The 72,089-nt window shown below is 43.5% G+C and overlaps 1 non-coding gene across 1 annotated transcript; it reads right to left on the bottom strand.

Moving 5' to 3' along the window:
- Nucleotides 1–1,075: 1,075 nt before the first annotated feature.
- On the bottom strand, nucleotides 1,076–1,150 carry Trnas-uga. Its single transcript has one exon. It is a non-coding gene; the product is annotated as a tRNA-Ser (tRNA).
- Between the last annotated feature and the right edge of the window lie 70,939 nt (nucleotides 1,151–72,089).

The raw sequence follows: 72,089 nt of genomic DNA, 5'->3' as shown, positions 1-72,089 counted from the left end.
TCGCTGTGTCCCTATAAGCCTAATACACTACCTTGTATTCGGTGGCCGTTGTTGATGTTTTGGGAACAATACTAATTGCCTGACTTGTGGTTGCATTCCCAGTTTCTTATAGGTTAAATTCAAAGCCTCTGCTAATGTGCATAGACATTGTTCGTGGGGACCAATGTGAGAATGTCACTCTCTCTTCCCTTAGGTGGAACTGGTTTGTTCCCCATTTGTAATTGTTCATCCTTGTGTTTAATAATCCGTTCGCTTACAATTTTACTCTGTTGTACTTCAGTCCACCCTTGGGCCTGTATCATCCCCAAGTTAACGACCGATCGAAGTGGCGCAGTGGTTAGCACCCTGGACTCGCATTCTGGAGGAGGACGGCTCAAACCTACGCCCAGCCGTAGTAATTTTCCGTGATTTCCCTAAATCCTTCAGGCAAATGCCGAGATGGTTCCTTTGAAAAAGAGCACGGCCGACTATCTTCCCCATCTTTCCGTATTTCGTTGGGACCGAAGACCTCGCTGTTTGGTCCCTTCCCCCAAAATCAACCCAACGCCAACCCAGTTAACGATGAGACCTCAAGGCAGGTTTCCGCTGCACTGGTCGGCCATGAGCACGGGCCGCTCTCTTAGCGACAGATCCACTGACTGACATCCGCTGTTAGAAAAAGTCGAGCCATCTCATTTCTGCTGACGGTTCGAGACTGAAGCTATAAAACAGTCATTATTGTAGTATCTTACATTCTTAAGCAAATCTGGCTTCATTATGATAGCTATTAACATTTAAGTCCATACCTTACTTCCCAATGACCTATTGGTACTTAATTTATCATTTGTAGAACGCCATGGCTCATTTTTATCTTAGAAATCTTGTAAATTGAACAGTTATTAGTTAAGGACTTAATGGGCATGGTGCTCCATGTTTCTGAGTTACAATTGTTAATTGGAAGTTTATGAACAGTGTTTGGTAAGTGCCAGGCGAGCATTTTTCTAAAATTTCAGTTACCATTCAAGTTTCCAGAATGAGATTTTCACTCTACAGCGGAGTGTGCGCTGATATGAAACTTCCTGGCAGGTTAAACTGTGTGCCCGACCGAGACTCGAACTCGGGACCTTTGCCTTTCACGGGCAAGTGCTCTACCAACTGAGCTACCGAAGCACGACTCACGCCCGGTACTCACAGCTTTTCTTCTGCCAGTACCTCGTCTCCTACCTTCCAAACTTTACAGAAGCTCTCCTGCGAACCTTGCAGAACTAGCACTCCTGAAAGAAAGGATATTGCGGAGACATGGCTTAGCCACAGCCTGGGGGATGTTTTCAGAATGAGATTTTCTCTCTGCAGCGGAGTGTGCACTGATATGAAACTTCCTGGCAGATTAAAACTGTGTGCCCGACCGAGACTCGAACTCGGGACCTTTGCCTTTCGCGAGCAAGTGCTCTACCAGCACAGCAGTAGAGCACATGCCCGCGAAAGGCAAAGGTCCCGAGTTCGAGTCTCGGTCGGGCACACAGTTTTAATCTGCGAGGAAGTTTCACCATTCAAGTTATTTCGAAAAGATAATTTGATATTGACATATGGTTTAGTATTGGATTCACAGTAAATATACCAATAAACCACAGGCTGTGCACTGCTGAGCCGGCTTTGTCTTTAGACCACCGCCAGAGGCCCTTCCCATGAGACGTGACTAGAGTGATACTGGCCATCGTGGCATCTGGAGGCTTGCACACTGGTTCGAGGATAGCTGCAGATCCCGTCTTTCCACTCACAGGTGGTACCAAATTGTGCTTCTGCGGCAACTATAAGACTGTTACGGCGTAACGTCAAGCGCCGCCACGTCGGCCTGGAACGTTACAGCAGAGAGGGCTGTCAGACGACGTCAGCCAATGGTAAGCTGACTAGGACGACACCACGACAGGAGCGGCCTCTACACGAAGAGAATGTAAGCGCCGCACAGCCTAGCCACCGTCGGAGTGTAAGACGAGCCGTCCTGCAAACGCTTCAGCAGTGAGTTATGAACTGTTGTGTTTTGCTTCCATTGAATTTGTATATACCGAAGGACACTGATTATTTGCATGTCGCCATTTGCTTGCGGCATACTTTTGTGAATATGTAAAGTCAAGTATTGTCAATTTAACTCACTGTAATAAACTCCATCAATACTATTTGCTTGAACTTTTCTAGCGATCCGAGAAGACAGCTTCCTAGGCACCTTAAAAATAAGGTGGGCAGGATACTACACAGACAGTATCAGGTGACAACGCATAGGACGAACTCCAGGTATAATGGCGTCCAGGGCCATAGCGTGTAGTGACTACACAAATATGGTATTTGTTCAGACAACACTGTAATTTGGAGGTGTCACCCATAACAAATACAGCTCCTGTCTCAGGGAGGTGTGCTCCATCCCCAGCCAATAAGTGTGCACACAAACCTTGCACTATAAAATGCTGTTTATTCATAACGTAAGGCGCGATCAGGTGCTGAAATAAGTCGCTTGGTGTCAAGCGAAAGTTTTTGCCAGGTCAGGACTCTAACCTAGATTTCCCGCTTTACGTGAGCGGTCATCTTAGCAGCTTCGGTTATCTTACTACGCTTTCCTCCAACCAAAATGCTCAGCTTGTCATACACTACACGTGCAGTGTCCACGGTCAATCATCCTTATTGCAAGTATCAGCGTGCGAACTTTTCAAAGAAACATCATCGATATAGGCTTTCGGAACCGAAGGACCACCCATGTACCCTTGATGACTGCACAACACAAAGCTTTACGGTTAGCCTAGACCCGTCAACACTGACACTGAACGGCTGATGACCGGAAACATGTTGCCTGGTTAGACGTCTCGTTTCAAATTTTATCGAGCGGGTTGGCGTGTACGGGTATGGAGACAACCTCATGAATCCATGGACCCTGTATGTCAGCAGGGGACTGTTCAAGCTTGTGGAAGATCTGTTATGGTGTGGAGCGTGTGCAGTTGGAGTGATCTGGGACCCCCGATACGTCTAGATACGACTACGACAGGTGAGACGTACGTAAGCATCCTGTCCGAATACCCGCATCCATTCATGTCCATTCTGCATCCCGACGAACTTGGGCAGTTCCAGCAGGACAATGCGACACCCCACACGTCCAGAATTGCTGCAGAGAGTCTCCAGGAACATCCTTATCAGTTTAGACACTTTCACTGTCCAGAAGATTCCCCGGGCATGAACATTATTGAGCATATCTTGGATGCCTTCAAACGTGCTGTTCAGATGAGGTTTCCACCCCCTCGTATTCTTACGGATTTATGGACAGCTCTGCAGGATTCATGGTGTCAATTCCCTCCAGCACTGCTTCAGACATTAGTCGAGTCCATGTCACGTCGTGTTGCGACACTTCTGCGTGCTTGCCGGGCACCTACACGATATTAGGCAGATGTACAATTTATTTGGCTCTTCAGTGTATGTAACTGTATGTACGGTATCTGTCCTTTCGGACACATGTTATTACATGCGTGGCGTTTGATGGCGTATAATGACACCTTTAGTCCAGAAGCACACTATTTCTGAACTCTTATGAGAATCACGTGAAGCTGCAAGCAATGATGAAAATGGACAGTAGCCGCTACGTCTATAGTTTGCAACAAGTTGAGAGTTTGAGTAGGACTGTCGAAGCAATTAAAGTGACCGGTCTTTAAAAGTGGGTAATTCTGGTTCGAATCCCAGTCCGACACAACTTTCCTCGTGTCATCATTGCATTTGTTTCGGTGCCTGATTGTGGCTGATGTCAGAATTTCTCTTACACAATGAATATAAATGACCATGGAATTAATAAGTAGTTTCCGTTGTTTTGGACATGCTTGAAAGAACAAATTGGAAATTTGTGGTAAGGTCTTATGAAACCAAACTAACTTAGGCTATGGACAACACACACACCCAAGCCCTAGGGAGGAGTCGAATCCCCGACGTAGGGAGCCGTAAGGACCGTGACAAGGCGCCCCTGACCACGCGGCTACCCCGTGCGGCTGAAAGAACAGACATCACACTTACAAAAACACACTTGTTCGTGTTGGAATGGTAGACCTGTAGAACGTGTACGACTCTAAATGGTACGTACTTTTTCTTGTAAACTTATCCAGAACTTTCATAGACTGCCATTACCTTCAAATAAATGAAACAGTATTTTCCCAACAGGTAATTTCGTGTTTGACTCGATAACGAAGCAACTAAATGGAGAAAACAATACTAATTTGTTAGTACCGACATTGTTCAACTTGTTCTCAAATTATCAACCAATTTCTCCCAGACACAGACATTTTCTTTATGCAGAAAATCTTGCCATCAGCACACGAGACTGAACATTTAAACAGGTCGAAGATAACCTTTCAAAAACAACACTATTTTCTACACCAAAGTGCTTTCCTAGTCTACTGGAGTGATACACCTTTTCTCCATCCAGGTAATTACGTAGAACATCTACTGCTCTGCTTGGAATTTGAATTACGATGCAATATTGGTCTTTTCAGTATTTACAGATGCAAAGGTCACACTCAGCACCAGATAAAAGCCCTGCGTGAACGTAGTTCTCAATCGCTAACTTGTTTTATTCTAACACGTAATCAACGCCAATCTTCCGATGCCCTCTTCAGATATACTGCCACTTTGAACCCTCATTTCTAACACCAACACAATTTAAGTGTGTAAAAATATACCGCAATAGTCCTGATATGTAACCAATCGAATGTGTGTATCGTCTATAAGAAAGTTGGGTGCAGGTTACAAGCTAAAAGCCAATGCATAAAACAAATAAAACATTTAATCAACATATATAACTGTAGATAAACGTATTTCAGATATTTTATTATATTATTTGACACATCTCGTTCAGGAATGCAGTATTGGATTCTCGTAGGATTTTGCAGCCTTAGTGTTCTTGAATAGTGTTGCAGTAATTTTAGTCGAAAGTACAACGCCGGTAACATTTAATTTTCCGTGGAAACCCATGCTCCGAGCACTATGTGATCAGACGTATTTGGACACATAAGTAGACATTAATATCGTGTGTATCCAGTCTGCTACTTTATGACGCTTTGAACTTTGATGAGAAGACTCCAAGTAAGGTGTATGAATGTCCGTGGGGGAATGGCAGCCCATTCTTTCTCGTGTGCCGAAGCTACATAAGATAATGGAGTTAGACGCTTGAGTCTGGAGCAAATTCGAGGTGGTTAGTAATCCCATAGGTGCTTCAATTAGGTTTACGTCGGGACTCTGCGGAAGCCAGTCCATTTTAGGAATGTGATTATCCATAAACATTTGCCTCACAGAGGCTCCTTGATGACAGGGTGCATAGTCATGATGATACAATTATCTCATCCGAACTGTTCCCCTACTCTACACGGTACATAATGCATTCATCTCCTTCCGCATTCAGCGTTTTCCTAAGCGCAAATGAGTGGACCACAACTTAACCACGAAAAACACTGCCATACCTTGGCACCATCTCCTCCGTTGTTGGCGTTAGACCTGATGGCAGGTAACGTTCTCCAGGCAGTAGCCAACCCAAAACAGTTCCACTATTCCATATCACTCATTTCCCCGCACGGCGTGAGGACCGTCCGATGTGTGGTGCTTGTGGAGAGCAAACCACGGTGCACCACATTTTATTGGACTGCATTTTATTTGCTGTCCAGCGGACTGCAGTGGATTTGCCGGCGGATCTGCAGTCTATTTTATGCAATGATCAAACGAATGTGGTTCGCGTTTTAAAGTTTTGTGAGTTGTCCCACGTTTTTAACAAGATTTTAGGGAGATGTTTTTAATGTGTCAACAGGGCGACTGGCTCACCCAAGTTTTTTGTAAGTGGTAAGCCAGTCACAATTCCCTGTGCTGTTCCTTTAGCTCTTCTGTGTTCAAATGATTCAAATGGCTCTGAGCACTACGGGACTTAACTTCTGAGGTCATCAGTCCCATAGAACTTAGAACTACTTAAACCTAAGTAACCTAAGGACATCATACACATCCATGCCCGAGGCAGGAATCAAATCTGCGACCGTAGCGGTCGCGCAGTGTTTTGTTTTCCCTCTGTTTTAATTTCTTGGTTATCTATCTTGCCTCCTCATTGGTTTTAGTTCATGTGAGACTGCCTGTGCGCTAGAGTCATTGTGTGGTCGTTTCGTGTTTATGCGTGTACGACAGTTTTCGTTCTTATCTACATTCGTTTATTTTATCATTGTTAGGACGCTGATAACCTCGCCGCTGGGCGCCCATAAGATCCCCAAACCCCCCCCCCCCCCCCACACACACACACACACACACACACACACACACACACATAGTCCAGTGACTCCACAAATGTGTAGCTTATGAGGAGCTGCTCGATCATTGTACCACATTGTTTTTAATTCCCGACGCTCAATCATTGTTCTGTGACTTGCATTTTTCGGTTTAGCTCGGTATCCTCTTTCTACAACATAAATGCACACGTGGATTAATACAGTTCTGAGGATGGGGGAAGTGCTGAGGATGGGCAAGCATGTAAAAGTGCAAATAAGGAGACAAAACGAGTCGTGGCTAAAGCTAAAGCTGAATCAGTAAGGGAGGCATACGAACAATTACAGAAAAATTAGGATATGAGACAACTGATACGGATAGGCAAATCAAGAGATAAAGCTTCTAAGGACCTAACAGCAATAAAACAAATGAAAGATGAAACAGGAATAATTCTGCATGACCATGGAAAAATAATCCAAAGGTGGTTGAATTATTTTGAGAAATTGCTGAATGGAGAAAGTGTAAGAGTGAAAACTGAGGAAGGAGGGGCAAACGAAGGATTAACGATGGATATAAGTAGAGATGAAGCCGAACGGGCAGTTGAAAAGATGAAGAATGGGAAGGCAGTTGGCCCAGACCAGATCCCCGTTGAGATATGGAAGTGTCTCGGTAAAAAGGGAATTGAGCTCCTTTGGGATTTAATAAAGAAGATTTGGCGACAGGAGGAGATGCCAGACGAGTGGAGAACTAGTGTACTGATCCCAATATTTAAAGGGAACGGTGATGTGCGGGGCTGCAGTAACTATAGAGGTATTAAACTGATGGTACACACAATGAAAATTTGGGAAAGAGTTATAGAACCAAGATTACGCAAGGAGACTGTGGTGTGTGAAGAACAGTTTGGGTTTATGCCTGGAAGAGGAACGACTGATGCAGTATGCTTTAAGGCGGATAGTGGAGAGAGACGGTGAGCTACAAGCCGATCTACATATGGCTTTCATTGATTTGGAGAAAGCATATGACAGAGTTCCAAGGGACGAAATATGGAGAAGCATGAGAGAGAGAGCAGTGCGTGCCAGAGAAGTATGTGAGGTTAGTGAAGGAAATGTACAGAGGAGCAATGACACAGATGAGAAGTAGTGTGGGCATGACAAAGGAGTTTCCAGTAAAAGTAGGGTTACATCAAGGGTCTGCGCTTAGTCCCTACCTCTTTGACCTGATTGTGGATGTGCTGCTGAAATATGTGAAGAAGGAAGCGCCGTGGAATATGATGTTTGCGGATGATGTGGTTCTTTGTGAGCAGAGCATCGACAGACTTGAGGAAAAGCTGAAGGACTGGAGGAAGGCACTAGAAGAAAGAGGGGTGAAAATTAGCAGGACAAAGTCAGAATATTAAGCACTGAAGGATGTGCAGATGAGGTCTTGCAAGATCCAGGATGATGAGCTGAAATCGGTCTGCAAATTTAAATACGTGGTGTCGTACACACAGAGGGATGGAGGACAGGAAAGCGAGATAAACACCGAATAAATTGCGGTTGGAACAACTGGAGGAAAATGAGTGGAGTGTTGTGTGACAAGAAGGTGAGCATTAGGTTGAAAGGGAAAGTGTACTAGGCGGTGGTAAGGTCTGCTATGATATACGGGCAGAGGCATGGCCAATCACAGTAGCCCAGAAAAGGATGATGGAAGTGGCTGAAATGAGGATGCTGAGGCGGATGTGTGGGGGAACAAGGAAGGACAGGAATAGAAATAAATTTGTTAGAGGAGCTGTGAAAGAGGGACCCATGGGGAAAGAGATACAAGAGAGCAGACTAAGGTGGTACGGACACTTACAGAGAAAAGGAGAAGAGTATATCGGAAACAGAGTTGAAGATATAAAGATTGCAGGAGCGGGAAGGAGAGGAAGACCGAAGATGAGGTGGAAGGATAAGATATCCAGGGACCTAATGGAGAAAGGATGGAAGAAGGAAGAGGCAATGGACGAGTACTATGGAGGAGAAGGATCCAGAAGAGCAAAGTCGACCCTACGTGACGTGGGACAAGGCGATGATAAAGAAGGAGAAGAAGAAGAAGATTAATACAGTTCTTTATTTGCATGAAACAGACGTTTTACTTAACTGGAATAGATTTCATGTGTTGTGGTACAAGATGATCATTAATAGTAAACTTGAAGACTTATGCAAGGTACTAGTCCGACTATAGTCACTAATCTAGACACTATGTAGTGTCGTAGCCTTTGATGAACTAAACCTGCTCTGTGAGTAAACTGACAGACGCCAAACTGGATGAGCGACGAGTGAGAGCCTCCAGCCAGGGACGGCGGCCTAAATACGTGCTGTCGAGAGGTCGTTGGCGGCGTGTTGCTTGTCGGTGTGTCTCTGGCCTGTCTCATGATAGGCGCGCTTGATCCAGCACCTACTACTCAATCTTCTCGCTTCATCTTTCCCGACCTGACAGCTTTCACTTTTCCATTTCATAATTACGTCACCAACAGGCGGCTTTAGGAAGTAACATCCATTGCCTATCCACTTTTGACTACTCCTGACCCACCTATTCTGTTCTTACCACTTCTGTACTGACGACACAATACTGCCTGCCTCCTTTTACATTGTCGGATCCGCCTTTCATGGTATCTGTTGGTCCATTTCTGCATTACGTACGGGTGTCCGCATACTTTTGATCAGATACTGAACTACCCTACATAGTACACTGAATCAAAATGGAGTTCAAATGAAGAAACCAGCAGCTGAAAAAATTAAATGCATTTTATTACGGGTTTAATACACATATTTGAGAGAAAAATAAACTCATTTACCTTCTCCATAAACAAATTTTAACAGCAATTAACTATGTTCCACTACCCGTAGCATCGGAACATTGCCCAGTGTTTCCTGGAGGCAGCCCTCTGGTAAAATGACAGCCAACAGGTCGTGCCGAAATGTAAGCGATGTTTAATTAGTTGCTGAAATATTTATGTTTCATTCGACATCACAGGGACACATTAAAGCGACGACCGGAAAACTCGCTCGCCAGCATATTTCACTGCCTGTGGTGGTTAATATTTATTACTGATTACCCCTGAACATACATATTAGAGTGCACCCATACCCGATAGCACTGCGCCTTTGTGTCTCCAGTATCATGCTGGAGCAACGCGAGTCGGCGTTTCGGAGGTGGGGCCTCACGCAAACCACACTTGCAGCAGTGCGAAAGTCTGGTCCCTACTGCGTGATTTCGACGATTTGTTTTCCTCGGAGCGCGCGTTAATGTCAGAGTCTGGTCACAAATAAAAATGGCGCTCTGGAGAAATTCCACCCGCTCTTCATCGCACCTTAGTGGTACATATGGACCAGGGCACCTCTACGTTTATTTATGCATTTATTTTACCTGACAAGATTAGAGCTTTCCTTCTAATCAGACATCCTTCTTGAGTTGGCATTACAGTCGGTCCGTACACAGGAGAGAGAAAACTAACAGTCGTAAATTTTTAATCTGTTTATTGTAGATCGATTTCAGCTACTGGGTATCTACCTTCAGTATAATTATATCCAAACCACAATGACTCAACGTAAATAAAATCGTACATAGTACAGCACTGATATTACAGATAACTAATAAACTGTTTCTTGTCTACAATGCCATTGTGATACCATGTACGATTTTTATTTGCTCTTAGTCTTCCTGCATCTACATGGATACTATGCAAATCAGACTTAAGTGTCTGTTAGACGTAGTGTAAGTAGTCTCTTTAGAAGATCCGTTTCATCTTCTAAGTGTTCTGCCAATGAATCCATCTTTGGATCGCCTTCCTCACTACATTTTCTGTGTGTTCTTTCCAATTTAAGATAATAGCAACACAGTAGCTGAAATCGAGCTGCAATAAACAGATTAAAAATTTGTGACCGATGCTTCCTTCCTCCTAGCTCGGATCTCATTAATATGACGGTCGTGAAGCACGCTGTTCCTGATGGAAACAAACCGGAGGATTACAATTTGTCTAGGGACATACACGAAATATATATCAATAATATGTATAGTAACGAATGTGTGAAATTTAAGAAATGTCAGCCTTCTTAACATTAAGCAATTTCCTCATAATGTTCTTTCGGAATCAAGTAGTCATATCTAACAGAAGCGTAAAACAACAGTACGGAAGGAATCAGTGTTGAAGAATTTGACAGCTCAGAAGAAGAGCGAGAAATAATAGTGTAAGATTAGCAAATATATGAGAAGATGAAACCAGAAGTAGAAAGGAATGCGAAAAGCTAAGGGAACGAAGTTACGCCAATCATAAAAGATAAAGCTTTAATCTCGCCCTGAATGCACAATGGTTTTGGATAAGACGCAGATAACGCGGTAATTTGTTACACACTTTTGGTTGATATAACATCATGACGCTTCCCTGTCTTATCCAAAGACGCACTCAACGTAGATACGCTTGTACCGATAGCGCACTGTCTTGTGACACTCATTGATACTGCACGTAGCGGGATATGTTTCACGGGATGCTTTTTGTTTGCCGTTTGTTTGTTTGTTTGTTTGTTTGTTTGTGACCTCTCCCGTGTCTGCCTTGGTTCTGGTCAGCTACACGCTCTTCGGTTGTGGTGTTAATGTTTCCGGAAATTCCTTCTGGTGAAATGCTACATGCTTTTCGCCGAAGCACTTCATTGCAAATTTAGTGAGTTTCGTTAACGTAGGAAGAACTCATCATTACGATGTTGCAGTTACGAGCAGTAAGTATTTTGCTTCTGCTTGGCATTCTCACTGAAAACTGAACTTAGTTCTATATGCCTATGTGGACTGGGACATCCATGTATTCTGTTGCTATCCATGATTATACTAGTCACCAAACCCCACCATTCACTCTGTAACCACTTGGATACTTTGAAATCATTTTATGTATTCCGCAAAGTGATTTATTCCTGTTTTGCTTTGCTTGAATCTCGATGTTCATTAATGAGCTTAATTGTAATTCTACTTATAGTGCAAAACCCATGGTTTTCCTGATAAAGCGTGTATTAGTAAATTTGTTATCAATATGCCCGTTTACCCGAAACTTCCCTCGCTCTTTCAGCAACCATGTGCTTTTAAGATCACTCTCTGCAACCCGCCATACAATGATTCCATGTTCTGTTTAACTGTCCGCCACTAACAAAAATATGGCCCATTCTTCAATACCACAAGCATTATTATTATACTAGCCGACAAACTCGGTATTACCCTGTTATTCATTTTGCCAATTTTCTATTAGTCCACGTATTCCTGAAAATATCTTTTTTAATTATGAAACAGTCGTACAAAGAAATAAGCATAATGTACAAATGAACAAGTACAGTACCCGAAATAAGAAACATAGTATACAAAATGCAAATTTTGTGTAATTCTTATTTACCTTACAACTCGATTATAAGCAATATTTCTAGTTCATGTCCAGGAGCTACGACGAATATGTGCCCGCGTGAGCAAGCGACATAGTTTCCCACGAGAAAAAAAAGCAGAGATGTGAAATCCACTCCTTAGTATTTAACTGACTGCCCCTGTGACTCAAAAATTGTAATGGTAAATGGTTGCGAAATTGTAAACTTCTCTATGACAACGCCTTCTCATCTCTCTGTAGACAGCTATTGTTTGCGCCTACAGCCGTTGGTACTTAGCAGTTGAAACCTGTCAAAAGGGCTGCCAGATGCCGCGGATTTCGTTAAATTGACTCGACTGTAGGAGTGTCTTAGTAGTAAAAAAAATACATATATTAAAACTACATCCATGATGCGACCTCTTTTGACGGATCTCATGGTTTTTGATGTCATACCTCTTGAATAGTGTGTCGTACAATGATGTATTTGAATAGGTATATTCAGCGGCATATGTGGATACTGTCTGAGAAATGTGTTGCGAACTGGGCTACCAGCAAAGAAGTGTTGTTGTTGTTGTTGTTGTTGTTGTTATGGTCTTCAGTTCGAGGACAGGTATGATTCCGCTGTCCACGATACTCTATCCTGTGCAAGCCTCTTCATCTCCGAATAATTATTGCCAATACAAAACCCCTGTATTTGCTAATTCTAAGGCTTCCATGGTGCAGCAACCTGTTCCCAAGGTCGACGCTTCGACGCAAACGACGTCCAGCGTCCCACTATGCACCACCAAGACAGATCGGCTGCGCAGGGTAGCAGCGCGGTCTCAGGCGCCTTGCCACGGTTCGCACGGCCCCCCACGTCGGAGGTTCCAGTCTCTCTCGGGTATAGGTCTGGGTGTTGTCCTTAGCGTAAGAGATTAAGTAGTATGTAAGCCTAGGGACTGATGACCTCAGCAGGTCCTATAGGAAATTACCACAAATTTCCAAAGACAAAGCGATCCAGACTGTTGCGCCAATAAGAGACCAGCAGTGTTTTCGGAATCAGCCTTACGAAGGCAGCCCCAAACCAGAGTGCCTCTCAAGGCCCGCCATTTCCTCTCATACTTGAAGGGAAAGGGACCAGGAAAACAGGGAAACGGTCTCAGCATTCGGTTCGAAAGCTATCCCGGGCGCCATCAGTTACGTTTGTATGATGAGGAGGACATCATGGATTTTGATGCCTCATCACCGGACCCAGGCAGCCCCTCCACACCCTCGCTCTAAAAGTGTCTCGACCCCCCCCCCCCCCCCTTCAAACCCACTCCGATGAAATGGCTCCTGTACTCTGTACTCCAGTGGAACATGGATGAATACAGGAATCATCTGAAGGAATTGAGCCTTATTGTACAGGACAGACCTTTTCACCTGTGTCTTAAAGAGACTAATTTTAAACAGACTGACATGCCTGTACTTGGAGGCTATCACCTCAACAGAAAAGACAACCTTACTTGTGACAGGACGAATGTGAGGCAGCATTGTTCGTCAAGGACACTTTATACTCCTCACCTGTGTCCTTAACCACAACACTACAAGCGGTTTTTTGCCGGCCGTTGTGGCCATGCGGTTCTAGGCGCTGCAGTCTGGAACCGCGAGACCGCTACGGTCGCAGGTTCGAATCCTGCCTCGGGCATGGATGTGTGTGCTGTCCTTAGGTTAGTTAGGTTTAACTAGTTCTAAGTTCTAGGGGACTAATGACCTCAGAAGTTGAGTCCCATAGTGCTCAGAGCCATTTGAACCATTTTTGAATAAGCGGTTTCTGTTCACATAACGGCCCATGTTGTTGTCACTGTATACCTATCACCCCATTAGCCTGTTGACAGTGAGGTTCGCACATATCATCTCAATGAACTGCCCCGTACCTTTCTCCTTTTAGGGGACTTTAATGCACACAGTGCACTATGGGGTTCTAACACCACTTGCTCCAAGGATCGAATATTTGAGGAAATTGCACGCACTATAGATATCATACTAACGAACATGCGTCAAGTTACTCATTTTAGCACCACTAACGGTTCGTCTACGGCCATAGACCTAACCTTCTTCTCGCCTGCCCTTGCAGACACTGTTAAGTTGGGAGACGACCTTCAAAGTAGCTACCACTACCGCATCTGAATCCATTTGCCCAATGGCGTAGATGCCGAAAGGAAGCCGCCGAGATGGTTGTCAGTAAACTGGGTTTTTACAGACTGTTTGTTGTTTTCGAGCAGTGTGACGGCGCCCAGATCTTCGTGGATCACATTACAGCCATGGTTCATCATACTGATAATGCATCCATCCCAAGATCAGTGGGAACATCTAGGAGAATATTTGAAGAGTATATTTCGGGAGAGTAAGCAGAGGTCTTTGCAAGGGTTTCTGAACTCCATCAATAGGTTCATCTCCGCAAGTAAAGTATGGATCTCCAGGAGCAACTCATGAGCGCCAATAGGAGCTGTATGACAGCAAGAGTCAGTCGTAACATCACCGATTCTAGCCAAGATCCTGCTTTCCGTCGATAGGCACAAACAAGGCTGATTTTGATTTCCGTTCGACCAACATGGAGGAATACAATCAGTCTGTCTCTCTGTGGGAGTTAGGTTTTGCATTTTCAGAAGCTCGAAATGCGACGCCTGGACGCGACCTGAACGTCCAGCCTGTTGAAACACTGGACTCTCGCTTGAAGCAGGTCCTCCTTCAGTGCTTTAGTGCAATTTAGATGACGGGGGACTTTTCCAACCCGTGGAAAGAATCTGTTTTAATCCTAATTTGAGATCCATGGAAGGATCGGATGAAATCCCGTAGCATTATCCTGGGAAGTTGCGCAGGAAAGACATTGGAGCGTATGGAGCTGGTTCTCGAAATCACGTCCCTATTAAGTCCGTACCAGTGTGGGTTCATGAGGTATCATTCCATATTCGATAACCTGACCTTGCCCGAAGCAGCAATTCAACAAGTTCTTCTTCGTAAGCAACACGTTCTTCGATTTGGAAATGTCCACAATACAACCTGGAGGCATAATTTTTTTGTTGCAGTTCTATTAGTGGGGGATCCTTGGACACATACATTCATACGGTTCTTCCTCTCGGACAGATATTTTGGATACATAATTGGGAATGTTCGGTGTGGCCGTTTTAAGCAGGAGAATGGTGTCCTTCAAGGTAGTGTTTTAAGTGTCGCGGCATTCGCCATTTCAATACACTGTATTATGTCCACATTGCGACCTCCAGTACTGTGTTCCTTTTCTGCGAACGACTCCTATATCTTCCGTGCATCCTCAAACCTTGCAACGGCTAGTCTGCAAGTGCAGCTGACGATCAGGTGGTTGCAGGAAAAGACTTGCACTACAGGTTTTTAATTCTCTCTGAAGAAAACTGTGTCGATTTTAACCGCTCCCGCACTCTTTTTAATTTATCCATTTTGGAAATGGGATTCCGTTCGCACTTTTAAGAAAAAGGTGAAATATTTCGGCCTCACTTTTTGATGAGAAGCTAACATGGCTGCCACACCTTAAAGAACTGAAACTTAGATGTCTCCAGGCTTTAAACATCCTTAAATGCGTGTGTCACCGGTCTTGGGTAGCCGACAGGGTATGCCTGCTCCTACTTGTGTGACCATAACTTGAATATGGTTCCCAGATTTATAGGTCAGAAAGGCCTTCGTGCCTCAAAATGCTGGATGCGTTTTACCACGAGGGTATTTCGCTGTCAAGAGGGACCTGTCGCACGAGTCCTTTTGGTAGCTTGTGCGCAGATGCTGGTCAGTCTCTGCTGCCAAGTATACAGGGCTTTACCCGTTCCAAGATCGCCAGCATCCAGCAACGTTGCGCAGCCGCCACCGGAACGGCTGTTCGGCACCTGACACATGCAACGAGGCCAGCTGGAATCCGTACAAGGGAGAGCCTTGAGTTGTAACAGGTCCAAAGCCAAGAGCGGAGTAGAGCATCCCATTGGCTACTAACAAGGCGCACATTACATCGCGAACTCACTGCTTCCAGGAAGCATTGTATCCCGCAGTATATTTTACCAATTAAATTGAACGATATTTTACATTGCCACCCTGATTTTCGTACTGCTTACGCCCATTCCGATCTCCGGGCGGGGACTACTCAAGAGGACGTCGTTATCAGGAGAAAGAAAACTGGCGTTCTACGGATCGGAGCGTGGAATGTCAGATCCCTTAATCGGGCAGGTAGGTTAGAAAATTTAAAAAGGGAAATGGATAGGTTAAAGTTAGATATAGTGGGAATTAGTGAAGTTCGGTGGCAGGAGAAACAAGACTTTTGGTCAGGTGAATACATGGTTATAAATACAAAATCAAATAGGGGTAATGCAGGAGTAGGTTTAATAATGAATAAAAATAATAGGAGTACGGGTAAGCTACTGCAAACAGCATAGTGAACGCATTATTGTGGCCAAGATAGACACGAAGCCCACGTCTACTACAGTAGTACAAGTTTATATGCCAACTAGCTCTGCAGATGACGAAGAAATTGATAAAATGTATGATGAGATAAAAGAAGTTATTCAGATAGTGAAGGGAGACGAAAATTTAATAGTCATGGGTAACTGGAAATCAAGAGTAGGAAAAGGGAGAGAAGAAAACATAGTAGGTGAATATGGATTGGGGCTAAAAAATGAAACAGGGAGCCGCCTGGTAGAATTTTGCGCAGAGCATAACTTAATCATAGCTAAAACTTGGTTTAAGAATCATGAAAGAAGGTTGTATACATGGAAAAACCCTGGAGATGCTAAAAGGTATCAAATAGATTATATAATGGTAAGACAGAGATTTGGGAACCAGGTTTTAAATTGTAAGACATTTCCAGGGGCAGATGTGGACTCTGACCACAATCTATTGGTTATGAACTGTAGATTAAAACTGAAGAAAATGCAAAAAGGGGGGAATTTAAGGAGATGGGACCTGGATAAACTGAAAGAACCAGAGGTTTACAGAGTTTCAGGGACAGCATAAGGGAACAATTGACAGGAATGGGGGAAAGAAATACAGTAGAAGAAGAATGGGTAGCTTTGAGGGATGAAATAGTGAAGGCAGCAGAGGATCAAATAGGTAAAAAGACGAGGGCTAGTAGAAACCCTTGGGTAACAGAAGAAATATTGAATTTAATTGATGAAAGGCGAAAATACAACAATGCAGTAAATGAAGCAGGCAAAAATGGTACCGACAGGAAGTACAAAATGGCTAAGCAGGGATAGTTAGAGGACAAATGTAAGGATGTAGAGGCTTATCTCACTAGGGATAAGATAGATACTGCCTACAGGAAAATTAAAGAGACCTTTGGAGAAAGGAGAACCACTTGCATGAACATCAAGAGCTCAGATGGAAACCCAATTCTAAGCAAAGTAGGGAAAGTAGGAAGGTGGAAGGAGTATATAGAGGGTCTATACAAGGGCGATGTACTTGAGGACCATAATATGGAAATGGAAGAGGATGTAGATGAAGATGAAATGGGAGATATGATATTGCGTGAAGAGTTTGACAGAACACTGAAAACCTAAGTCGAAACAAGCCCCCGGAGTAGACAACATTCCATTATAACTACTGACAGCCTTGGGAGAGCCAGTCATGACAAAACTCTACCACCTGGTGTGCAAGATGTATGAGACAGGCGAAATACCCTCAGACTTCAATAAGAATATAATAATCCCAATCCCAAAGAAAGCTGGTGTTGACAGATGTGAAAATCACCGAACTATCAGTTTAATAAGTCACAGCTGCAAAATACTAACGCGAATCCTTTACAGACGAATGGAAAAACTGATAGAAGCCGACCTCGGGGAAGATCAGTTTGGATTCCATAGAAATGTTGGAACGACTTATCTTAGCCTACCACGGTGGTCTAGCGGTTCAGGCGCTCAGTCCGGAACTGCGGGACTGCTACGGTCGCAGGTTAGAATCCTGCCTCGGGCATGGATGTGTGTGATGTCCTTAGGTTAGTTAGATTTAAGTAGTTCTAAGTTCTAGGGGACTGATGACCACACATGTTAAGTCCCATAGTGCTCAGAGCCATTTGAACCATTTGAACTTATCTTAGAAGAAAGATTAAGAGAAGGCAAACCTACGATTCTAGCATTTGTAGACTTAGAGAAAGCTTTTGACAATGTTGATTGGAATACTCTCTTTCAAATTCTGAAGGTGGCAGGGGTAAAATACAGGGAGCGAAAGGATATTTACAATTTGTACAGAAATCAGATGGCAGTTATAATAGTCGAGGCGTATGAAAGGGAAGCAGTGGTTGGGAAGGGAGTGAGACAGGGGTGTTGCCTATCCCCGATGTTATTCAATCTGTATATTGAGCAAGCAATAAAGGAAACAAAAGAAAAGTTCGGAGTAGGTATTAAAATCGATGGAGAATAAGTAAAAACTTTGAGGTTCGCCGATGACATTGTAATTCTGTCAGAGACAGCAAAGGACTTGGAAGAGCAGTTGAATGGAATGGACAGTGTCTTGAAAGGAGGATATAAGATGAACATTAACAAAAGCAAAAAGAGGATAATGGAATGTAGTCGAATTAAGTCGGGTAATGCTGAGGGAATTAGATTAGGAAATGAGAAAGTAGTAAAGGAGTTTTGCTATTTGGGGAGCAAAATAACTGATGATGGTCGAAGTAGAGAGGATATAAAATGTAGACTGGCAATGGTAAGGAAAGCGTTTCTGAAGAAGAAAAATTTGTTAACATCGAGTATACATTTAAATGTCAGGAAGTCGTTTCTGAAAGTATTTCTATGGAGTGTAGCCATGTATGGAAGTGAAACGTGGACGATAAATAGCTTAGACAAGAAGAGAATAGAAGCTTTCGAAATCTGGTGCTACAGAAGAATGCTGAACATTAGATGGGTAGATCACATGATTAATGAGGAGGTATTGAATTGGGGAGAAGAGGAGCTTGTGGCACAGCTTGACTAGAAGAAGGGATCGGTTGGTAGGACATGTTCTGAGACATCGAGGGATCACCAATTTAGTATTGGTGGGCAGCGTGGAGGGTAAAAATCGTAGAGAGAGACCAAGAGATGAATACACTAAGCAGATTCAGAAGGATGTAGGCTGCAGTAGGTACTGTGAGATGAAGAAGCTTGCACAGGATAGAGTAGCATGGAGAGCTGCATGAAACCAGTCTCAGGACTGAAGACCACAACAACTACGCGAATGAGTCTAATGAGGAATATTTTATCGATAGCGCTTTCGTGTTCCCCGACATTGTCCTCAGGATATGGCTCCCAGATCAGTTTTCAGTTTATTACGCGGAACTGTTTGCTATATTTAGCGCAGTGGAGCAGACGAGATGTCGACATGACAAGAAATTCCTCGTCTTCTCAGATTCTCGAAATGCGCTTCTCGTTATTGGACAGTCGTACCAACAAGATCGAATGATGCAAGGAGTGAAAGACGCTTTCCTTCTTTTGCAAAGGCAAGAGAAGGAAATCATTTTCTGCTGGGCTCCAGGGCATACAAGGACTGAGGAAGACGAGCTCGCTGATGCAGCTGCCAAGGAGGCTTGCTCCCTTCCTCATCCTGCCAGCTGTTCAGTCCCTCTGCGGGCTGTCACTTCATTTGTGACCAGGAAGGTCATGCGTTGGTTGGAGGCTCGGTGGCTGGAAATGAAGAATAATACATTACGTTCCGTGTAACTTTCAGTACCGTTGAGGCTCACCGCCTTCAGCCCGTGACGGTCTGAAGATGTAGTCCTTACACGGCTGAAAGTCGGACATTGCCCATTGACACATGGGTTCCTCTTACGTCGCGAGGAGCCTCCAGTATGTTAGAGATGCGGGATACAGCTGCCAATACGACATATTTTAATTGAGTGTGTTTTATATGACGACTTGAGGGTTGATCTGGGTCTCTCACAGGACCTGCTCTCCATTTTAACAGATAATGAGGCTAGTGGTGTTCACTATTTCAGGATTCTGTGTGGTGTCCGGAACTCTTCCCAAAGTATTGGGCGTGAGACTTTCATGTGTCACAGATTGATTTCGTCGCTTGTTATTTACAACAGTCATCAAGGGACAGTCATCTGTCTCCCTTCTAACAGTGTCTTTACTGTTATTTCAGCCACGATTTTATCTAGTTATTCCGATGCGTTTCGTCGGGATTTTATTACACGGGCTTTTCTGACGCTCGCCTTATCGGGGTTGCCTCTCAGTTCTTGTGGGAGAATGTTACTTGATTTTCCGTTTTACTGTTATTTTTAAGTGGATTTTTACCATATTGTTTGGTACAATATTAATGAAAGAGCGTTAATGACGTTGCTGTTTAGCTCCCTCACCCATGGCTCACCCATCGCCACCAGTGTTCATGACTTCATGTCTCCTAAACTATGAGTGGTACAGTGGTGTAATTTTGTAAGTAGATTTAGCAGCACATGTGGATACTGCCTGCGAAATTTACTGTGAATAGAGCTATTACTACATAAGTAATAAATGTAAACATCATGCGTGATATGGCAGTTTTTCACGCCTATCATTGTTTATGACGTCGTATCTGTTGAACTTTGATATGTGGGTGGTTGTTATCCCCATAGCGTTCTTTGGCTGACAGTAAGGGATGTGTGTACAAAGTTTGGTTGAAATGGATCTAGTGATTTAGAAACAGATGTGGAATTTACACACAGCCATCCATTTGTATAATACCTATGGATTAGCCCTACGTTGTTTTCAGATATTTTTAGTTAAGTATTCGTATAGAAGACTGGTGGTAAATACAAGAGCGCTGAAGCACTCACAATAAATCTGCATTCTCCAGAGCCGGCCGGAATGGCCGAGCGGTTCTAGGCGCTATAGTCTGGAACCGCGCGACCGCTACGGTCGCAGATTCGAATCCTGCCTCGGGCATGGATGTGTGTGATGTGCTTAGGTTAGTCACGTTTAAGTAGTTCTAAGTTCTAGGGGACTGATGACCTCATAAGTTAAGTCCCATAGTGCTCAGAGCCATTTGAACCATTCTCCAGATGCTCATGTAAAAGTTCCATTCGTATTCAGAGATTAGAAGGACTTACGTAAGATTCCGAGTTGCAACACATCATACAAATATGTGAGTGGTGCCAGCGGTTTACTGTAAGGAGGCCTCGTCACTGTACTTAAAGTTCAAGAGTTTGTCTTCCGTTGTGCTTGCGAAGGTTAAATGTCAGCGCCACGTAAATAGTAGTCAGGCTTGCCGGGAAAACGTGTTTAAACATATGCAAACATTTCAAATTTTAGTGTGACTGGTTAATTGAAGATTACAATTAGCTTTCAGGTTGAAAAGCAGAAGGAGATGAGGAAGATGTAATGTTGTGCATAGGTACAGCTGCCAACGACCTTGCCGCAGTGGTAACACCGTTTCCCGTCAGATTACCGGTTAAGCACTGTCGGGCTTGGCTAGCACTTGGATGGGTGACCATCCGGTCTGCTGAGCGCAGTTGGCAAGTGGAGTGCACTCAGCTCTTGTAAGGCAAACTGAGGAGCTACTTGACCGAGAAATAGTGACTCCGGTCTCGTACACTGACATACGGCCGGGAGAGCGGTGTGGTGAGCACATACCCCTCCATATCCGCATCCCGAGACGCCTGTTGTCTGAGGATGACATGAAGGCTGGTCGGTACCTTTAGGCCTTTCAAGGCCTGTTCTCACGGAATCTAGTTTAGTTTTAAGGATACAGCTAAGATCCTGGACATATGAGATCCGGTATTGCGGGTAGAGGTATTTAGCACAGCAGTGACAAAGAATCTGATCAAGAAAGCAGAGTGTGTGAAAATCACGCCACCTATCTGGTCGCATCCAGCCTGCGTGCAGGAAGGACTACTATAATCAAACACCTGAATGTTCAAAACATATCTTACGCCAGCGTTGATCACTTTCTCGAGTCGTTCCCAGTTTTCACTGTATTGTATTCTTGAACTACGCTACAGATTTGACAACACTAAAGGCTGGACTAATTTTTGTTAAATTTGACTTCGAAAAGGTTTTGTAAGCAGGAGTGAGATTTCCTACAAGCTGCAAATTTGTTCCTTCCAGGTTAGATCCTCATCCACGATTGTGCCAAGTTCTTTTACTGTTTTCTGAATTGGTAACTGGTTACCACTGAGAGGTGATGGAGGGACTGATTCACGAGAACGTCAGTTGAACTTTCGGTGAAACGTCAGGATAACCATTGACTTCTGAGAGGTAACTATGTGATAACCATATTTTGTGTCCATCTTGATACTGAACAAACATCGTCATTCACACCTGATATGGTACCAGCAAATGGTCTGCCGCTGAAGTACAGTTGGACATCGTCAGCATACAGGTGGTAGTTAAAAGATCGAAGCACAGATGGAGTATTGATATATTAAGTCGGTACAAAATATATAAAATTAAAAAAATATAGAAATGTTAACATGGTGGCTTTAATGTTTCAGATGTTCTACATAGTCTCACGAACCTTGATTACGACGTAGAGAATGTCTGTTATTTACAGTTATTAGTTCATGCCGCTACCGTAGTTATTGCGCTGCCGACGCTTGTACGGTAGGAATAAAATAAGTGTCGGAACTTTTTGCTCACACGTTTTACCAATCAGGGGTGCAAAACTCTATAAAAAACATCAACGGCGGCAAGTGATGGACCAAGGACGGGACGCAGGGGGACCGCAGAGAGCAAATGTTTCCATTATGACGTCTCTGTGCCATAGGCGACTCGTTGCTATCTCTTTTTTTGGGAAGATGTCGAGCCTCACTTCTGTACTGTTTGAGAAATTCACCTGTTTGATTTTAATAAATAGTAAATCGATACTGACTGTATCAAAAGCTATATAAAATCAAGCAGTGCTGAAATGGTCGCTTCACGTCTGTCCTTGGCATGTTTGATGACGTCAATCAATTTGAATAATGCAGTTGCTGCGTTATGGAGTTTTCGGTCGCCTGATTGGTATTTTTCGTGGGTATTATTTTTGTGATAATCCATCATCTATTCATGAAGAATGTTTTTTGGGTATTATTTTTGAGATAATCCATCACCTATTCATGAAGAATGCATTCAAAGGCTTCAGAAAATGTTGGGCTATCGTTCCTAGATACTGACTGAATTTAGCTTTGCTTCCACTAAGTAGGATATTTACCACTGACAAAGGATAGACTGAAGATCTTTGTGAGAACTGGAACAATAATATTGACAACGTCTTCAAACCCATCTGTGCTGATTCCATCATTATCTACTGCCTCAGAACAGATTCTCCTGATTGCTTTCCGTACTGTGCATATAGAAATATGTTTCAAGAAACGCGGGTTTGTCGAGGGTTTAGCTTCTCTTCTTGTCCGCTCTTTGCAGTAGAAAAGGGCCTGAAACAGCGTATCCAACAGATTACAATGCTATCTCTTTTATTTCGACTAGGTGGGGGCGCGAGTAACCCAGATAATCGATGATCCGGTTAGTTACGATTAAGAAGATGAAGTAGAATGAGAGGGATTAAATGTTATAGAAACACATTTCATATTTATGTTCACATAAAGACGTAAATTTACATTATCTTCACGTAAATGTTGACAAGATAGTGAAAGAAAACAATAAACGTGGAAGTTACCTGTGTATTCGGGAGTTGTATACTGAAACTGTTTGTGATTGAATTTCTCGATATCAATCTGAAAAACTGTGTGGCTTCTTACTTCCGAGGGCAGATTCATATCTGGAATTAGCGTAGCCATTGTACTTTTGAACATGAGCTTATTTGTGCTAGTTAGCTTTTAGCAATGTGATTGTAATTAATCTGAAATGCATCATGGATACATTTCTGAGAACAACCGTCTTCGCAACACAAGCTACTCAATCCAAACAGGGGTATCATGGTGGTGGTGGTGGTGGTTGTTGGGATGTTTAAGGGGGACTAAACCAGGGGTATCATCTGAGAAGTCAATTTCCGAACAACTGTCATGTCCACAAATGCGTGGAATTGTGTTATTTATATTATAACGTTGTCTTCACATACTGCAGTCACTTCTGATGTGTAGTCACTATTGGGAAATATGAGGGCGGATGGCTGTTCACGATCCACAGCAGAAACACCGTACCATTATACTAAAAATTTTCCTCCACTGAAATCCTATCATTACAGTTTGCAGTTTATGAAACTGCTAAGGTTGATAGGATAAGTAGTCGGTCACAGCTTGTTTCATCCTGTAATCGAATCAAAAAGCCAGGATTCGATTCGTGGTCGAAGATGGAAAAAAAAATCTGTACCTTACCTGTGTTACGTTTTGAGTTATAGGTACCTCTATAAGTAGCTCAGTGATCATAGAAAGGAACGACCATTTTATCTGCAACGGAATTGTACCTACTGAACCACTGGAATGGTAAAACGAACTTCAGCCTGGTGACTTTTTTGCCTTCACCTCTATGGACAGCTATGGTATATAAAAGCGTTGGAAGTATATTACTCTGGCACGCCGTTCGCCTATCACCACGTTTTCTGGCCGTTGGAATGTTCCGCTTAGGTCCGTATTCTCCGTGACCCACCAGCTGGTAACGGTCCGCGCGCCAACAGAGCGTGGTGTGTCACTTGTTAAGTTAACAGTTACTGCTGTCTGTTAACGCGACGCTAACTCGGCGCTAAACTCAACTCCCACTGCTCTGATGGCAGGTGACGATGCTTCCGTGATGGGTCGCTCAGGCTCTTCAATTTCCGTCCCTCTCCTGTTTGCACCCCCTGTGCCCTCCACTCCCCTCCCCTCCCCTCCTTCCTAACTGGTTAAGGCGGTTACACATCTCTATGTTGACACTTCATTTGGCAGGTAATTAAGAAGGCGTCGTCCGCAAGTTACACCGCACTGAACAGCTCCGTCTGCGGCGCCAACGCAAGGTCATCCATTTAGCGAAGGTCTTTCATAAAGGAAGGTATACGTCCTGTAGCTCTAGAAATAAGCTATCAACAAATGCGCTACACTGACAACATTTGGTTTAACTTCTTTGTATCCAAAATTATTTCTACTGTTAGTTTAGTTTCCACAACACTAGTAAGGGATTGTCATAAAATTTTGATTACCACCTCGAAAAAACAAAGTTACAGAATCAATCTTTTTCCCACGGAAATGCCTGAAGTAATGATACACACATCTGCACCTCATTACTATAGCACCCAACTAGAGGATTCCCAAGGGAAGGGTGCAGCCAGTCTTGAGTTCATAAATGGGTTGCACCACATAGTTTTTCTACAACCGAAACTTTCGGGAGCACATGTTTACCAGTTCGATCTCATCGTTCAAAACATAATATGCCTACAGTCTATGCTAATTCAGATATTTATATGTTCAAGAATATATTTTACAGCTTTGTTGGGAACAAGTTTTTCCTGCGGAAATTCCTAGAGCTACCAACTCAAAACAGCCAGTTTCTCTATTCTTACATTTTAACTATACAACTGAGTCACCTTGGGTTTGCAAAGCTCTGCACCTGTGCTTGCATATAATGCCATTCCCAATATATCTTCTAGGAAGACATAGTAACATTTTTGTGTCGCTTCCGCGGTGGACGCTTATTTACTTTGCTTTAAATTACATACCATAAATAAATGTGAATAAATTGTGACTTATTGACTAATCGTCCGACATAGTTTTGAGAAAATGTCCTCTCATCTCGCGATTACATTTACGTTCTCAACACTGTTGTTGTTGTGGTCTTCAGTCCTCAGACTGGTTTCATGCAGCTCTCCATGCTACTCTATCCTGTGCAACTTTCTTCACCTCCCAGTACCTACCGCAACCTACATCCCTCTGAATCTACTTAGTGTATTCATCTCTTGGTCTCCCTCTATGATTTTTACCCTGGACGCTGCCCTCCAGTACTAAATTGGTGATCCCTCGATGTCTCAGAACATGTCCTACCAACCGGTCCCTTCTTCTTGCCAAGTTGTGCCACAAACTCCTCGCCAATTCTATTCAATGCCTTCTCATTAGTTACGTGATCTACCCACCTAATCTTCAGCATTCGTCTGTAGCACCAGATTACGAAAGCTTCTATTCTTTTCTTGTCCAATCTATTTATCGTCCATGTTTCACTTCCAAACATGGCTACACTCCATACAAATACTTTCAGAAACGACTTCCTGACACTTAAATCTATACTCGATGTTAAATTTCTCTTCTTCAGAAACGCTTTCCTTGCCATTGCCAGTCTAAATTTTATATCCTCTCTACTTCGACCATCATCAGTTATTTTGCTCCCCAAATAGCAAAACTCCTTTACTTCTTTAACTGTCTCATTTCCTAATCTAATTCCCTCAGCATCACCCGACTTCATTCGAGTACATTTCATTTTCCTCGTTTTGCTTTTGTTGATATTCATCTTATATCCTCCTTTCAACTGCTCTTCCAAATCCTTTCCTGTCTCTGACAGAATTACAATGTCACCGGCCAACCTAAAAGTTTTTATTTCTTCTCCCTAGAATTTAATACCTACTCCCAATTTTTCTTTTGTTTCCTTTACTGCTTGCTCAATATACAGATTGAATAACATCGAGGAGAGGCTACAACCCTTTTTCACTCCCTTCCCAACCACTGCTTCCCTTTCATGCCCCTCGACTCTTATAACTTCCATATGGTTCCTGGTTCAAATGGCTCTGACAAGGGAACATCCCCATTGCACCCTCCTCAGATTTAGTTATAAGTTGGCACAGTGGATAGGCCTCGAAAAACTGAACACAGATCAATCGAGAAAACAGGAAGAAGTAGTGTGGAACTATGAAAAAATAAGCAAAATATACAAACTGAGAAGTCCATGTGCAAGATAGGCAATATTAAGGAGAGAAAGAAAGTACAGTGTGCGCCGTGGTCCCGTGGTTAGCGTGAGCAGCTGCGGAACGAGAGGTCTGTAGTTCAAATCCTCCCTTGACTGAATGTTTTACTTTCTTTATTTTCGCAAAGTTATGATCTGTCAGTTCGTTCATTGACGTCTCTGTTCACTGTAATAAGTTTAGTGCGATAAGCTGACGAAAGGACGTGCCTTTCCAATGGGAACCGAAAACATTTGATCGCAAGGTCATAGGTCAACCGATTCCTCCACAGGATAATACGTCTGATATATTCTATACGACACTGGTGACAGCATGTGCGTCACATGACAGGAATATGTTGTCGAACCACCTAAATAGTACACTTGGCGAATGGGTAAAAAGATTCTTCTACCTTGCCCGATTTAGGTTTTCCCAAAAAAGTGATGAAAACATAAAAGTGTCACATAAACTGAAAATATGAAATTAAACTTTTCACTCGAGGGAAGACTTGAACCAAGGACCTCTCGTTCCGCAGCTGGTCATGCTAACCACGGGACTATAGCGCTCCTGAGCTCACACTGTCCTTGATATTGCCTGCATGGACTACTCAGTTTGTACATTTTGCTTATTTTTTCATAGTTCCACACAACTTCTTCCTGTTTTCTCGATCGATCTGGTTCTTTCAGTTTATCCAGGTCCCATTTCCTTAAATTCCCACCTTTTTGGAGTTTCTTCAGATTTAATCTACAGTTCGTAACCAATAGATTGTGGTCAGAGTCCACATCTGCCCCTGGAAATGTCTTACAATTTAAAACCTGGTTCCTAAATCTCTGTCTTACCATTATATAATCTATATGATACCTTCTAGTTCAAATGGATCAAATGGCTCTGAGCACTATGCGACTTAACTTCTGAGGTCATCAGTCGCCTAGAACTTAGAACTAATTAAACCTCACTAACCTAAGGACATCGCACACATCCATGCCCGAGGCAGGATTCGAACCTGCCACCGTAGCGGTCGCTTGGTTCCAGACTGTAGCGCCTAGAACGGCACGGCCACTCCGGCTGGCGATACCTTCTAGTATCTCGAGGATTCTTCCATGTATAGAACCTTCTTTTATGATTCTTGAACCAAGTGTTAACTATGATTAAGCTATGCTCTGTGCAAAATTCTACCAGATGGCTTCCTCTTTCATTTTTTACCCCCTATCCATGTTCACCTACTATGTTTCCTTCTCTCTCTTCTCCTATTCCCAATTTTCGTCTCCCTTCACTACCTCAATAATTTCTTTTATCTCATCATACATTTCATCAATTTCTTCATCATCTGCAGAGCTAGTTGGCATATAAACTTGTACCGTTTTGGTAGGAATGTGCTTCGTGTCTATCTTGGCCACAATAATGCGTTCATTATGCTGTTTGTAGTAGCCTACCCGCACTCCTATTTTTTTTATTCGTTATTAAACCTACTCCTGCATTATCCTTATTTGATTTTGTATTTATAACCCTGTATTCACCTGACCAAAATTCTTGTTCCTCCTGCCACCGAACCTAGCTAATTCCCACTATATCTAACTTTAACCTATCCATTTCCCCTTTTTAAATTTTCTAACCTACCTGCCCGATTAAGGTGACATTCCACGCTCCGATCCGTAAAACGCCAATTTTTTCTCCTGAGAACGACGTCCTCTTGAGTAGTCCCCGCCCGGAGATCCGAATCGGGAACTATTTTACCTCCGGAATATTTTACCCAAGAGGACGCCATCATCATTTAACCTTGCAGTAAAGCCGCATGCCCTCGGGAAAAATTACAGCTGTAGTTTCCCCTTGCATTCAGCCGTTCGCAGTACCAGCACAGCAAGGCCGTTTTGGTTAGTGTTGCAAAGCGAGATCAGTCAATCATCCAGACTGTTGCCCCTGCAACTACTGAAAGGGCTGCTGCCCCTCTTCAGGAACCACACGTTTGTCTGGCCTCTCAACAGATATCCCTCCGTTGTGATTGCAGCTACGGTACGGCCATCTGTATCGCTGACTCACGCAAGCCTCCCCACCAACGGCAAGGTTCATGGTTCTTCATTACTCAACACTAATGTTGAGTAATGAAGAAGTGAGACATCTGGTTGATGATCTTGTTATTAGAGATAGACTACAGCTTTAACCGGAGAGTGTGTTGAGAAGGGTATCAGCCATGACCTTTCTCGCCTATGTTCGCCTTAACCGAATCACGGAAATCGTGTGAGAACTAAACCAGGAAAGGGAGGTGGGGACCTGAACAACGGCCGGCCGGTGTGGCCGAGCGGTTCTAGGCGCTTCAGTCTGGAACCGCATGACCGCTACGGTCGCAGGTTCGAATCCTGCCTCGGGCATGGATGAGTGTGATGTCCTTAGGTTAGTTAGGTTGAAGTAGTTATAAGTTCTAGGGGACTGATGACCACAGATATTAAGTCCCATAGTGCTCAGAGCCATTTGAACTATTTGGGCCCGAACCGCCGCCCTCTAAGATACGAAAATGTCTGACCACTTCCCTTGATGCCAGCGTACAATGCTCGTTCGTGGTGCTAGTTACCCAGATTACTACCAGAAATTTCTAACAATAAATGCTTAAGATGGCTATGCACCAGGAACGGATTATCTGAAAGGGACGGAAATCTGTAGATGTGGTTTACTTGTACAGACGTACATTGGATTGGATGATTTATTCAAGACAAAGATCTTCACAGATTGAGCAAGTCAGTAATGCACTGGTCCATCTCTGGTCCTTATGATGGCAGTTACTGGGTTTAGTATTGGTTGATGGAGCTGTTGGATGTCCGCCTCAGGGACATTGTGCCAAAGTTTGTTCAACTGACACGTTAGATAGACAGCATTACGAGCTCTTGATGCAATAAAATTACCAACAGCCGTATGTATTGTAGAAATTTATTTTATGAACTTCTTATGTGCTACCAGTTTCGCCATTACATTGATGCCATCTTCAGTCCCCACACGTAATAGTCGTAAAATCGTTATACACGGAAGGAGCCATATTACTGGATCCGTGAATTAAATCGTTGTTGCAACAGCTCTTGGCGGCTAGGCGACACAGACTGAGGGACAGAGTCGCCTGTCCACACAACTGCGCTTGCTAAGGAACAACCAACTATTAGTACGAAACAAAGGAAAATTTCTTCGGAACAACCGGAACGCCCGACCCATGATAGTAGAAAGAAATGTTGAGGGTGGGACGCGTTAACTACAACAAAGACTGTGAACGTACGCTCTGCATGCATTCAACAGTTCATGCAATACGGTGTTTGACGAAAATTGTTGTGGAACCGGTTAGCACGACATGCTGTGTGGTACGGCAACAGTTTGCTAGACATCATTTGAATGCTTACGATCGTCAACAAGCAAACTGACGACTCGAAACGGGTCAAAGTGTCACTATTGGGGACACAGTAATGGGTGTGTCAAAAGTGTCATCTCGCGATTATAAAGGGCCTCTGAAGGGGGAAATGCTACGGGAAAGCATGCCGATGGTCATAGGCGCACCACACCTCTTGAGATCGACACGCAGCCCTAGTGGCGAAAAGGAAGACATCTCACTGCTAATCAGACCACTGCAGACTCTGCAACGGCTACCGGTATACGTGTCTCTGCCAGAACCATTTTGCGGCGGTTAAATCAGGCTGGTTTGCTCGGAAGTCTGTTAAATGCATCCCACTTCAACCACACGCTCGTCGAGAAAGAGTTCGTTCGTGTTGCGAGCATGTTGATTGGGGTCATGAACAGTGGTCCAGAATGATGTTCACCAACGAATCCCACTTCACGTGGCAAGTGATTCTGGCCACCAGTTAGCGTGGAGAAAGGGGGGAAACACGTTACATACCACAGATTCTTCATGAATCTCAATGGTACGGCCTAGGCGTTAAGGTGTGGACGGGCGTGATGTACAGTGTCCGAACACCGCTGCGAGGTACCGTTACAACTCAGCAGATAATTCTGGATCAGGTCCGTCAGTTTAGGGGTGCGGTAGGCCCCGAATTTCTGTTAATGGACAATAATGCTCGACCACACAGGACTGCTGAGTGTCGGACACATTGGAAGGAGAAGATTTGAACGTATGTGATAGCCTGCGTACGCCTCGGACTTAAACCCTGTAGAGTATGCATGGGATGTTCTTGGAAGACTATGTTTCCCAACACCCCCTCCCCAGACCGTGCAAGAACTGAAAGCCCGCCTTCGAGAGGAGTGCGACAATATCCCCCAAGGACTTGTCAACAGTTTGGCAGCCGATAGAGACATATTCCTTACAGATAGTTCGATATCGACCTTTAACTTGGTAGTTCAAACGTTTATTTGTGTCTACTATACTGCTTTCCAAAGTGATGAAATCTGTAGCTTTTTTCATTATAAAAATGCCACTCCAGCTCTAAATATGTATATAGTGCATTTCATGCTGTCCATTATGACCGTGCTTATTCCTATCTAACAACGTCTCTGTTCCTTCGCAGTTGTCAAGCAGTGTAGGAGAGCTGCATTTTCCCAAAATTACATGCAGATATTCAATGTATGTGACTGTGTCAGGGAACACGGTATACTAGGGCTGTACTGGAACATTGCTGGAGTTTTTTCCCGACTCATCAGAATTAACTTACATTTTTCTTTATTTACAGGAAGCTGCCACTCATCACACCATTAGAAATTCTTCGAAGTCATCCTGTATCCTGCTGCAGTCGCACAACGGCGACATCCTTCCCGTGCACTACCTGCAAACAGTCGCATGTTTACAGAGAACAACGCCGGTCCTCTCACACCTCCGCAGGACACTCCTGTCCATCCTCTTGTCTTTCTTGAACATACACCGTTGTCTTTCTTGAACACACGCCGTCCGGGACAACGCACAGGGTTCTATCATTTACGAAGTTTTCGAGTCACTCACGTACATGGGAACATACTCCGTATGCTCGGATCTTCGTTAACATTCTGGAGTGGCGAATCACGTCAAACGCTTTTCGAAAATCTAGGAAGATTCATCCATGGTTCGCAGGATATCGTGCGAGAAAAGAGCAAGCTGAGTTTCACATGAGCGATGCTTTCTAACTCCGTTCTGACTTGTAGACACAAGCTTTTCCGTCTCAAGGAAATTTATCGTATTCGAACTTGGAACATGCTCAAGACTTCTGCGGCAAAGACATGTTAAGGATATTGGTCTGTAACTTTGCGGGTCTGTTCTTTTACCATTCTTAAACATAAGTCATCCGTGCTTTTTCGCTTTTCTAGATCAATCCATCTGATCTTCACCAGTCTCTTGCAATACTTTTCAGTAGTTTCATTCCCGTCTCACCCCACAGTTTAAGTTCCACGCCCAAGCATTACTGCACTGCAATCACAACTCTCCACCAAAAATCATGTTTATGTTTTTGGGTGTTACCAGCGACTTAGATTTATAGGAAACACTTTCGCCTGGTCAGATTCTTGCTATTACTAATGTTCGACATACTGTCAGTGGAACAGTATTTACTTTTGCCTGCTGGTTACTGGTTTCGGTCCAGAGTACAAATGTTTGGCACGCCTACTTGGCAAGCGAGAGTGACGACTGCGTTCCAGCGGTTGACCTGAGAATAGTTCTGTGTTCCGAAGCCGGTTGGCAGTAGGCAAAGATAAAATACGACTATAGGCTAACAACATATACTTTTTCATTCTTGCCCTTGGTTTTTCTTGTGCCATCCTTTGGGACTGTACCTCTGAGATATCCAACTTTATCCACAACTTCACAGGCATCTTTCCTAAGTTTCCAGCGTTCTGAAATGTAACTCTCTCAGCTAGGAACTAGTGCACTACTCGATGCTAAGGTTTAGTGAAATACTAAATAGTTACATATTTCATATCGTGTCTTTTTAAGTATTTCAAACGGCTCTGAGCACTATGGGACTTCTGAGGTCATCAGTCCCCTATAACTTAAAACTATTTAAACCTAACTAACCTAAGGACATCACACACATCCATGCCCGAGGCAGGATTCGAACCTGAGACCGTAGCGGTCGCGCAGTTCCAGACAGTAGCGCCTAGAACCGCTCGGCCACCCCGGCCGGCTTTAAGTGTTTCAACGCGACGCTGTGTACTGAGACAATACTGTTGGATCGCAAATAATAAGACCCTGCCTTACTTTGAAATGCTTTTGCGTAAATTTACAACTTCAAAATGTGTGTGCAACACCATTTTTCAATTTCTGTATTATATTAAAGCCATCTAAAGACAATCTTTACTATTTACTGTTTTAGTTCAGTTATATGGAGTGCTTGACAACACATATACACGTTTCAAGGGATTCTAGAGGGAATGCAGATACAAATTTGATAAAGGAAACCACGTCCAGCTGTGCCCCGTTTAGATATAAAACAAGCTTGAGAATGGGGTCATTTTCAGGCTTCCCTCTTCGTAGAAGGCACACAGCAGAGCTGTGGAGCTCTCACCTTTGTGCTGTACAGGAGCCGCTGCACGTGGCCAAGTCCGCTGTTCTTTGCACATGTCTATCTGCGACGCCTGCTCTCCTACACGCGGTCCACAGACCCTGGTGCTCCTGCCTGGACCACCACATTCAACCCTCCTAGGCACGAACAGACGTACGTTTCTCGCTGCTGCTATAGTATTCGGACGAAAATGGTGTGTAATGGATTGAGGCGTTCCGATATTAGCGAAATACACAATGTTATCAAAAGTATACATACGTTTTTCATATTAGGTGCATTGTGCTGCCACCTACTGCCAGGTACTCCATATCAGCGACCTCAGTAGTCATTAGACATCGTGAGAGAGCAGATTGGGGCGCTCCGCGGAACTCAGGAACTTGTGGTCAGGTGATTGAGTGTCACTTGTGTCATACGTCTGTACGCGAGATTTCCACTCTCCTAAACATCCCTAGAGCCACTGTTTCCCATGTGACAGTGAAGTGGAAACGTGAAGGGACACGTACAGCACAAGAGCGTACAGACCGACCTCGTCTGTCGACTGACAGAGACCACCGACAGTTGAAGAGGGTCTTCATGCGTAATAGGCAGACATCCATCCAGACCATCGCACAGGAATTCCTAGCTGCATCAGGATCCATTGCAAGTATTATGACAGTTAGGCGGGAGGTGAGAAAACCTGGAATTCATGACCGAGCTGCTGCTCATAAGCCACACATCACGCCCATAAATGCCAAAAGACGGCTCGCTTGATGTAAGGAGCGCAAACATTGGACGAATGAACAGTGGAAAACGTTGTGTGGAGTGACGAATCGCAGTAAATAATTTGGCGATCCCATGGCAGCGTGTGGGTATGGCGAATGCCCGGTGAACGTCATCTGCCAGCGTGGGTAGTGCCAACACTAAAATATTCGGAGGCGGTGGTGTTATGGTGGGGTCGTGTTTCTCATGGAGGGGGTTTCCACCCCTTGTTGTTTTGCATGACACTATCACAGCACAGGCCTACGTTGATGTTTTAAGCACTTTCTTGCTTCGCACCGTTGAAGAGCAATTCGGGGATGGCGATTGCATCTTTCAACACGATCGAGCACCCGTTCATAATGCACGGCCTGTGGCGGAGTGGTTACACGACAATAACATCCCTGTAATGTACTGTCCTGATCAGAGTGCTGACTTGAATCCTAAAGGACACCTTTTGGATGTTTTGGAACGCCGACTTCGTTCCAGGCCTCACCGACCGACATCGATACCTCTCCTGTGCAGTACTCCGTGAAAAATGGGCTGCCATTCCCCAAGAACCCTTCCAGCACCTGATTGAACGTATGCCTGCGACTGTGGAAGCTGTCATCACGGCTAAAGGTGGGCCAAAACCATATTAAATTCCAGAATTACCGGTGGAGGGCGCCACGAACTTGTAAGTCATTTTCAGCGAGGTGTCCGGATACTTTTGATCACATAGTGTAAATCAATAAATCGAAACAGATTTACCAAAGATCGAATTTCGCCAGTAAAAATACTGTTTTCAAATTATTTAACATTAAAGAAAAAACCCTTCTTTGTGTTATAAAATATCTAATAATAATACACAGAAGAAAACTCCATCATAACTGAGCATTTAATAATCAAAAATAATGGTCCAACTGCTTGTATAGTGTATATACTCGTATTTGGCTCTGTGTTATTGCTTGGTCTATGAGTAACAGATAACCACAAAAATGTATATAAAAAGTACCTGACTAGACAGTGTGACAGACTCAAAAGCTTAAGTTGCAGTATTAAGATAACTTGTTGTAGTGGTTCTTGTAATATAAAGTACTCCCGTACTAGCAAGTCGTTTTAATAACAATGGCACAGTCCCTCTCGCCTCCCTCCCTCCCCTCCACCCCAAAAAAGGATCAATTATTAGTTTTCGCCGTACTGAATGCATAAACTGATTATTTTCAAAAGTTGGAAGTTGCATTTCAGTGCCCACCTGCTGTGCACAGAGTTGCTTTGTTTGGTCTACTGTTACTCCTAAACACAACCAATAGTTACGATATTGCAGAGCCTGTGTTGTCAAGAAAAACGATGTGATAGTTCTTTGGTCATTCTTGCTTGTCCGAAGGAACAGGCAATGCGTCCACTACAGCTGTTATGAAATTCATGAAATGTATTCGAACTTGCGAATATCCACTACCGTCAGCTGTATAGCGGAATGAAAATGAAATTTTGTGCTGGACCGAGACTTGAACCCGGATGTCTCGCGTAAAGCGAGAATATTCGCAACTTCGAATACACAGCTGCAGTGCCTGTTCCGTTGAACATGCATGCGTGTCAGAAGGAACACTGCATCGTTCTTAACAACACAGGCACGGCAATATCGTATTTATCCGCCGCTACCTGCCAGCGATTTTCGACTAAAATGTCCTCCCCTGTACGGTTGGTTGGTTTGGGGGATTAAAGGGACCAGACTGCTACGGCCATCCGTCCCCCTCCCCTGTATGGGACTAACATAATGTGTGTATGGCGGGTCGTGAGTGGATAGCCAAAATGGTTCGAATAGACGCCATGAACAACCAATATTACTGTTTGATTATTGCTATTACAGTTCATTGTGTCCCAGTGACGGCACATCTGCCACTACATGCATTAGTCCTACTGCGACAACCTACGATTATAGTGACGGCGAAAGTGACGATGTTGTGCCAAAGAATTAGCATCTATTTGCCAAGACCTGGGTTTCAGTCCCCCCAATTGGTATTCCTTAGAATCTCTGTATCATTTGCAAAGCACATAAGGCGGCAGTTTGCGTAGATATTTTACTAAGATAGAACTCATAGGGATGGTGTCGTAACATTTCAACCATTACAGGAGGAACGAGTTGCACGTCGTTGCAGAAATGCCGTCCTGATTGTCCAGCGATTATTGCAGTGTACTGACTGCATGTTTGCCTCTTGCTACAAATTAGTGAAGTGGATGCAGAGGAAACGAAAGGACTCGTTGTGGCTCTGCTTGTGTGTTGGCTCTGTCTGCAGGTATCTGGAGTGACATCATTATCCGTCACTTTCAGAAGATTTCCCAAGTGCCCCACGGGCAGCACTGCACTGCAGAGGCTGTGCAATCATCTGAGGGCTGGATAGCGTCCCATCAAAAGTGAAAGTAAGGAGAAGAAAACGAAGAGCCAGAGAAACAGAGTAGTGGAGAGCTTACGGACATTTTATTCAGCCCCTAATATTTATAGTCCTGTATATCGGCAAACTTGCCGCTGAGTTTTACACGTTGTGAAATTATATATATAAAATGTTATGATTAACTTTTAAAAGGATAATCGTATCTGTAATTACAGCATTATAAGGAAAATTGACCTTCATTATTCAGTTGACTTTACCACAGAAAAGACTGAATAATGACGCTATCAACGTCTTTGATCGTTCAGAAAAATCATATAAAACTCTGAATGGTAGCAAAGCCTTTTTTTTTTAAGCAAACTAAGTTCCTTCAGAGCAGCTTCATCTATTACACTGATTTCTTTACTAAATTTTGAACCCAGTTTAAAATAACTGGACATACGTAGACGATCGATAAGCTAACTTGAGCAGCACTATAAGATTGTTCATTGACGGTGCTAATGTTTATGGGAAAGTTTTGTCGTTGGACGATGCTAGGCAGATGGAGAAAGATTTTTCATGGCATAATAAATTTGTGAGCTTTTTAAATGAGGATAAAATGAGTACAAAAAGGAGGAACTCGATAGTATCTCATTACAATATTTGTGGAGTACATACTCGACACATTAGATCCCAAACTTTTTAGGGGTGTTACTGTGAGGAGATATGGAATGGGACGATCACATGGAATCAGTGTTGGGGAAGAAGGAAGGAACATACGAGTTTAATGTCCCGTCGTTAGCGTGGTCATTAGAGACGGAGCACAAGCTCGGATTACGAAAGGATGGGGGAGGAAATCAGCCGTGTCCTGATCAAGGGAACCATCCCGACATTAGCCTAGAGTGAGTCAGGGAAATAACGGAACACCTAACTCAGGATGCCCGGACGTGGATTTGAACCGTCGTCCTCATGAATGCGGGTCTGCGGTGCTGCCCGCTGCGTCACAGGGCGAAGGGAAGATCGCCGACTTCGTTCAGATATATGGTGTTTGCAGGGCCTGGCCAGAAATGAAAGTGACGAGTTGGGAACTCGAGATGATAAAGTGTTTATGACAGAATAGCATTTCCGGCGCCAGTCGGGCTAGGTATGAGACGTTTTCTGTTAGCGCAGTTTCCAGGCAGCTGTTGGCGCAACGAACACGGTGCAGATTGCACTGCGAATAAATCGAAATAAAGCTTAGTATTTTGCATGTATTAACATATTCATAAAAGGCACGAAAATGAAACTTCAGTATTGATCTTGTCCCATCCAGAGGGTAAAGGAAATTATATCGTGATTGAAACGCCTGGTTAAATCCGCAGGACAGAAACGGTAGCTGGAAATGTGGAAAGGGGCCAAAAATGAGCGGCTGTCAGTTACACTCGAACACGTATAACTTTATTTAGTTGCCCAAACACTACAGCGCAAATTTCCGGGCTTATCTATCGACTAAATATGTCACACAGTCTTATGACTTAAGGGGACAACCTCTTTAATTTTTAAAACGGCTGAAGGCCCATAATTTATAACACAACTACAATAAATTTTCAAAGGCTTCAGGCCCAAAGCTTTATCCTTAAATAATTTTAAAAGGAGGCTGAAGGCCCAAAAAATCTAAGATTTAACAATAAGGAATTTTACTTTTTAAACGGCTGAAGGTCCATGATTCAGAACAACTGCAATAAGTTTTTACAAGGCAGAAAGACCAAGGCTTTATCCTTAAATAATTTTTTTAAAATGAGGCTGAAGGCTCAAACAATCTAAGATTTAACAAGTAAGGAATTTTAATTTTAAGACGGCTGAAGACCCACCATTGATAAACACAACTACAATAAATTTTCAAAAGGCAGAAGGCCCAAAGCTTTATCCATAAAAAAATATTTTAAATGAGGCTGAAGGCCCAAAACAATGCAAGACTTGACAAGTAAGGAACTTTCAATTTTAAAATGGGTGTAGGTCCATTATTTAAAACCCAACTAAGAGCATACAGATTCAAACCATCGGCTATGAGCCATTAAAATACACAATCAAACACCAATAAGAAAAGGCAGTACAGCCAGTAACGCTCAGAAGTTTCTGGGGGTGGGTCTGCACCTGAAATATTAACGTTCGCTTAGGGGAGACATGTAGTCGGTCAAACTATATCTGAACCGCCGGCAACCCAACCAAGAGAGCCAACGGACCCACCGACAAGACGACTTGCTTTCCACCCGACCAGTACACAAGGAACTCCAAAGCTAAAAAGTAAAAGGCGTAGCCGCCCACAACCAAGTACGCATAGACTGTCAAAGCTACACACACACTTGTTGGATAGCGACAACACGGTGAGGAAAGGACACTGCCTGAATTTTACGTCAGCTGCCAGGGCAGGTAACCGGAACGCAAACGGCCACAAGGCAGAAAATACCGCTGGTGCACTTGCACTTCAAATACCCAAAATACAGTTAAACTCCACCGGATGGTGACCAAACTTTCGCCAACTCGAATACTCGCTGTTGCTCACGGGAATACCCCCAACAGCCAACCATGAAAACCAACGGCACAATATGAACAGACTGGCTTCGGTAATTAAATCACCACTCAACTTTGATGTCCTGGCTCGGTGTGGCACGAACCTCCTAGCAATCGGAACAGCTCCCACACACCCTGACACTGCGTAGAGGCCGCCAGCGGGCCCGGCCCACTGCACCGCGCGGAGGTTTCCTGACTGATTCACACCAACCGACCGACTGCCACACATCAGCACGGAGACAACACTAAAATAACTGAGCAGTCGACATCACAAGCTACACACAGTTTCACGAACACTTGCACGAAGGACTAGACAATACTAACGGCAGCGACTGTGCGATAACAAGGACGAATCACGAGTCGGCACACACAGGCAAGCCATAAGCGATCGCCGGCCAACATACACGACGTCCGGCAAGACGACCGACCAAGGTGGTGCGCACTCAAGTGATATGTATCGTCAACCGTGGTGCGAGTCATGGCTGTCCGGACCTCACTGCAGCCGCGCCCCGACTGAACTTCTGCCGCGTCCTAAGTCAAACACTGCTAGGTCCGACCTGCACTGCTAGCGCCTCCCAACTCACTGGCAGATCCGAACTAACTCCGAACACACGACAACCGGGAAGTCATTGCAGTCAGCAAAGATAATACGCCAGGGCTTATATCGATAAGCGCCGCTGCTGCCGCTCACGGGCAGGCAAAGCGGCAACTCAGTGACACCAATAATTGAAATTAACATAACGAGGTGGTAGTACACTAAAAACAGGATGTCAAATGAGATCTAGCACGAACACGAGCCACGCACGGCTCGGCGATGAAACTGCATCAAAATACACTCAAATGTAAGAGTATATCACTAGCTATCCTTGCCAGTATTTGGCAAAATGATGCGTTACGTGTGGTTGACTACCAAACTTTGCGAGGAGGGAAAAATTTTTAGGAGTGTAAACCAAGTTTGCTTTCCTACAGAAGCTTTAAAACAACTGTCGAGAAAATTACTGCTTCCCTTGTTTTTATGATGAATATCACCCCATGTAAATCATCAGCTTAAAATAATAAAGTACTTAATTCTATATACTAAGTTCTCATGTGCGCCTTACAATTCCTTCCTGAAAATTTATTTGCAGTTCAAATGTTCGCCGGCCGGAGTGGCCGAGAAGTTCTAGGCGCTACATTCTGGAACCGCGCGACCGCTACCGTCGCAGATTCGAATCCTGCCTCGGGCATGGATGTGTGTGATGTCCTTAGGTTAGTTAGGTTTAAGTAGTTCTAAGTTCTAGGGGACTGATGACTTCAGAAGTTAAGTCCCATAGTGTTCAGAGCCATTTGAACCAAAATGTTCCTTTGATTGTGCTTTAGATGCATATGAAAATATTGATACATTAAATATAAGCCGAGAGTTTGTGGGGCGGCGGTTAGATTTGAAAATTAATGAATTGCTGTATAAATGCTTGCATGTTGAATCAGTTTCTGGCTTTTAGAATGTTGTTAATGCTGTCTTTCGCCGTTCTCAACTCTGGCTCTCTATTTACTTTTTTAGGACCCAGAAAGTGATTTAACAAAACGTGAAGCCTGTAATTAGAGTTCCTAGTGCTCACTTCATCTGAGAATACCATTATAGCTGCAGCTTATAGCTCAGAGGAATTAGGAGATTGTCTGGGATTTCTAATCAAAAACGATTTTCCAAAATAGTTGAATATATTCTGAAATTCACTGATAAAAAACACAAGTATCCCTACAACCTAACTAACAGAGCAGTTCAGAGTCTAATGCGCTGATGCAACTATAAATGTCCGAATTAAATATTAAAAAGAATGCTCGTCATAATTTGATGAGATTATTTCATCAAACGCCACGCTAAATAATTGGTGAATGTCTGTCCCGCGATGGCACGTGAAAATACGACAATACGCAAACTGAAGCTAGATAATGAAAATCATCCCAGAATTAACCCTTCACTTGAAATGACTTCATGGTTCCACGTATCTCTAGTAACCTAATACGGCACCCGAGGCTGTTTGTCGCAGTGATACCGATGCGACGCGACTCCCAACACAGATGGCGTGTTATTCAGCGTCTGGAGAGAACTGGGGCCTTGCTTCCTCGCGCAGCGTTCTTATATATAAAGCCGCGGTGCGGACGGCTAAGGGAACGCCTGATCAAATCGGCTCTCCCGACTAGCCGCTGGGCTAGTAACGCACCACTTCAAGTTACATAATAATTTATAGCTTCTTTTGCTGATGGCCGATGAAGCTCTTAATTTAAACGTGCATTCAGCACGCAGGTAAGTATTGATAATAAAATTTTGACGTGGCTAAGTTAAATATTTTGGGCGAGAGAATTAATTTAATTACACTGCACGCAGCAGATGAGCTCTGAACTGGCCTTTTGAGATCCGCTATCGCTATAATTTTATAGGTATTCAAAAGAAACTTTTCACATCTTCATAGTCATAGCGGACCTCCAACCTATTTAAATCTAAACATCCTAGCCTTATTTATTAGCCTACTTAATCTATCTTGCTTCCTTCAGTTTTGAGACGAAAACCAGAAAATCATGAATTTCCACTAAAATCTTAATTTGTGAAATCCAAAGTACTGTTTTTATTAAATCATTATGAAAGATGAATCTAAATATAAATTTTGAAGTCTCTAGCTCTTTTCTGTTGCGCCAATGATTTTTTCAGAAAAACGTCCAAATTTCGAAAATTGCTGAAGTTGTCAAACTGATATTTAACACACATTAATTTAGTATTATTCCTGACATGCTAGAAAAGTTTTAGGTCATTTGCTTGATTTTTAAGGTATTGCGCAACATTTATGATGTCAGAGCTAGTTACAGCAGACTGGCTGGCACACAATGGAAACTGATGTGAATTTACTACAGCGTGAGTAGGCTGCTTCCCTACAAGTTATATCTACATCTACACCTACACTTCACAAGTCACATTGTGGTGTGTGGCGGAGGACGCTTTGTGTACCGCTCTCACTTCCTCCCCCAATCCTGTCCAGTTGCGAATGTCTCAGTGGAAGAACGACTGTCTTTAGCCTCCGTGCGGCCTTATTTTGTTCATTATTGTTCATTGTATTTGGTGGTAGCGTACGTTACATGGAATCCTTTGAAGTTCGTTGTTGATCCCTTCACTCAATTTTTTATTAGAGGGACCAGTCACCTCTCTGACCGAACACGCTGAGCTACCGTGCCGGCTTGCCTCGACTCTCTCTAATTTTACAGAGGTATGTGGGTGGTCACTTCCCCCTCTCTCAATTTACGAATGCAACAGGACAGAAAATTCATAATATTGTACGACGCACCCTCCACCATGCAGTGTACACTGGCTTGCAAAGTATATGACACAGACATTTACTAAATAGCTTTTGCAGTTATATTGAGTCATGTGTAAGTCACCAGTACCGAATAATGTTTACACATATTTTGCGTAAAAATAGCTCTTCGACGACAAGATGGTACAACAGCAGAATCTCATGGGACACGTAACATTTGAAATTTTAGAACGTGAACGTTAGTTTCTGATCTGTGAGTTAGTTGTTGGAATCTATTCCCAAATCGCGGCAAGCTTCAAATAAAGAGGTATTAGTTCACGGCGATCTTATGACTGCAGAGTTGGTTGGTTGGTTGGTTTGGGGAAGGAGACCAGACAGTGTGGTCATCGGTCTCATCGGATTAGGGAAGGATGGGGAAGGAAGTCGGCCGTGCCCTTTCAGAGGAACCATCCCGGCATTTGCCTGGAGTGATGTAGGGAAATCACGGAAAACCTAAATCAGGATGGCCGGACGCGGGATTGAACCGTCGTCCTTCCGAATGCGAGTCCAGTGTCTAACCACTGCGCCACCTCGCTCGGTGCAGAGTTGTTTCTACCGACAGTATTCACTGGTGCAAACAACAAAACGTAATTTTTTTTTGTCGTCAGTCTTCTGTCTGGTTTGATTGAGACTTCCACGATTTCCTCTCCTGTGCCAACCACTTGATCACAGAGTAACACTTAGACCATACGTCCTCAATTATTTCCATTATCTCTATCTTCCCGTGCAATTTTTACGCGCTTCAGATCCCACCTCGTACCATGGAACTTACGCTATGATATCTGGATGTCTTAACACATGTACCTTCCTCTTCATCTTCATCTACATCTACATATACATGGACACTCTACAAATCATACTTAAGTGCTAGCTTGACAATAATTATCTATTATTTCACTCTCGAACAGCGCGCGTAAAAAACAAACCACAATATCTTTCCGTGTGAGCTCTGATTTTCCTTGTTTTGTTATGATGATCGTTTCTCCCTACGTAGGCCAGCGTCAACAAAATATTTTCGCTTTCGGAGGAGAAAGTTGGTGATTGAAATTTAGTGAGAAGATACCGCCGCAACGAAAAACGCTTATGTTACAATGGTGTCCAACCCAAATCCTGTACCATGTCCGCGACACTCTCTCCCATGTTTCGCGATAATACAAAACATGTTGTCCTTCTTTGACCTTTCTTGATGTATTCCGTTAATCCTACCTGGTCCGGATCTCAGTCCGCGCAGCAGTAGGCAGTCTCTTTAGCAGACCTGTTACATTTTCTAAGTGTTCTTCCAATAAAACGCAGTCTTTGGTTTGCCTTCCTCACAACATTTTCTATCTGTTCTTTCCAATTTAAATTGTTCGTAATTGTAATTCTTAGCTGTTTATTTCAGTTTACGGCCTTTAGATTAGACTGGTTTACCGTCTAACCGAAGTATAACGGATTCCTTTCATCACCTCATGTTGATGACCTTACATTTTTCATTATTTTGGGTCAATTACCAATTTTCGCACCATTCAGATAGCTTTTCTAAATCGTTTTGCGATTTATTTTGACCTTCTGATGAGGTTACCAGACGATAAACGACATCATAAGCTGCAAACAACCTAAGACAGCTGTCCAGATTGTCTCCTAAATCGTTCATAGAGATAAGGAACAGAAGAGGGCCTATAACACTATCCTGGGGAGCGCCAGAAATCACTTCTGCTTTACTCGTTCACTTTTCCTCAATTACGACGAAGTGTAACCTCTCTGACAGGAAATCACGAATCCAGTCACAGGCGATATTCCATAATCACACAATTTCACTACAACTCCCTTGTGTGGTACAGTGTCAGAGCCTTCTGAAAATCTAGAAATACGGAATCAATTGGAAACCCATTGTCAATAGCACTCAACACTTCGTGTGTGTGCAGAGTAAACCCTTCATCAGCTTGAACAGTCCCCTACAGACATGCAGGGTCCGTGGATTGATGAGGTTGTCTCAATACCCGTACACGTCCATCTGCTCGATATAATTTGAAATGATACTCATCCGACAAGGCAACATGTTTCTAGTCATCTGCAGTGTCCAATGGTGTTGACGGCCCCAGGCAAGGCTGGTGCAAATGGTTCAAATGGCTCTGATCACTATGAGACTTAATATCTGAGGTCATCAGTCCCCTAGAACTTAGAACTACTTAAACTAACTAACCTAAGGACATCACACACATCTATGCTCGAGGCAGGATTCGAACCTGCGACCGTAGCGGTCTCGCTGTTCCAGACTGAAGCGCCTAGAACCGCTCGGTCACACCGGCCGGCCCAGGTGAGGCGTATAGCTTTCTGTCGTGCAGTCTTCTGCTCCGAAAGCCCATTTACATGATGTTTCGTTGAATGGTTCGGACACTGACACTTGTTGATAGCCCAGCAGTGAGATCTGCAGCAATTTGCGGAAGTGCTGCACTTCTGTCATGCTAAACGATCCTCATCAACCGTCTTTGATCCCGTTCTTGAAGGATCTTTTTCCGACCGCAACGATGTCACAGATTTGATTTTTTACGGGATTCCTGATATTCACGGTACACTCGTGAAATGGTCGTACGGGAAAATCCCCACTTCATCGGTACCTCAGAGATGCTGTATCCCATCGCTCGAGCGCCGATTACAACACGACGTTAAGACTCACATTTTGATAACCTGCCATTGTAGCAGCAGTAACCGATCTAACAACTTCGCCAGACACTTGTCTTATATAGGCGTTGCCGACCGCAGCGCCATATTCTGTCTGTTTATTTGAATACGCATGCATATACCACTTTCTTTGGCGCTTTAGTGTAAATCCGTTTTGACTGTGCCAATAGACCGTTCTCTTCGAGTTAATTCATAGTGTTCGAACACAATACTTGTCCCAAATTCCTGCTGCATATTAACAAAAATAATATCGGTCTGTAATTTAGTCGATTACTCCTACTACCTTTCTTGAATTTTGGTGTGATCTGTGCAACTTTCCAATCTTTGGCAACGGATCTTTCGTCGAGCGAACGGTTGTATATGATTGTTAAGTATGGAGCTAATGCATCAGCATACTCGGAAAGGAACCTAACTGGTACACAGTCTGGACCAGAAGACTAGCTTTTATTAAGTGATTTAAGTTGCTTCACTACTCCGAGGATATTCACTTCTAAGTTACTCATGTTGGCAGCCGTTCTTGATTCGAATTCTAGAATATTTACTTCTTCTTCTTTGGTGAAGGAATTTCGAATTGCTGTGTTTAGTAACACTGCTTTGGCAGTTCTGTCGGCAATAGTACTTATATTTCCATTGCTACGCCCAAAGAAGCATTGGTTGTGTCTTACCTCTAGCATACTTAACACACGACCAGAATCTCGTGGGCTTTTAATCCAGGTTCGATACAAAGTTTAGTTGTGGAAAGTACTATAAGGATATCGCATTGATGTCCGCGCTAAAGGAAGGATGTTGTGGAATCGATTAGGGCAACATTTCGTATGGTATGGCAGCATATCTGCAAGTCATCATTTGAATGCTTACAATCGAGCACGAGAAGCTGTACAGCTCAAAGTTGGTCAGAGTGTCACTACTGGTTCCACAGTAATGGGTGTGCCGCGAAAGTGTCATCTCACGATTAAAAAAGGCTGCTGAATGTGGAAATGCTATGTGAACGTATGCCGGCGGTCGTAGACGGGCTGTCAAACCGCAAGAGGATTTATACATAGCCTTAGTGGCGAAAAGGGACAGCAGATAGCTGCTGATCTTGCAGCCGCTGCAGGAGCACGTGTCTCTGCAGGAACCATTTAGCGACGATTAAACCAGTCTGGTTTGTATGCTCGGAAGCCTGTGAAATGCATCCTACTTCAGCCACATCATCGTCAAGGAAGAGTTCGTTGATGAAGAGAGCATGTTGGTTGGGGTCAGTTAAAGTAGCCCAGACTGATGTTCTCCAACGAATCTCACTTAACTGTGGCAAGTGATTTTGGCCAACAGTTACAGCACACAGCAGAGACCATGTTACACAAAACAGAATGTTCATGAACGACATCGGTATGGCCTAGGCGTTATGGTGTGGGCAGGCATTGTGCACAATGGCTGAATATCGATGAATACCTTTGCACAAGGTACCATTACGGCTCAGAAGTAATGCTGAGAGATTGTTCTGGATCATGTCCGTCTACTTAGGGGTGCGGTTGGCCCCGACTGTCTGTTTATGGACGACACTGCCCGACCACACAAGACCGCTGAGGTGTCGGGCACACTGGAAAATAAAGATATTGAACGTATGGAATGGCCTGTGCACCCCTCCCCCCTTTAGGGCATAGTTTCTCACACTTTGCTTCGCGAAGCAGTTGGTGCTCCGCAAAACAGTTCCAAGGCCATTAAGAAATAAATGGGGCATTTGTGATATAATGGAAAACAAAGAGGTGAAATTAACACTAACCACTAAAGTTATTAGCTATCTGGGAAACAAACATTTCCTTCAATTAATGGTTCTGACAAACAAAACATTTCATTCTTACTGTGGTGCCACCGCCAGACAACACACTTGCTAGGTGGTAGCCTTTAAATCGGCCGCGGTCCGTTAGTATACGTCGGACCCGCGTGTCGCCACTGTCAGTGATTGCAGACCGAGCGCCACCACAAGGCAGGTCTAGAGAGACGTCCTAGCACTCACCCCAGTTGTACAGCCGACGTTTATAGCAATGGTTCACTGACAACTACGCTCTCATTTGCCGAGACGATAGTTAGCTTAGCCTTCAGCTACGTCATTTGCTACGACCTAGCAAGGCGCAATTACCAGTGTGCATTGAAATGGAAATTATGTACAGTCAAGAGAGATGTACACCGATTATGGATTAAAGTTAAGTATTACATCAACTACGTACTTTATTTGCTACTAAGAATTCCCTTAACTGTTCCAGACCTCACGCCAGTCTGCGTGAGCTTAACGCGTGCCTTTCGGCTACCTCCGAGTGGCTTGGCTGTCTTGCCACGCCACTACACTTACCCATGCGTTCGTTACCTTTAAAATTCCTCCAAAGTCTTCTCCATCGATATAAAGAACAAGAAAGTATTGTATATGAGTTCTCATCTCCGTAATAAAGTATTCCAGATGTATTTTCCCAGATTCACGAATTACAGACCTCATTCCTCGAAAAATTCAACCACTCGCTACTATGCCTCAAATAAGATTGTTATAGAGCTGCACAGCTGACTAACTAGGAAGTCAACCAAGGAAAAAGCTAAACACAGAGTCACGGTTCTTAGACACTACTCATGCATTGCACTCATATATATTTGTCTCAGTACGGAAAAGTGGAATTAGCTACAATAGCAGAAAACATAAGACCCTTTCAATATAAAATGACGATAACAGGCGGTCCCGTCTTTCAGTGCAGATGCACACCTTGCCTGAACTCTTACGGAAATCACTGACTGTGAATAAGGGGTTCATAGGTACGTGTCAGCACGTCCGTACTGACTAACAGGTTAGGAATTTGGGTCGGCAGGGAAGCGTGCTCGGATGACTGCTCGCGTAAAGCGTGAAAGCAGGGTTTGAATCCCGGTACGGCACAAATTTTCATCTGTTACCACTGATACATTTCAGTGCCCGAATGCGGCTACAGACAATAGAAACAATTGAACGAAAAACCGACCATTGTTGTTAGTTCCCTAATGCTGTTGCTAGCGTTGCTGACAAGCGAAATCTCAGTGCAGAAACTACACACCAGTGGCACTGCAGCAGACTCGCTTATAGCGTTTAGACCATTGAAACAAGAAGGTCGCAGCAGACATACATAAACGAGACGAGACATTATGGCCACTGCCTACCGCGATGTTGGTTGACGGATGGTGTTGTTGCCAGCATATGACGCGGTAATGAATGTATGTAAGAGGAACAGACGCAGACGGGGGATCACCGTAGTGAAGATATCGGTTGCAAATGGGGAAATCCATTGAGATAAGAAACTTTGACAGAGAGCAGATTATTATTATTATTACGTCGAGCCTGTGAACGAATATTTCGGATATTGTGAAAGTGGCTGGATGTTCACGTGCTACTGTCGTGAGCATTACGGAAAGAGATAAAAGGACAGTGAAACTACCAGTAAGCGCTAAATGGTTGGACGTCCACGACTCTTCACAGAACATCGGATTTTGAGGGTTGACTGCGCTGTAAAGTAGGATAAATGATGATCAGTGGCACCTCTGTCGAAAGAGCGCAATGCCGGTGCACGCAGAAGTGTTTCGGAGCACACTGTTCGTCGTACATCGTTGAACATGGGAGTTCCGCAGTAGATCATCCCTACGTGTTTACATGTTGACCCAACGACATCGTCAATGGAAACGTGTCGGCCCTTCGGGTCAATCACATTCTTGCTACTCTATGTCGATCGTCGTCTCCCTAAAAGCCGTCAGCGACGTGACGGCGGCTCGAAAAGTACAGCGTGCGACGTACGCACACTAGTGGGAGCTGTATAATGGTATGGAAGACATTCTGCTCGACTTGCGTGGGGCCTTTGGTAGCAATTGAAGACACGCTGACGGCGGCAAACCGCCTGTGTCATTCATTTGATGTCTCCCCAGCGTCGGTGGTGTCATCTTTCAGCACTATAATTGTCCATGTTGTGAAGGCAGAACCGCACTACCGTCGTTTGTGGAGTACACTACTGGGCATTAAAATTGCTACACCACGAGGATGACGTGCTACAGACGCGAAATTTAACCGACAGGAAGAAGAAGCTGTGATATGCAAATTATTAGCTTTTCAGAGCATTCACACAAGGTTGGCGCCGGTGGCGACACCTACAACGTGCTGGCATGAGGGAAGTTTCAAACCGATTTCTCATACACAAACAGCAGTTGACCGGCGTTCCCTGGTCTGAGAAATGCTTATCATCACGTTTCCGACTTTGATGAAGGTCCGATTGTAGCCTATCGCGATTGCGGTTTATCGTATCGTGACATTGCTGCTCGCGTTGGTCGAGATCCAATGACCGTTAGCAGAATATGGAATCGGTGGGTTCAGGAGGGTAATATGGAACGCCATGCTGGATCTCAACGGCCTCGTATCACTAGCAGTCGAGATGACAGGCATTTTATCCGCATGGCTGTAACGGATCGTGCAGCCACGTCTCGATCCCTGAGTCAACAGATGGGGACGTTTGAAAGACAACAACCATCTGCACGAACAGTTCGACTACGTTTGCAGCAGCATGGACCATTAGCTCGGAGACCATGGCTGCAGTTACCCTTGTCGCTGCATCACAGACAGGAGCGCTTGCGATGGTGTACTCAACGACGAACCTGAGTGCACGAATGGCCAAACGTCATTTTTTCGGATGAATCCAGGTTCTTGATGGCCGCATCCGTGTTTGGCGACATCGCGGTGAACGCACATTGGAAGCGTGTATTCGTCATCCTGATGGTATGGCGTGCCATTCGTTACACGTCTCGGTCACCTTTTGTTTGCATTGACGGCACTTTGAACAGTGGACGTTACATTCCAGATGTGTTACGACCCGTGGCTCTACCCTTCATTCAATCCTTGCGAAACACTACATTTCAACAGGATTATGCACGACCCCATGTTGCAGGTCCTGCACGGGCCTTTCTGGATACAGAAAATGTTTGACTGCTGCCCTGGTCAGCACATTCTCCAGATGTCTCACCAATTGGAAACGTCTGGTCAATGGTGGCCGAGCAACTGTCTCGTCACAATACGCCAGTCACTACTCTTGATGAACTGTGGTATCGTGTTGAAGCTGCATGGGCAGCAGCTGTACCTGTACACGCCATCCAAGCTCTGTTTGACTCAATGCCCAGGCGTATCAAGGCCATTATTACGGCCAGAGGTGATTGTTCCGGGTACTGATTTCTCAGGATCTATGCACCCAAATTGCGTGAATATGTAATCACATGTTATTTCTAGTATAATATATTTGTCCAATGAACACCCGTTTATCATCTGCATTTCTTCTTGGTGTAGGAATTTTAATGGTCAGTAGTGTGATCTCATGTTAGTCTCGGTGACCCAATTCGCCTGATGTAAATCGTATGGAACTCATCTGGGTCCCCATCAGGAACCATCACCGCATACACGAATCACCGGTCCGTAAAAAAAAAGTAAATGTCGTGTGACTAGGGGCTCCCATCCGGTAGACCCTTCGCCGGGTGCAAGACATTTCATTTGACGCCACTTTGGCGACTTGCACGTCGATGGGGATGAGATGATGATGATTAGGACAACAGAACACCCAGTGCCTGAGCGGAGAAAATCTCCGACCCAGCCGGGAATCGAACCCGGGCCCTTAGGATTCCGACACTTGTCCGTTATTTACGCCAGTTACAAGAGCTGTGTGTAGTCATCTGATGCCACATACCTCCACAAACCTCCCAACAAACTGTCGGGTCACTGGTACGCAGAGTCAGTGAGTCAGTAATGTGTTTAGTTTCGAAGACGGAAATAATCTATTAAGCAGTCGATCATTACGTTTTGACTCATCACTGTAAGTCTCATTCACCGCGACGAAGAGGCCTATTGTGCTGTGGAGAAAGGAAACCTTTTCCATACAAAGCCCACAGCGCCATACAGCCAGAGGCTAAATATTATTATTATTATTTCTTTCCTTTCTCAGACGTTATGTCTGGTTAAAAATGGAAAGTGACGCGGGCCTTGATCAAGCGTGAATTCCTTTTAACTGTACGGTATATGTTACATTGCATTTAGGAACTTTCGGGTAATTGAACATGTGTCAATAATTACAGATTTCTGTAGTTGTATATATACGTTTGGATGTAGCTGTATTGCGTTGATGTACTGGTGGATATTGTGTGGTATGACTCCTCTAGTTGATGTATAATTGGTATAATGTCAACTTTATCCTGATGCCGCATATCCTTGACTTCCTCAGCCAGTTGGATGTATTTTTCAATTTTTTTCTCCTGTTTTCTTCTGTATATTTGTTGTATTGGGTATGGATATTTCGATTAGTTGTGTTAATTTCTTCTTTTTACTGGTGAGTATGATGTCAGGTTTGTTATGTGGTGTTGTTTTATCTGTTACAATGGTTCTGTTCCAGTATAATTTGTATTCATCATTCTCCAGTACATTTTGTGGTGCATACTTGTATGTGGGAACGTGTTTTTTTATTAGTTTATGTTGTATGGCAAGTTGTTGATGTATTATTTTTGCTACATTGTCATGTCTTCTGGTGTATTCTGTATTTGCTAGTATTGTAAATCCGCTTGTGATGTGATCTACTGTTTCTATTTATTGTTTGCAAAGTCTGCATTTGTCTGTTGTGGCATTGGGATCTTTAATAATATGCTTCTGTAAAACCGGGTGTTTATTGTTTGATCCTGTATTGCAATCATTAATCCTTCCGTCTCACTGTATATATTGTCTTTTCTTAGCCATGTGTTGGATGCGTCTTGATCGATGTGTGGCTGTGTTAGATGATACGGGGGCTTGCCATGTAGTGTTTCACTTTTCCAATTTACTTTCTTCGTATCTGTTGATGTTATGTGATCTAAAGGGTTGTAGAAGTGGTTATGAAATTGCAATGGTGTAGTCGATGTATTTATATCAGTGACTGCTTCGTTGTTTTGCTAGTTTCTGCTCGTTCTATAAAGAAATTTCTTAAATTGTCTACCTATCGATAATGTAGGATTTTTATGTCGATAAATTCCCCTTACTCCTTCCTTTCTGCTTAATGTGAATCTTTCTGTTGCTGAATGTATGTGATGTATTCTATATTTGTGGCATTGTGATCGTGTAAGTGTATTGAGTGCTTCAAGGTCTGTGTTACTCTATTTCACTATTCCAAATGAGTAGGTCAATATTATTATTATTATTATTCGTTCGCTGTTGTGTTTAGCTACGTAGAATGCCGCCAGTAAAGGACGGAGTAATCTCGAATGGGAGGCAGACTAATGTCTGCGGATGATATGTCGGAGTAACGAGAAGGAAAATTACGCACGCGCAGCGTTTCAGAGAGGTTTAGGTGCTCTGGCCGTCCCCTTTGAGTCTGCCATCCGCCAGAAGAATTCCTCGCGACTGCGGCCGCAGAGACGGAAATGTTTTGTCTGGACCGGCTGTGGCGCCCCCTGGGAGCTGCGAGCAGTAAGCAGCTTACGGGATTACTGCGACTGCCGTGGCGGGCGTGGGTCTCCTCTTCCTGCAGCCAGGCCGGGGAGCAGTGGCGCCGCGCCGCGCCGCGGCCGTTTATAGAAACTGCGGAAATCTGCACGTGCCGCGACCAGGAAGTCTGCATGGCGCTCACCAGCCGTAGCTGCTGGGTTCATTTCTGAGGGGGCCACGGTTTGCTACTTCCCCATCCCTCTCACGTCCCCCAGATATTACTTACAGTCAGTTACGGTATTGATAATATGAAGGTCACTCCAAAAGAAATGCACACTAATTTTGTAAAAATACAGTTTTCATCCTGCATGTGTGAAAGTTTTACAGTGTGTAGATACATCCTTCCTGCTTGTTTTCAGACTTAGTTCAACTTGTTCCCGTGAGTGGCGCTGTGACAGCATGTCTTCAAGGTGGCTGCTACGCTTGACATTCATCAGAAGCAGCGTGCTGTCATAGAATTCCTATGCTGTGAAAACGAGACAGTGGGAAACATCCACAAGAGGTTGAAAAAGGTACATGGAGATGCTGCTGTCGATCACAGTACAGTTAGTCGGTGGGTAAGCAGCTTACGTGATGAAATTGGGCACGGCAATGTTGAGGATTGTCTTCGCAGCAGGCCTTGTACTGCACACACTCCAGACAATGTGCAGAGAGTTAACGAATTGGTGACAGCTGACAGTGAACGAATTATCACGCTACGTTGGGATACGAGAAGGAAGTGTTTGCAGAATATTGAAAGCGTTGGCGTTAAAAAAGGTTTGTGCCAGGTGGGTTCCCAGGATGTTGACAGTGGCTCACGAAGAAACAAGAAAAACGGTATGCAGCGAACTTTTGCAACAGTACGAGAGTGGTGGAGATGAATTTCTTGGAAGAATTGTGACAGGTGATGAAACATGGCTCCATCATTTTTCACCAGAGACGAAGAGGCAATCAATGGAGTGGCAACATGCAAATTTACCCAAGAAAAAATTCAAAACCACAACATCTGCTGGAAAAGTTATGGCTACGGTGTTTTTCGATTCCGAAGGACTCTTGCTTGTGGACATCGTGCCAAGTGAAACCACCATAAATTCTGATGCATATGTGACGACACTGAAGAAACTTCAAACTCGACTCAGTCGTGTTCGACCACACCGGGAAAAGCAGGGTATTTTGCTGTTGCACGGCCACATGTCAGTCAGAAAACCATGGAAGCGATCGCAAAACTCAGATGGACAACACTGAAACACCCACCTTACAGTCCTGACCTGGCCCCATGTGACTATCATCTCTTCGTGGAACAAGGTTTGAAGATGACGACTCCCTTGTCCATGCTGCCAAACAGTGGCTCCAACAGGTTCGTCCAGAATTTTACCGTGCAGGTATACTGGCGCTCGTTCCAAGAAATTATGTCAAGAAATGAAAATATTGTTCCTAAAGAATGTATCTACACACTGTAAAACTTTAAAACGTGTAGAATAAAAGATGGATTTAAAAATAAACATAGTGTGCATTTCTTTTGAAGTGACCCTCATAACAATAAACCTATGTGTTTCCCTACAATAATAGTAATAATAATATAGTAATAGTAACAGCTTTACATCAGTACTTAAAGCAAGAGCTGGACAAAAATATGAATACTCCAAAGAGATATAATTATATATAACACAGCGTAGGAAACCCGTTGGCTTTCAAAACAGCTACTGGTACCATTCATCTTGGAATAGCCATATACAGGTTCTGCACGGTTTTTATGGGGATCTTACACTTTCTTCCTGAAAACTAGGGGCAAGTGCAGGTAGTGGTCATGGAGGTGGGGACCATACAGCCTTCTCTCCTAGTCTCGAAAGTAGACAACAAAGACCCAATAATACTGATGACAACCCATCTTCGTGCTCACAAAAGTCACGGACGATCCGAATTGTATGAACAACTGCCCTGCTGTCTTCCAACGCAGCATCACCATTTGGTAACAAATATTATACCTTGCGATGGACCTGATCTGCCAAAACGAACACAGAATCCTTGGCACTAACGCGATGTTGCGGAGTAATCATGGGGAGAATGGAATACCACGTTAAGGCTACCAAAACCATCATCGAACCATCAACACATTTTATTCTTGGGACGCAAACAGTGTGAAACAAGGCTCATTTGACCAAAAGACATACTTCCATTGCTTCATAGTACTGGTATTATGAATTCGGCATCTCGTTTTAATTTTATGGACATTTGCATCAGTTCATAATTAACTCAAGTGAAACACGAACGCTTTATTAAGGAAAAACTGAATTCTCATGGATCACCTCAGCTGTGGCAGGTCACAATGGTGCGTGGTTATTTGATTCTTGGTGGCCGAATTGTTTTGCATCTACATCTACATCCATACTCCGCAAGCCACCTGACGATGTGTGGCGGAGGGTACCTTGAGTACCTCTATCGGTTCTTCCTACTATTCCAGTCTCGTATTGTTCGTGGAAAGAAAGATTGTAGGTATGCCTCTGTGTGGGCTCTAATCTCTCTGATTTTATTCTCATGGTCTCTTCGCGAGATATACGTAGGAGGTAGCAATATACTGCTTGACTCCTCGGTGAAGGTATGTTCTCGAAACTTCAACAAAAGACCGTACCGAGCTACTGAGCGTCTCTCTTGCAGAGTCTTCCACTGGAGTTTATCTGTCATCTCCGTAACGCTTTCGCGATTACTAAATGATCCTGTAACGAAGTGCGCTGCTCTTCGTTGGATCTTCTCTATCTCTTCTATGAACCCTATCTGGTGCGGATCTCACACCGGTGAGCGGTATTCAAGCAGTGGGCGAACAAGTGTACTGTAACCTACTTCATTTGTTTTCGGACTGCATTTCCTTAGGATTCTTCCAATGAATCTCAGTCTGGCATCTGCTTTACCGACGATTAATTTTATATGGTCATTCCATTTTAAATCACTCCTAATGCCTACTCCCAGATAATTTATGGACTTAACTGCTTCCAGTTGCTGACCTGCTATATTGTAGCTAAATGATAAAGGATCTTTGTTTCTGTGTATTCGCAGCACATTACACTTGTCTACATTGAGATTCAATTGCCATTCCCTGCACCATGCGTCAATACGTTGCAGATCCTTCTGCATTTCAGTACAATTTGTTACAACCTCTCCATATACTACAGCATCATCCACAAAAAGCCTCAATGAGCTTCCGGTCTTATCCACAAGGTCATTTATATATATTGTGAATAGCAACGGCCCTTCGACACTCCCCTGCGGCACACCTGAAATCAATCTTACTTCGGAAGACTTCCCTCCATTGAGAATGACATGCTGCGTTCTGTTATCTAGGAACTCATCAATCCAATCACACAATTGGTCTGATAGTCCACATGCTCTTACTGTATTCATTCAACGACTGTGGGGAACCGTATCAAACGCTCTGCCAAAGTCAAGAACCACAGCATCTACCTGGGAACCCGTATCTAAGGCCCTCTGAGTCTCGTGGACGAATAGCGTCAGCTGGGTTTCACACAATCGTCTTTTTCGAAACCCATGCTGATTTCTACAGAGTAGATTTCTAGTCTCCAGAAAAGTCATTATACTCGAACATAATACGTTTTCCAAAATTCTACAACTGATCGACGTTAGAGATATAGGTCCATAGTTCTGCACATCTGTTCGACGTCCCTTCTTGAAAACGGGGATGATCTGTGTCATTTCCCAATCTTTTGGAACGCTACGCTCTTCTAGATACCTACATCTATATCTCCGTGATTACTCTGCTATTCACTATTAAGTCCCTGCCAGAAGGTTCAATGAACCACCTTCAAGCTGTCTCTCTACCGTTCCACTCTCGAACGGCGTGCGGGAAAATCGAGCACTTAAATTTTTCTGTACTTGCCCTGATTTCTCTTTTTTTATCGTGATGATCATTTGTCCCTATGTAGGTGGGTCCCAACAGAATGTTTTCGCAATCGGAGAAGAAAACTGGTGATTGAAATTTCATGGGAAGATACCACTGCAACAAAAAACGCCTTTGTTTTAATGATTTCCACTTCAATTCAAGTCTGTGACACTATCTCCCCTATTTCACAATAATACAAAACGAGCCGCAATCGGAGGAGACAACTGGTGATTGAAATTTCATGGGAAGATCCCGTTGCAACGAAAAACGCCTTTGTTTTAATGATTGCCACTCTAATTCACGTATCATGTCTGTGTTCCCCTATTTCGCGATAATACAAAACGAGCCGCCCTTCTTTGACCTTTTTCAATGTCATCCGTCAGTCCCACCTGATGTGGCTTCCATACGGCACAGCAGTACTCCAGAATAGGGTGGACAAGTGTAGTGTAAGCAGTCTATTTAGTAGATGTGTTGCACCTTCTAAGTGTTCTGCCAATGAATCGCAGTCTTTGGTTGGCTCAACCCACAATATTATCTATGTGATCGTTCCAATTTAAGTTATTTGTAATTGTAATCCCTAAACATTTAGCTGAAATTACAGCCTTCAGATTTGTGTGACTTATCGCGTAATCGAAATTTAGCGGATTTCATTTAGTATTCATGTGAATAACTCCACTCTCTTCTTTATTCACCGTCAATTGCCACTTTTCGCACCCTACAGATATCTTATTCGGTTTGGTCATCTAATGACTTTACAAGACGGTAAGTAACAGCATTTGCAAATCATCAAAGACGGCTACTAATATTATCTCCTATGTCGTTAATATAGATCAGGAACAATAGATGGCCTATAACACTTCCTTGGGGAACGCCGGATATTACTTCTGTTTTCCTAGATGACTTTCCGTCTACTACTACGAACTGTGACCTTTCTGACATGAAATCACGAATCCAGTCGCACAATTGAGATGATATTCCATAGGCACGCAGTTTGATTAGAAGACGCTTGTGAGGAATGGTGTCGAAAGCCTTCTGGAAACCTAAAAATATGGCATCAATTTGACATCCCCTGTCGATAGCACTCATTATTTCATGAGTATAAAGAGCTAGTTGTGTTTCGCATGAACGATATTTTCTGAATCCGTGTTGACAATTTGTCAATAAATCGTTTTCTTCGAGGTACTTCATAATGTTGGAATACAGTATATGTTCCAAAACCCTAATGCAAATAGACGTTAGTGATATGGGCCTGTAATTCAGCGGATTACTCCTACTTCCCTTTTTGGGTATTGGTGTGACTTGAGCAATTTTCCAGTCTTTAGGTACGGGTCTTTCTGTGAGCGAGTGGTTGTATACAATTGCTAAATATGGAGCTATTTTATCGGCGTACTCTGAGAGGAACCTGAGTGGTATACAATCTGGACCGGAGGCCTTGCCTTTATTAAGTGATTTAAGCTGCTTTGCTACAGCGAGGATATCTATGTTCTCATCTTGTCAGTTGTTCTTGATTGAAATTCAGCAATATTTATTTCGTCTTCTTTGGTGAAGGAGTTTCGGAAAACTGTGTTTAATAAGTCTGCTTTGTGACACTGTCATCAGTGACTTCACCGTTGTTATCGCGCAGTGAAGGTATTGATTGCGTCTTGCCACTGGTGTGCTTTACATATGTCCAGAATCTCTTTGGGTTTTCTCTCAGATTCCGAGACAGATTTTCATTGTCGAAATTATTAAAAGCATCTCGCGTTGAAGCACGCGCTGTATTTCGAACTTCTGCAAAACTTTGAGTATGAAGCAGGCAAATAACAACTGCGCTGAGAGCTAATAGTGGCGTGACTAAAACACATCCCACTGCTGTCGAATCATTAAACTTTGAAGACAGTACTACAGGCAACAGTAGTACAGTGAACACTGCTAAGAACTATAGGCTTGTTGCACAACAAGAACTCTTCCACTCCATCTCAGCCTGACAACAGTACTGTGGTTCAAATGGCTCTGAGCACCATGGGACCTAACTTCTGAGGTCATCAGTCCCCTAGAACTTAGAACTACTTAAACCTAACTAACCTAAGGACATCACACACATCCATGCCCGAGGCAGGATTTGAACTGCGACCGTCGCGGTCGCGCGGTTCCAGACTGCAGCGCCTAGAACCGCTCGGCCACTCCGCCCGGCAACAGTACTGTGAACTGACTCGACGACAGTGACTAACTAATAACACTCGAAGAGTACTGTAATGCCGGATAGACAATCGTAGCAACGTGACTCTCAGTATACTAGAACTATTTTTTTCGTAGTTCCACACAACTTCTTCGTGTTTTCTCGATTGATGTGTGTTCAGTTTTTCAAGGCCTATCCACTGTGCCAACTTATAACTAAATCTGAGGGGGGTGCGATGGGGAGGTTCCCTTGTAAATATGTCAATGACTGACTGTCAAGATAACATGCTGCACTATCCTTCCAAGGAATCCTCAGCCCAAGCTCAAATCCTGTAATATAACACATATGAGCGTATTATTGTCAGTAATAGTATTTTTGTTAACAAGGTTAGAGTGTCATTGAGTCAAATACTTTTCTCTGCATGTAGTGATTGCGCTGTGTGGTATGGTGGATCGATAGTACCCCCACCGGTGTCTCACAGTTGGTGACGGAAACGCACATTTCCGTCAGACGTTGGCAGCGATCGCACGGGGGCCCGGTCGACCCAGTGATCCGCGCCCACTGAGCCACGCTTTCAGCGGCTCCGACTGCGAGGGCCCTCTGCCGCCGCGATACAGTATGTCTGGCGTCAGCTACACGGCCCAGTCGCAGTCGCAGGCTTCAACAGTTCGGTCGTGCAGCAGCAGTGGGAGTGTCGCACTGCACGATGCTCTTTTGCGCCTTGTAATAGCCGGACTTTATTGCTGTTTGTTCTTTTGTAAAGGTTCTTCGCAACGCTTGGGAAAGCTACAAGTTAAGCAAGACGTCTGTTTGCTGTATTTACGTCTTCGCCAATCATTTCTGCTCCTGTGCAGCTTCCCTGCGACGACAGTTGCCCCGCCACTCTGTAGCCCATCTCTCCTTACCGTTGGGCACGAAGTAGTACACAACCAACACCTTGGTCCGTGGCTTTCAGAATGTCATGAGAGAAGAGCACAATTTTGGTTACGCATAATCGTTCTTTTCAGAATTCATAATAATTGGCATTGCCGAGGTCATTCTGTTCGAGATGCCTCATTATACTTGAATCAGTTAATTTGGAAAGGACACGAGTCACATTTTTTGTCATATTGAGTTATGCTTGGATTCTGTATCTATAGAGATAGATACATCGTTTTGCATGAAAACGGGATCAGTCCAAAGCACAACATAGGCTTGGGAAGGCAATGAGTTTGTTACGTGTTTTGAAAAGGGTATTAGTCCTGGACTCACGCCCCTTTCAAAACAACTACGCTGCTGCTATCTGGTGACAATTTTAGTAAATTCTTCAAGCAGCTGGTTGAGTGTAATTTTATAATTGATTTGCATGCAAGCATGACAGTGATACTGATGAATCACATTGTAACCTTCCCGTATAAATAAAAAAATATTAAATAATGATGTGCAACGTTCCCGAACAGAAAATAAAAAATAGCTAAATTTGGATAATTTAATTCTGACGTATGAAAACTGATAAATCTTAACTCATGAAAAACTGATACATTTTGACGTAAGCAGTGCTACGCTATGGCCCTGTGAAATCAATCTGAATCTGTCCGTGAGAAATAAACTGAAAAATTCTTACCTCGTGATGGCGTCGCCGGATAACGCTGTCCATATATCTGCTCGTAAATGCCACAGCTTAGTGCAATGCCTATCCACAAATACTGGATAACATTTGTCTGAGATCTGGATTACGAGTAAAACTGACTTTACTTAGTGACACAGTTGCACAGCTGCTCGTCTGATTACTAAGGAGTACATGACAATGATCTAACGACAATTCTGGAATATTCTAATTTAGATACATGACTGGATCGGGACTGGCAATGACTTAAGGGAAAATTTACTTTTATAGTTGACTGGTAAAAACAATTACATTCCGAATTTTTTTTACGTTACTGATAAAGATCTACAATCCATTACACGGGAAAACTGAATATATAACAAGTCTGGGTCAACTGGTGCTGACGAATCACAAAAGAAAAGATTGAAACAAGTTCATATTAACATCTCAGACAAGTGACCTAACTACGTGCATGCCAATAAAAACAATAAAATTTACCTTACAATAAGATGGTTGACTTAATTACACTGTTGATTTTTCATTATATTAACAGTTATTCATTTGTTCATCATCATCTCATTCCATGGTATCATTTAGCTCTGCGGCTGATCACAATTATTGTTCAGTTCCATATAGTAAAATTACAGTTTGTTCTGCAGTGTGACTTTCACAACTACTAACTGTAAACTGCGCTGTACCAGCTACAGACTACAACTACTCTGTACCAGCGGACGACTGCAACTGCGGCAAAGACTGCTCTCACCTGCGACTCTATTGCAGCTCTCTTTTAACAGGGGCAAAGATATTTTATGTCTCAGGCAGATCCTGTGAATTGTCGTTCTAGCAAGTGAGCAATACAACGAGATTACATTTGCTCCAGCACGGTGGTGAACCCCTTACAACATCTAAAACGCAAAAATAGCCAACGAAACCCAGAACAATATAAACTGAATAAGATTAAAAGGTGTAAAGTATAGAGAAATGAACACATCAGCTGTTCTGGGAAAGTCATTGCAGCCAGAGCTACAGAACACGATTGCAGGTAAGTTTCTAATCTAACTTTTATGTATGTTACATCTTATTAAACATATACTTTAATACAAGATAAGCTTTCAACATAATGGTCAGCCGAACAATAAAATTCATGTTTTCATGGGGCTAACATTCATTTCACCTTCACTAATTAAAACCTATAAAATATATAAAAATTTTAATGTAGGCTTATTCTGCTTACTAGGATCAATCAATGAATTTCACTGTAATTACTAATCTTCAACCACATATCAAAAATACAATCGCACCTATATTTAAACTCAAATAAATTAAAAATCCACGATGCTAAATTTATATTTCCAAGGATTTTTGCAGATAACACAGTGTGCCTAAATACCAATTACATAAAACTAAATCCAAAACTATTAGCTTTTCTTTGATTTCAGATGCAGTATGAAGTGTTTTACAAAATTCAGTGCCCTAGACAAGATAACAATTTTGAAAAATTTCCATGAATTTGAAACTAAAACGGAGCAAGATATTTTCCTACACGGCCAGCTGACTTTATGAGATGTTCATCGCCGTAGACCACGGAAGGATACTCCAAAGGTCAGAGTCCACAATGTTTTGTACAGCATTACTCTTGCAGGTAACAGACATACTATTTGTAAAAAGCCGTTCCGAAAAGAGAGTGAGAAAACTTGTTGACTTGCGGGCTGCAGGGGAATCTCCAAAAGAAAATCGAGGAAAATCAGAAAACTCTAGAAGCAAAGCTATGGCAGGAGCAGTTTGTGAAAAAATAAATAGGCATACTTCTTCTTTTCCAGTAAAGGAAACACATTATGCAAACCGAAATATCAAGTATTTGAATGCCGAGCTAACAGTAAAAATCATTCACTATTTTGCAAAAAGTATCCAGACACTGAAGTTACTTATTTATTTTATTTGAAGAGTTACAAGGAGAAATTGGCTATGTATTTGGAAGGCCACAAAAAGATGTGTTTGCTACTTGTGAGGAGCTCGGTCAATAACTTAAAAGTAATTTTCTGCATGACAACGCTAAGCGTGTTGAAGCCGCAGAGCTGTTGGTACATAAGCGTAGATTACAAAAGTTCGGCAACAAAATGAAGGAAGTAACAGCAAATTGTGTTGAACGGGATGACATCGCATGTATCTGTTTTGATTACATGCAGAATTTGCCCTTGCTGCACATTCCAGTGCAAGAGGTATTTTACATGAGATAACTATGGGTGTACTTGTTTTGCATCCATGACATGAAAAAGGGAACCTCATTACATCATTTATATCATGAGGGATTGCGCAGAAAAGGACCCATTACATATGTAATAACTTATCTGACAGCACCAAGGAGCTTCATTTGTTTTCAGATTCGTGTGGTGGTCAAAACCGAAACCACGCAGTCACACGCTTTATCATGAGTCTGGTTGCAACAGGAAGATTCGACAAAATTATCCTACACGGGGGCACTCTTTGCTCCCCTATGACCGTGACTTTGAAGTAATTAAAAGGTATATAAAGCGGAGTGATCGTGTGTACTCGCCTACAGAGTATGCAATGAAAGTAGCTGAATCAAGTTCAAAATGTAAATTTACTAGCGCACTGCATGAAAAATCGTTCAGTATTGATTATAAAGGTGGGTGAACAAAATTTTGCAAAAAGACAACCAAGTCAACTGAATCTTTGGGAAATAGAGTGCCAGAAAAGGACAAAATTGATTTTAATATATCAAAGTATTTCAAGTTGCAGTGTGCAAAATACACTCCTGGAAATTGAAATAAGAACACCGTGAATTCATTGTCCCAGGAAGGGGAAACTTTATTGACACATTCCTGGGGTCAGATACATCACATGATCACACTGACAGAACCACAGGCACATAGACACAGGCAACAGAGCATGCACAATGTCGGCACTAGTACAGTGTATATCCACCTTTCGCAGCAATGCAGGCTGCTATTCTCCCATGGAGACGATCGTAGAGATGCTGGATGTAGTCCTGTGGAACGGCTTGCCATGCCATTTCCACCTGGCGCCTCAGTTGGACCAGCGTTCGTGCTGGACGTGCAGACCGCGTGAGACGACGCTTCATCCAGTCCCAAACATGCTCAATGGGGGACAGATCCGGAGATCTTGCTGGCCAGGGTAGTTGACTTACACCTTCTAGAGCACGTTGGGTGGCACGGGATACATGCGGACGTGCATTGTCCTGTTGGAACAGCAAGTTCCCTTGCCGGTCTAGGAATGGTAGAACGATGGGTTCGATGACGGTTTGGATGTACCGTGCACTATTCAGTGTCCCCTCGACGATCACCAGTGGTGTACGGCCAGTGTAGGAGATCGCTCCCCACACCATGATGCCGGGTGTTGGCCCTGTGTGCCTCGGTCGTATGCAGTCCTGATTGTGGCGCTCACCTGCACGGCGCCAAACACGCATACGACCATCATTGGCACCAAGGCAGAAGCGACTCTCATCGCTGAAGACGACACGTCTCCATTCGTCCCTCCATTCACGCCTGTCGCGACACCACTGGAGGCGGGCTGCACGATGTTGGGGCGTGAGCGGAAGACGGCCTAACGGTGTGCGGGACCGTAGCCCAGCTTCATGGAGACGGTTGCGAATGGTCCTCGCCGATACCCCAGGAGCAACAGTGTCCCTAATTTGCTGGGAAGTGGCGGTGCGGTCCCCTACGGCACTGCGTAGGATCCTACGGTCTTGACGTGCATCCGTGAGTCGCTGCGGTCCGGTCCCAGGTCGACGGGCACGTGCACCTTCCGCCGACCACTGGCGACAACATCGATGCGCTGTGGAGACCTCACGCCCCACGTGTTGAGCAATTCGGCGGTACGTCCACCCGGCCTCCCGCATGCCCACTATACGCCCTCGCTCAAAGTCCGTCAAATGCACATACGGTTCACGTCCACGCTGTCGCGGCATGCTACCAGTGTTAAAGACTGCGATGGAGCTCCGTATGCCACGGCAAACTGGCTGACACTGACGGCGGCGGTGCACAAATGCTGCGCTGCTAGCGCCATTCGACGGCCAACACCGCGGTTCCTGGTGTGTCCGCTGTGCCGTGCGTGTGATCATTGCTTGTAAAGCCCTCTCGCAGTGTCCGGAGCAAGTATGGTGGGTCTGACACACCGGTGGCAATGTGTTCTTTTTTCCATTTCCAGGAGTGTATAATCCTGGTGTATTAAAAGCTTATGAACATACTGATGGGTTAAAAGTACACCGCTTTACTCTGGCTACCAACAGAGGAGGCCTACCAACAGAGGGGGTTTACTATAACAAGTGTCCAATCAACCATAAGGAAGTTGAAGATATGAAGTTGGTAAAGTACATTCCACAGGAGCCTCTCCCCTTTTATGAAGAAATATGTGAATGGCCGACACAAGACTAAGAACTCAGTGATGACTGAATATAAAATATAACCTTAAAATGCACATTTTTTGTTATTTTTTCTTGATAATCCAAATAAGTAATTTTTGATACAATAATTGATTTTTGATACAATGTTAACATATTCAAATTCAACATTAAATAAAAACACATTTTCTTAGAAAGTGCTATTACTCAAATTTTCTTTTTTTTGAAAAGGACATAAGTCAACTTACTTTAAACTTTTTTGCGAAAAGATAATCACTTGTAATTTAGGTACATACTAGATGTTAAATATATACATTAATGAAAAATTCTTTAAAAAATACAAATCAAAAACTCTTTTTTTAAAAAAAAAACAGTTTTAATGGACTGCCAGAAAACTGCTTCTTGTGGACTCGTGATCCTTCCAAAACGACTGATCCAACAGAGATCGAAATGTGTTTTTAAGATTCCACAACAAGCGGACGCCAGTGAGATTGGACAGTAGCTTCCTAGATCACTTTTGCTACCCTTCTAGTAGACAGGTATGACCTGCGCATTCACCCAGTCACTCGTCCTACAATATTTATTCGTACTGTGTGCAAGTGCGCCTGAGAGTAAGGCGAGCATCAAGTGGATGACACACATCAGGTGAAATTGAGTGCGCAGATGTGTAGCCGATTCGGCACACAAACTATGTTCTGGGTCAAAGTCAGTGAGCAAAGTAATGAACGAGAATCGGACGCTTCAAACGAGATGAAATGTTAATCGAATTAGGTAAGTGACTACACAGAGCCGATAATGACTTTTGTGTGGGCTGACAGCTATAACAGCAGAGAGAGCACACTCTTTATTCGAATGTCAGGCGACGTGATTAACGAGCCAATGCCCAGTGGTGACAGCTGACCTGGGAGGGGCCGTAAGTCGGTTGTCTACACCAGTTACTAATGACAGAGAGATGGAAGTATCTCAGCGTACGATATATACGTTTCGTGCTCACTATTTACGGGGTTATGTTGGGGGATCAGGATGGGTACCGAGAAGTCAATCTCATAAATTCACGTGGCACTGATTACAAAGATCATATAGTTTAATACTTATTCTTCTATTTGGGTTGGCTCTGTACAGAATAGCCGGCTCGCAACTAAAGAAAGTTGTTTCGAAATATAAAACCATGTTAATAGTCGTATTATGGTAGGGAGGCCAGGAGTATAAACACTGTAATCCGTTCATCATAAGAATAAACCTGATGTAAACATTGCACTATGTAGTCTTCCGCGTTTGCTGGCATCTCATTGGATTTCCGTTTCACGTGGGACTGCAGCCAGGCTGTTTCGAGTACTGTGAAGTAACATAACAAGGGTATGTTTTGTGCTGTGCGTTACGCGCACATCGACTTAGCGATAATACGGGACAACAGCTTTACCGGCTCATTTAACTTGGACAGTACTGGCCGGTCAGGTGGTACAGCTAGACTGCAGTGACGTGGTAAGCTGCACTTCACACGTAAAAAGAGACGGGCAGAGGAGCAATACAGCTTCGAATCTCAATTTTTGAACAGAATGAAATAATACACTGCAAATCTCCCACAATACGCTCCTTAGACGACTAGACGGAAACCACAACACGTTATCGTTTTTAGCTAAAGTACTATCGTAATTAAAAATAAGAATAATGGAAATTCCTGACTTAACCACAGGGTAATTTTTCTGCATAAGCTGTGTGCAACATAAGAGAGTACTGAAGGATTTCATCGTTTAGTTAAATGTAGCAAACTGAAGGTATTACTTACAGTCAGTCATCCTGTATTCTCTTTGCTCCTTCCTTATCCGAATCCGAGAAATTCAGTTCTGGAAGTCTCACGTGCTACGTTGACAACGAGCCAATCAATAACAGAATCCACGAAGCCAACCAGGCGTAGCATTTTCTCATCTTTTATGACCAGCCGCTCTATATCCCGCCAGCGTTCGGCAGTGACGTATGAAAAAGCTGCGTGCGTTAGTTGCAGTACGTCTGGCAGCTCAACAGTTTTGTTACTTCTCAGGACAAATCCCGCTGCTTGGCTCCAGATCAGTTCTGTTGGGTTCATATTTTAATAGTACAGTAGGAAATGTAAAAGTGCAGCATTTGTATTGTTGTGGACTGACAAGACAGCCAGTCCACAGTGACGGGTAACCGAAAGGCACGCACTTAAACTCACGCAGGCTGGCGTGAGGTCTGAAGCAGGATACGTAATGAATGCTATAAAGAAAAGTACGTAGCTGCTGGAATACTTAACTTTAATCCACAATTGGTGAACATTGGTCTTGTTGATACAGTATATGCGTCATTAGATACATAGCAAAAGATAAATGGCGCCTTGCTAGGTCGTAGCAATTGACTTAGCTGAAGGCTATGCTATCTATCGTCTCAGCAATTGAGAGCGTAATTCTCAGTGAACCATGGCTAGCAACGTCGGCTGTACAACTGGGGCGAGTGCTAGTAAGTCTCTCTAGACCTGCCGTGTGGCGGCGCTCGGTCTGCAATCACTGATAGTGGCGACACGCGGGTCCGTCGTATACTAATGGACCGCGGCCGATTTAAAGCTACCACCTAGCAAGTGTGGTGTCTGGCGGTGACACCACATGTATGATGTGCTCGATGATGTGAAAATGATTGTTTTTCATGTTTCTACGATACTAATCTACCTCTGTGGTATAAAACGATGGACATAGTCCAAATAAACAGGATTTGCTTTTTCATTTTTGCCTTAAAAATTCAACTGTTATATTTTCTTTATTTAAACAACTTTTATGAACAGTCTTTCATAAAACATCGATAATTAAGAATTTGTATTTGAAATGGAAACAGGAATTTCGCGTCCAAATGCAATTAGAAACAAGAAGACGTGCATTATTCATAAAAAATGATGATGAGTTTTATAATTACGAGATGTTGGTATTTCAATTTGAAGGAGAGAAAAAAATGATACTCAAGAGATTTGCACCAAGCACGACTAACGAAGTTTGGTTCACAGTCTATAACGCTACCTACTGCACTACCTGGTCAGTGTCGGTGTATTTTTCAACTGCAGTATATACAACGCTGGAAAAGCTTATCTCCGTAAATTTACGAAAAACATCAATCACCGCCTATTTCTCGGCACTTTCTAACCGTGTTCCACGCGCGTGTTTCACCACGAAACAGAAAGCAGCCTCAGCCATTTTCATACTGCACATTGACAGTGCGACAATCAGAGCACAAACAGTGCAGAGGCTGTGACTGTACACGATTTTTGAAATAAAAACTACGTAGCTAAAGCGTGATTAAGAAAAACGTTGATGGCTGTTAATACACTTGAATATCTCAAAGTTTCATTTAACGTAACCTAGTAAAAAGATATCTAATACATAAGTTGGACCTATTTCTAAGAGCGTAACAACACCAGTGTACGTGTGCTACGGCTTCTGACCAATCATCGCGTTTGTGTTTGTTTACATCTGGTTTATTCTTATGGTGAACGGATTGTAACAACGTTTATTACATCCGATTTACAAAAGCCTTCAGAAAAGCATTAGCAAAGTATTACAAACGTCATCACATCTATTACATTTCTCGCCACAACACTTATGCCTCACAGAAATTCTGTGCACAAACATCTCACAACTGTAGCAGAAACACGATATTGCAGTGCGTGTGTTGGTAAGAAGAACAATGCATTGTACCTTCCGATAGGCATGCATGTCAGAAGGAACAGGAACTGCAACGACTATGAAATACTTGAAACGCATTCGCAGCTGCGAATACGAAAAACCATCAGATGGTTAACGGAATGACGACAGTGAACATTTGTGTCATACCAGGATTCGAACCTGAATTTCTTGCCTTTCGCGAGCGGTCACCTTAACCGCTTCGGCTATCCGTGCACGACTCACGGGCAGACCCAAACTTCCCGCGTCACAACCTGTACTCGTACACACATTACCTACTTGCCGTACGGGCGAGGACGTTTTAATTGAAAGCCGTTGCCTGGTATCGACAGGTAAATACGATATTACACTACCTGTCTCGTTAAGAACTACGATGCAATCTTCCTTCTCACATGCATGCATGCACTTCATCGTCGCTGCCTGGTACCGGCGGATAAATACGATATAGCAGTGCCTGTGTCGCTGAGCTGAAAGATACGATGTTCCTTCGGATATACGTTCATGGGTATGGCCCATGAATGTTAAAGTCACTGCTCGCTAAAGCGGGAATACTGGCTCGAGCCCGGGTCTGGCACAACTTTTCATTGTCGTCATTCCATTAAACAGCTAATGGCTGTCCGTATTTGCAACTACGAATACCTTTCACGTATGGAAGTATAAGGGGCCATAAAAAGTTTCAATTCGAAGGCCTTACAGTCTGGAATCGGTATGCCAATCCGGTAAAATTGCCATGAGCTAATTATCTTACAACAAGAGATAAATACTAAGTCGAAACAACTATTACTTTAACATTACAATAATCTCCATTTTCATTCATTCGAAGCAACGCTGCAGCCCCGATGCTTCGAGTACAAACATCCGCTTAGGAAAATTTATAAATGACTGTGCTGATAAACCCATTACGTTATTTGATTTTCAAACAGCTGAGCAGAACTGAACGTACTCAGACACTTCTCTCTTTACTTATTCTGATCAACACTAAATTGACACACAATATTTTTTAGCGCAACGCAATCTGACTTCCAAAAATCCCTACAAACGAATGGCCCTGACTAACAATAACCTATACCTTTCGTGAACCACTTACCTCACAAAAATCTTCGTTACTAGAAATACTACAATACAGCGAGGGTCAATACTGCCAGCTAAATAAATGATTCTAACTACTGAAGGCACTAACTACTGATGGGCATAGTTAGCAGATGAAAGATTTTGATAGAGAACAAACAATGTATTTACCTTAATAACGTTAAAAGTCATCATATATATATATATATATATATATATATATATATATATATATATATATATATATAAAATCAGTTCACGACATCCAGTCTTAGAAATTTACTCTTTGTGATGGACACACGTCCAGATCGTCCGCTCTCAAAATCCTGCCATCTCTCTCCCCACATCCAACACTGCTGGCAGCTCACCTCCAACTGCGCAACGCTACGCGCTGTTCACATCCAACTGCCCAACACTACAATAGGAAATATTCCAACAACGCAAAACAGCCACAGACTGCACATAGCACAGTCAGTGATTTTCATACAGAGCACTACGTGGCGTTACCAACGTAAAAACCTAAACAGCCTACTTACAACTGAATGCGCCTGAAGTTCAGTACTCAGTAAAGGGTTCTGACTACGAAGTCAGTTGCATGGGGTGGACAACGATGTATCTTCTGCTTGGTGAATTTTAATAAAAGTTTCATCCCAGATGGCCCAGCGTCTTGTGTCGAATCGCAAGCAGCACGAAACTTGGTGCACCATTCCACAACGATGCTTTCTGACAGACTTGCTGCCCCGTACACAGTCTCCGAGGGATGTCTACCGGTGTTTGTCCCTTGGCAGCCAAGAAAAGAATAACAGACGCTAGTCCTGTTTAGATGCATTTGGTAACAACATCGCCATAGATCACGTTTGCACAGTTACCATATTCACGTCGGAAAGACACGAATGCCCGACTATTCCATGGCTACATGTCGGTGCTTATTTGCCGATAGCAGTAGCGCTACTTTCTCGTATATGCGCCGCAGCAACGCCCTTAGACGGAAACTTTTTGATCACCTTTTATATAAAGATGTGGCAACGGCCTTGCCGCAGTGGATACACCGGTTCCCATGAGATCACCGAAGTTCATCGCTGTTGGGCGTGCCCGGCACTTGGATGGGTGACCATCCAGGCCGCCATGCGCTGTTGCCATTTTTCGGGATGCACTCAGCCTCGTGATGCCAATTGAGGAGCTACTCGACCGAATAGTAGCGGCTTCGGTCAAGAATACCATCATAACGACCGGGAGAGCGGTGTGCCGACCCCTCCACTGAGGATGACATGGCGGTCGGATGGTGCTGGTGGGCCACTCGTGGCCTGAAGACGGAGTGCTTTTATTATATAAAGGTGTCTTACGTTTTAAAGGAAGAAATGGGTTTCAGCACGGCTACCAACTACCAAAACGACCTGCCACACACCCTTCTTCAGTCTGCCAGCCCACATCAGAAGTAAAATCGATCAAGTCTCCGCTAGAAGCGGATTTTTCGTCGTCTCCCTAGGAAATGAGAGAGAATCACAGGCAGGTGGCATCTTCTCCTAGATCAGCACGTCATAAGAATTGCCAGCCAATGGGAAGGCAACCATCCCCTCAACTCTGCCTACTTTTGCTGTTAGAACCAGCTGCAGAAGATTAGCTTCTCTTGGTCTTTATTTTCCTTTGTTTTCTAGGAACACTCGAGAGCATAGGAGAATATCGTAAAACTGAAAATTCGAAAAAGTGGTACAAATGTTTTTTGTATTTCAGTGTCAAAACCTTAGAAGAGATCCTAGAAGTAACACTAAACGGGTCATTTTAATGCAAACTTGTACACCCTCATATTTTATACAAAACGTCTTCCTCAATAAATAAAATAATTTTCTTGGAGATGCTAGCAATAAAGCTAATCGGCTTTTTTTTAACCACGTAACACCTTCCTTGTGTTTCTCTTTTGAATTTCTTGGCAGCGCAGAACTGACACACTTGATCCATTTTCCCAGTGACAACGCGTTTGTGTTGTTTTACTCTTGGCAGGTGTTCATCAGAGTCAAGAGTATCGTCGGGAGAGTCCCAAGGAAGTGTGATAGGACCCCTACTGTTCTCTATGTACATAAATGATTTGCCGGACAGGGTGGACAGCAATCTGCAGTTGTTTAACGATGATGCCGTTGTATACGGCAAGGTGCCGAAATTGAGTGACTGTAGGAAGAAGTAAGACGACAAATTTCCATTTGGTGTGATGATTGGCAGCTAGTCTGAAGGTGGAAAAATGTAAGTTAAGGGGATGAGGAGGAAGAACTAACCTATAATGTTCGGATACGGTAATACCAGTGTCCTACTTGACTCAGTCGAGTCGTTTAAATATCTTGGCGTAACGTTGCAAAGCGATACGAGTTGGTACGAGCATGTGAGAACAGTGAAAGGAAAGGCGAATGGTCGACTTCGGTTTGTTGGGAGAATTTTGGGAAACAGAGGTTCACCTGTGAATGAAACACGCGTATAGGACGCTGGCGGGACCTATCCTTGAATACAGCTTGAGTGTTTGGGATCCGTAACAGATCGGATTGAAGGAAGACATCGAAGCAATTCAGAGGCGGGCTGCTAGATTTGTTACCAGTAGGTTCGAAAAACATGTAATTGTTACGGAGATGCTTCGGGAACTCAGATGGGAATTCCTGGAGGCCAGGTGACGTTCTTTTCGGGAAATGCTATTGAGAAAATTTAAAGAACCGACATTTCATGCTGACTGCCGAACGATTCTACTGCCGCCAACATACATCGCGCGTAAGGACCAAGAAGTCGGCCGAAGTGGCCGAGCGGTTCTAGGCGCTACAGTGTGGAACCGCGCGACCGCTACGGTCGCAGGTTCGAATCCTGCCTCGGGCATGGATGTGTGTGATGTCCTTAGATTAGTTAGGTTTAAGTAGTTCTAAGTTCTAGGCGACTGATGACCTCAGAAGTTAAGTCGCATAGTGTTCAGAGCCATTTTGAATTCACGTGATAGCTTATTGAAAATGGATGCACAAAAATTAAGGAAGTCCGAACCAAATGTAGGTGAAAGCTGCCTTATTCGTGGGAATAAGCTAATACTGTTAACAAGAAACGACAGTAAGGAATATATATATTGAGAGGCCAGTGTCAAAATATCCAGACTCGTGAACAGGGGTCGACAAGAGATTCGTGAACTTACACCACTTATTGCCCAAACCGCCCGTTTCTGAGCCAAAAATATCCTTTGAGAATGGAAAGAATTACCCCAAAATATAGTACCATACGACATAAACGAATGAAAATAGCAAAGTAGACTAATTTTCGTGTCGAATTATCACTCATTTCTGATACCGTTTGAATAGCAAAACTGGCAGTATTGGTGGAACACCTAGAAATTTGAACTGTTCAGTTTCACTAATCATATGCCCGTTCTGTGAAATTAAAACGTCAAGTTTTATTGAATTGTGTGTTAGAAACTGCAAAAACTGAGTCTTACTGTGATTTAGC

The sequence above is a fragment of the Schistocerca piceifrons genome, chromosome 8 (genome assembly GCF_021461385.2).
Source record: "Schistocerca piceifrons isolate TAMUIC-IGC-003096 chromosome 8, iqSchPice1.1, whole genome shotgun sequence".
Classification (NCBI taxonomy): Eukaryota; Metazoa; Arthropoda; class Insecta; order Orthoptera; family Acrididae; genus Schistocerca; species Schistocerca piceifrons.
The sequence above is the reverse complement of the archived record's forward strand: the minus strand, read 5'-3'. Positions and strand labels throughout refer to the sequence as shown.